At 37.6% G+C, this 72,089-nt stretch overlaps 4 protein-coding genes and 1 pseudogene across 5 annotated transcripts; 4 read left to right on the top strand and 1 right to left on the bottom strand.

Moving 5' to 3' along the window:
- The first annotated feature begins 14,484 nt into the window (after window positions 1-14,484).
- On the top strand, window positions 14,485-18,541 carry LOC122078250. Of its 2 annotated transcripts, none has more exons than XM_042644155.1 (2): window positions 14,485-15,225; window positions 17,512-18,541. In XM_042644155.1, the coding sequence occupies exons 1-2, from the start codon at window positions 15,140-15,142 to the stop codon at window positions 18,383-18,385; spliced, it is 960 nt and encodes a 319-aa protein (XP_042500089.1). In that variant the 5' UTR covers window positions 14,485-15,139; the 3' UTR covers window positions 18,386-18,541. The 2 variants fall into 2 exon arrangements, with proteins under 2 accessions (XP_042500089.1, XP_042500088.1); XM_042644154.1 differs by lacking the exon at window positions 14,485-15,225 and adding an exon at window positions 15,239-17,361.
- A 9,120-nt stretch (window positions 18,542-27,661) lies between these two features.
- Window positions 27,662-29,174, top strand: LOC122079086. The gene is made up of 2 exons (XM_042645330.1): window positions 27,662-28,079; window positions 28,160-29,174. The coding sequence occupies exons 1-2, from the start codon at window positions 27,739-27,741 to the stop codon at window positions 29,031-29,033; spliced, it is 1,215 nt and encodes a 404-aa protein (XP_042501264.1). The 5' UTR covers window positions 27,662-27,738; the 3' UTR covers window positions 29,034-29,174.
- A 1,450-nt stretch (window positions 29,175-30,624) lies between these two features.
- On the top strand, window positions 30,625-34,953 carry LOC122077946 (annotated as a pseudogene).
- A 1,514-nt stretch (window positions 34,954-36,467) lies between these two features.
- On the bottom strand, window positions 36,468-48,269 carry LOC122079421 (enolase 1, chloroplastic). The gene is made up of 7 exons (XM_042645872.1): window positions 47,593-48,269; window positions 40,675-40,982; window positions 39,752-39,906; window positions 39,340-39,657; window positions 37,934-38,080; window positions 37,791-37,841; window positions 36,468-36,795 (listed from the first exon to the last, which is right to left on the bottom strand). Exons 1-7 carry the CDS (start codon window positions 48,015-48,017, stop codon window positions 36,730-36,732), a joined length of 1,470 nt encoding a protein of 489 aa, XP_042501806.1. The 5' UTR covers window positions 48,018-48,269; the 3' UTR covers window positions 36,468-36,729.
- Window positions 48,270-60,732: 12,463 nt separating this feature from the next.
- On the top strand, window positions 60,733-65,523 carry LOC122078847 (transcription initiation factor TFIID subunit 10-like). The gene is made up of 6 exons (XM_042645010.1): window positions 60,733-61,023; window positions 61,216-61,280; window positions 63,758-63,820; window positions 64,146-64,203; window positions 64,313-64,363; window positions 65,283-65,523. Exons 1-6 carry the CDS (start codon window positions 60,739-60,741, stop codon window positions 65,361-65,363), a joined length of 603 nt encoding a protein of 200 aa, XP_042500944.1. The 5' UTR covers window positions 60,733-60,738; the 3' UTR covers window positions 65,364-65,523.
- Window positions 65,524-72,089: the final 6,566 nt, after the last annotated feature.

Below are 72,089 nucleotides of genomic sequence, written 5' to 3'. Positions count from 1 at the left end.
ACAGGAGAACAGAGGTAAGCAGAGAGTTTTCAGAAACACAGAAGATGATGAGATGGAGAGACAGTTCTCAAGACAGAAGAAAGCAAAGAAATCTAAATCTGTCAAGAAAGTTTGGGTTCAGAGAGAGAGAGTAGAAGATGAAGAAGATGCAGTAGCTTTTGTTATTCATATAGCTTTTAAGGTTTAAGGAGACTTTACTCCATGGATTCTTGATAGTGGTTGCTCAAGCCACATGACAGGAGATAAGGAAAGGTTTGAACAATTACATGACTTTGAAGGTGGATCCGTGAAGTTTAACAACAACAATGGTGCCAAAATTACAGGGAAGGGGTCCATAAGTTTGAACCATGGGAAGGTGAAATCCCTTGATGTCTTGTATGTTGAAGGACTCAAACACAATCTTCTCAGCATCAGTAAAATTTGTGACAAAGGGCATGAAGTAACTTTCACTAGTAAAGGGTGTGAGATAAGAAGATCAAGCAGTGGAAAGGTTGTAGCTACTGGACAGAGAACTTCAGGGAACGTGTACACCTTGACAGAGTTAGAGAAAGATTCTTACATTGTCAGCATAGATGAGGAGACATGGTTGTGGTACAGAAGACTTGGGCATATTGGTTTCAAGAACCTTGCCAAGATTTCTTCGAAGAAGGCAGTGAGAGATGTTCCTGAGTTGAAGAAGCTCTCCAATCCTATATGTGCATCTTGTCAAAAGGGAAAGCAAACCAGAATCTCCTACAAGTCTAAGGAGTATTATTCCAGTTCTCCATTGCAGTTAATTCACACAGACCTATGTGGTCCTATGAGGACACCTAGCACCTCAGGAGAGAGATACATCATGTTGTTTGTTGATGATCATTCAAGAATGGTGTGGGTGATGTTCTTGAAACATAAGTCAGAGGCTTTAGAAAGATTTAAGATCTTTAAGAAGCAAGTTGAGAATCAGATAGGGAAGAAGATAAAGTGTCTGAGATCTGACAGAGGAGGTGAGTACAGTTGGGATGATTTTGAAGAATACTGCTATGAGCATGGTATCAGGAAACAAACTTCAGCTCCAAGAACACCCCAACAGAACGGTGTTGCAGAGAGAAAGAATAGAACAGTGCAAGACATGGCTAGAACAATGTTGGAAGAGAATGACATGGGTAAAAAGTTCTGGAAGGAGGCAGTTCTAACTGCAGTGTACATCCATAACAGATGTATGTTGAGACCTCATGAAAGCAAGACTCCATATGAAATCTGGTTTGGAAGAAGGGCTACAGCAAGACACTTCAAGGTCTTTGGTAGCAAGTGTTATATCAAGAACACAACCCAAGATTTGGGTAAGTTTGATGATAGGGCTGATGAAGGTATATTTTTAGGTTATTCTACTTCAAGTAAGGCCTATAGATGCTACAACAACAGACTTGGAAAAATTGTAGAGAGTGCTGATGTCACAGTTGATGAAAAAAGGGATATTCCTTCAGGCTCAGGAAATGAACTTCTAGAATTTGAAGATCTTGATGATGAGAATGACCTGGTTGATAGTAGACCCAAAAGCAAAAATGAGATTGATGTTGAACAGGATGAGGTAGATTCAGATGAGCAGAGGAGACACAACAGAGTTGATCAACAGAAAACAGATGAGTTAATCATTGGTGACCCCACTGTAGGTGTTCAGACTAGAAGAATGAAGACCAACACATACTCTCTTCTTTCGAAGATTGAACCAAAAACTGTTGATGAGGCAAGCAATGATGAGAATTGGATGAAGGCCATGAATGAAGAACTTGATCAGATAGAGAGGAATCACACTTGGGATCTAGTCCCTAGGCCAGTTGACAAGAATGTGATTGGTACTAAATGGGTTTTCAGAAATAAACTCAATGAAGATGGTCAAGTGGTGAGGAACAAAGCAAGACTTGTATGCAAAGGGTATGCTCAAGTGGAAGGCATTGATTTTGAGGAAACTTTTGCTCCAGTGGCAAGACTTGAGGCTATCAGAATGTTCTTGGCTTTGTCAGTGTACAAGGGGTTCAAGGTCTATCAAATGGATGTCAAATCAGCTTTTCTAAATGGAAACTTGGAAGAGGAGGTTTACATAGAGCAACCTGATGGGTTTCAGCTGAGTGAGGACCCCACTCTTGTGTGCAGATTGAAGAAGGCATTGTATAGTTTGAAACAAGCTCCAAGGGCATGGTACTCCAGATTGGACTCTTACTTGTGCAAGTTGGGTTTCAAGAAAGGCTTAGTGGACAGTAATCTCTACATCAGAACTGAAGAAAGCAGTCAGCTTGTGGTGGTTGTGTATGTAGATGATATCATCTTTGGGGGTCACAAAGATGAGTTGTGCAAAGATTTTGCAATGAGGATGCAAGATGAGTTTGAAATGTCCATGTTGGGTGAACTATCATTCTTCTTGGGTTTGCAGATCAATCAAAAGAAAGAAGGTATCTTCATATCTCAGTCCAAATATGTGAGGGAGATGTTAAAGAGATTCACCATGGAGGATTGCAAGCCAGTTAGTACACCTATGATGACTGGGTGTAAGTTGAGCAAGGAAGATGACTCTCCATCAGTTGACCACACCTCGTATAGGTCAATGATTGGTAGCCTATTATATCTGACAGCTAGTAGGCCTGACATCTTACAAGCTGTGTGCACGGTAGCCAGATTTCAAGCAGGACCAAAAGAGACACATGTGGCAGCAGTGAAGAGAATTTTCAGATATTTGAAAGGGACTAGTGAGTTTGGGTTATGGTATCCGAAAGTCAAGAGCTTTAGTTTGTCAGCTTTTTCAGATGCAGATTGGGCCGGATGTGTAGATGACAGGAAGAGCACCAGTGGTGGTGCATTCTATTTGGGGAGCAGCTTGGTGGCATGGCATAGTAAGAAGTAAAAGTCAGTCTCTCTTTCAACTGCAGAGGCAGAATACATTGCAGCTACATCTTGTTGTACACAAGTGTTGTGGATGAAGCAGATGTTGAAGGATTTGAGTGTGGAGGTTGAGCAGGCAGTGCCACTATATTGTGACAAAACTAGTGCTATCAATATCTCCAAGAACCCGATGATGCATTCTAGAACGAAGCACATTGCTATCCGGTATCATTTCTTAAGAGACAAGGTGATGGAAGGTGAAGTAAGGATGGAGTTTGTTCCCACAGCAGAGCAGGTGGCTGATATCTTCACTAAACCGCTTCCCAAAGATCAGTTTGAGTTCCTCAGACAGAAGCTGGGAGTGGTGGTTCTTCCAAAGCACTAGTAGCATTGGGAGAGGGGGAGCAAGTTGCTTGATGTTGCTACCCCCATATTGGACTCAGGGGGAGTCCATTGGTTCCACCCTTTGTACTTGTTGTCAAAGGGGGAGAGAGTTACTCATCGGAGCTTTAGAGTGTATTAATGATGAGGTGGTTGCCAACAACTCCAAAGGGGGAGATTGTTGTTTTATGGTTGTCCTTGTTGGCAACTCGGCCACGTGGCGGTGATGACGTGGCCAGTTTGGGTGACGTGGATGAAAATGATGACATGGAAGTGTCCAGTGTCACCGATGAGATAACAAAGCAGCTTGGTATGCATGGAGTGGTTTAATACATCATTAATAGGTGGTGCGGGTTTCTGGGTCAAAACTGGTAAAATTAGCTTATTTACGATCGAGGGCATTTTTGGCAATGAAAATGACATTTTTGGAAGATCCATTCTTCATGAAAAAGATAGATTGTAATTTTCCTAGTCTAGTGCATTTGATTTCGTCACATTCCGATACCGTATGAAGAAGTTATGACATTTATGGCAGTCGAGGGCAGTTTCGGCATTGAAGATGATTTTTTTAAAGGAAGTGTTCTACATGTAACAATACGACAAAAATACAATCTTTCCAACGGTTCTGATTTCATTGCATTCCGATTTCGTATGAGAAAGATACGTCATTGGAAAGGTGTAGGGGCATTTTGGTCTTTTTACATGGATGATTCAGATGATTGAGTCTTCTGAAAAGTCATAGAGCATCCAGTTACGATTCAAACGCACTTCGTTTCATCTCGATCGGATATCGTATGAAAAGGTTATAAGCGTTTCCGTAAAATCGGTTCGAAAATCCAAACCGAAAATCCATCAGTTGCTCTCGGTGTTGGGTGGATTTTTCGGATTTTATTTTTGAAATTCGAAGGGCTTTTGTGTAATTTAAAGATTTTGAAGGTCTGAGTTGCAAGGGGTCTTTAAGCACTGAAACATATGGAGGCAGGGGCTTGATTGTAATAAAGAGGAGTAAAGGGAAGTGAAATGGACGGCCAAGATTCGACCACGTAGGCTTGATGCCCATCCAAAGGCTGCTGAGATTTTGGTGTGATATGGACGAGATAGATGCTTGCGCGTGGGATTTGATTGGTTAGATGCATAATTCTTGATGCACTGGCGCTACACTATATCAAGGTATGTTATTGTGTTTCGCGCGTGTATAGAAGGTATAAAAAGGATTCCGATCTTAATGATCTCATGAAATCTGATTAAAGCCATCATGGAAGATTCGGATCCAACGGTCAATATGCATTTTCACTTTTGTGAGTGGGAGACAAGCTCCCTTAAAATCCGGAAAAGCAACCAATCATAGATCGACAACACTTCTGACGATGTCAGCGCCTACGTCATGATGACGTCATCGAGATTCAAATCTAACGGTTTGGATCTGTTGTCCGTTGGTTTAATCGGACGGCTTGGATTATAAGATCTCTTATATGAGATCTACGGTCAGATTTCGCCCCTGTTGCGCGCGCCGCCGGTGTAGCATACGCCACCCGTACGAAGATTCCATTTCGGGCTATCTCATTGCTCCAACTTCAAAAGGTCATATCTCCTTCATTTTAAGTCGGATTTGGGTGAACCAAGTTGCAGCTTCTTCGTTTTTTCAAGCCGTACACCATGGAAGCAAGAAAAATGGATTTTGAGTGAAAGAAGCCTACGGTTTTGGTAGGAGAAGCTTCCCCCTCTTTGTTGGTCCTTGAATGAACATACATTATTGATGATAAATGTTCTTAGGCCATTAAAGGAGGTAAAAGAGGTGGTTGAAGTGTGTTAATGGTATATTAACTCAAATCCAAGGAAGAAGAGAAGAAAGCAAAGATGTGTTTGCTTTGAAGAGCAAGAAGCCAAGGAGAGAGAAGGTGTGAGCACCAAACTTGTCAGTACAAGTTTCTAGTCATCCCAGGCAATCGGTTGTGAGATTCTCTAACCCTGGATTTTACATTACATGTATGTATGTATGTTAGGGTTAGTTGTGGATGAATGTATACATGCTAGGTTAGTTGTGGATGAACTGTAAGCATGCTAGCTAGTTCTGGATGCATATGCTAGGCAGAGCTTGACTGTAGGGCATTGATATAAGCCCAATTTAATTGTATTATTTATTGTGTGCTTAGTGGGTGCTAAGCACCGGGAGTGGGTGCTCCCGTGTAGTGGGTGCTACACATTGTATCAGCACTACGAGTGCCATCTCAGCTTCGGCTTGAGAAAATTGGGTGTGGGTGCTCCCGACTGTGGGTGCAGTCAAAAGTAGTGTATTGAGTAGGTACGAAGCCTTTACAGGCACTACTCCGGGGATGTAGGCAAATTGCCGAACCTCGTAAAAACCCTGTGTTGTGGGTGCTTGTTGTTTGCATTTGATATTGAAGTGCGTGGAATGTGGAATGGGTGTGCATACTTGGAAGTGCCTATGAGAGGCTGAGTGTGCATACGACTGTGTGCAAACAGGGACAGGTATATCAGGTTCTTCTTGGCCAGACATCGGACAGGTTTTTAGGTATCAGAATTGAACTCACTGATTCACCCCCCCTCTCAGTGACTGCCGGGTTACAACAGAAACATGATCTCAAACCTCACAAAAGTGATTATAGACATTGACTTAAGTGACTTGGTAATTAGTAATTCGTGTGTATAATGTCTAGAGGTCCCCTCTATTTATAGAGGAAGAGAGACTTCTAGAAAAGACATGAAGAGACAAAGCCTCTGAAGAAGGGGAAGAGATAAAGTCTCTTAAATTGAAGAGACAAAGAATCTCATAAAGTGAAGTAAAAGAGTCCCAATAATAAAGAGACAAAGTTATAAATATGAAGAAAATAAATTAAGTGCCTTTGTAAATACATAAAAGGTCATTGAGAATACAAAGAGATAGACATATGAGAGGTCCTACGAGAAGATAGAAAGATAGATACATGAAATGAAAAGACATAAGAAACCAAAAGGTAATTTGAATCATCTACTAATTTAAATAATAATTTAAAATTCAATCATTCCCACACAAGATTCAAAATACTAGTAAAACAAAACAATAGCATGAGCACATTAGAATGGTAGGACACATCATTGCTGGTGTCTTTCAGACTTGAATATGCACTAGGTCTGATAAGCCACGCTACAAAGTATAGGTAAAGTCAAACTTCTTTTGGTATAGCAGATTGATTTACCATATCCAACTATCCGATGTTGTAGTCACCCTTTTATATTGTGGACATTTTTTCCTTGTCCCCTTCTTGGACTCATGAATGTTTAGAGAATGTACTCGATAATTCTCTTCGAAAGCGACCTCATCCCCTATATCACTTAGATCAGCCCATAATATGCACTACAATTAAAATACCTACATATTACATGAGCTTTGATTAACTAAGAGTCTTATAACTCATCATCCTCTTTTTTGTGGTAAGTAATATCCTTCACATCTAATCCAAAATAGGCACAATATGATAGTCCTAGTTAAGTCATCTGGTAACTTTGTTTTTATCCATTGAACCTAATTCCAGGGATCTCCTATCACATAAGTTGAGTGTTCATCATCTTGACTAATGAAGCATGGGCTTTAAGCCTATTCCTTTAGATGTCTAAAAAAGTCTATTCCTTTAGATGTCTAAAAAATAATCATGGTGACTTGAGGTTTTGTAAGCATGGGCCTTAAGTCATGTCTAAGGCATATATACTTTTTCTTGCCATTATAAACCCTACTATTAGCCTTTGCAATGGAAGCATGACTATCACAATGAAGATATATGGAAGGCACAGGTTTAGACTAAAATGGTAAATTTTTTACTAGATTCCTTATCCATTTGATTTTAGATCCAACTTATTATAAAGCCACAAACTCAAATTCCATGGTGAAATCTGTCCCACAAGCTTGTTTAACTGATTTCTATGATATCACCCACCACCTAAGGTGAATACGAATCCACTGGTAGCCAATGTTTTATTTGAATCAGATATTCAATTAGCATCACAATATCCTTCAAGCACATTCGGGTTACCAGAATAATGCAAACCATATTTCATGGTACTCTTTAAGTGCCTTAACAAATTTTCTAAGGCATTCTAATATTCCTAGTGTGTTGGCTTAACTTTTCAATAGCAAGAGTGATATCAGGTCTTGTGCAATTCATTGAATAAGAAACATAACCAATTATTTGAGAGTACTTCTTTTATGAAATAGGTTCTCCCTCATTTCTTTGTATATGACTTTCAAAAGCTAAAATGTGTTTTCATGGTTTTGGCATCGAAATAATCATACTTCTTAAGTAAAATTTTCATATAATGGGCTTGAGACAAAATTATTTCATCTTTCTTTGCAATAATTTTGATTCCTAAAATCACATCAGTTTCTCCCATGTTTTTAGTTTCAAAATTAGACATTAGAAAAGCTTTAGTGAATTTTACCATATCAAGACTAGTGCCCATAATTAGCATATCATCAATATACAAAACAATAAAAATACCTCTATTGTTATGAAACTTGCTATAAGCACACCATTCTTTCCTTGGCCAATTTTGACACAATGATTTGAAACTCATCAATTTCGGCAGAAAATGTTCTTGTCATCCCTATCGTAAATTCAAGAAAATTTATAGTAATATATTTTTTGTCCGGCATTATCCAAGGCATATTTTTTATCTAATGCAGTCCATATTGACTGAGCATTATCATAAGCTCCATGATAACACTCATTGAATAAAGAATCCAAAATACGATTTTGCACTAATAATATGCCAGGATCCACCTTTGCCTTTGGGCTATGAGGGTAGGTCATCACTTGTAGTAGGTAATGTTGTGGTCCAGGAAAATGAGATAGATATTTGATTAAGAGCAAACAACATTCTATGTTTCCATCTCTTAAAATTTGAACATCAAACGATTCAATTTTGTCAAAGTCAGAAATCTTTGAGCAAGGTTGTTGGCCATATAAAAAAATCCAGTCTCTCAATAAACTAAAGGTTTACAGTCTTAAGAATTGTAGGAAAATGATAGCAGAATATTGAGAGAGTGACATTTATCTTTGGTTGTTAAGACTTCAAAAGATCTTCGGACCACGAACTCCTAGGGATCCTATAACACAATATGTTAGCAAAATAAGTGGGTTGAGTGGTGTCACTTGACACTCTCCTTATTACCATAGACGATCCCAATGGTACAATTAGGTGAATTACATATCAACTTCTAAGATGAAACAGTCAAATGGCCCTAGTAGTTGTGCACTTAACCGCTAGACCCTTTCGAGTACTCCAGCCATGTGCTCAAACTAAAGGTAAACCACTTAAAACAAATTTAAGTAGAGACATCCAAAAGAGAGCAAACATGATCTCCAACCTCACAAAATGGACTACACATATTGACTTGAGTGAACTTGGAAATTGATATTGTGTGTACAATGCCTAGAGGTTAAAGAAGAAGAAAGACTTCTAGAAAAATATGAATAGACAAAGAGACTTCTAAAAAAGATATGAAGAGACAAAGTCTCTCAAGAAGGAAGAGATAAGGTCTCTCAAATTAAAGAGACCAAGACTCAAGTCTCTCACAAGAAGAGGAAGAGATAAAGTCTCTCAGTTGAGGAGACAAAAACTCTTATAAAGTGAAGTAAAAGAGTCTCAAAGATGAAAAGACAAAGTCCTAAATATGAAAAGACTAAATTAAGAGGCCGTTTGATAACACTTCTATTCCTGGAGAGTGTTCTTTTACAGAAGTGTTCTTTTTCGATTCCATGCTGTGAAGACACTCTGGCGGAACAGAAATAGCGTTTGGTAAAACTATTTCAGAAATGGCTTTAGAACATGAAAAGAACAGAAACAGCGTTTGACAAACACTTCTATTCCTTGAGAGTACAATAATGAAAATTCACTTTTGAACAATGAAATCAATAATTACAAACATGCTATTATGGTCAAATTTAACTTAAATAAGGAAATAATTTGTTTATGAAATTATCTTTTAAAATACTATTACTTAAAGGAAATAATAAAATATAAACATAAAGAGTTTTCATATTTATCTTAATAAGAAAACAAAAGTCTACTATTCAAGTTTATAGGAATTACAAAATAAAAATCATAGCTGCAAATAGGTGTCTTGAAATTTTATTACATAAACAATCAAATCAGGGGGTAACCCTTATCAACTGCCATCTGATTTGCAATTTGTATCCTTAGCTCATTCATCTGTCTTCCTTGTACACGTTGACTGCCCTGATGAATTGTAGTAGAAGTACTCGCAATATCACCATCTTCTTGTTCTCCGTGAGCGTTGACTACCCTGACTCTCTCTTCATTAGGAACATAGTAGTCATCTTCCCCATATTGTTGAAAAAGTGCATCTGCTATTTGTTCAGATTTAATATAGTTATGAAGTCCACAACAAGCTATCACAATATAACTTTGGTAACTAAGTGAGAATTGAGGCATGTTTTTTAAAATAGGGAATCTTGATTTTAAAATCCCAAAACAACGCTCAATATGATTCCTTAAAGAAGAATGTCTATAATTAAACAATTCCTTAGTACTTCTGGGTTGTCTTCTTCCTCCATTATAATATGGTATATGATATCTCTCTCCTTTAAATGGTGTCAAGTATCCATTCCTACTCGCATATCCTGAGTCTACAACGTAATACTTCCCTACAATATGATAAAGCAAGACATTAAAAGCATACACAATAATCATTTGCATACATGATAATTTGGGAATTGGTATACCTTGGGGAGGATGAGGAAATCGTAAAGTAGAATCCTCTAGGACTCTATTGAATACACGACAATCATTTGCACTGCCTTCCCAACCCGCATATACAAAAGTGAATTTCATGTCAAAAGAGTAGGCACACATCACATTTTGGGTTGTTATCCCCTTCCGTCCTTGATATGGGATCTGTTTTCCCTTGGGAACTATAGCAGTAACATGTGTACCATCTATGGCACCAATGCAATCCTAATTAAAATAAAACAAAAAACCAACCAAAAGCACTATTATGTGAAACAAAAAACGATCATAAGTTAAAAAATGATGTAAACTTATTAGAAAGAAAATTGCCAATTTACCTTAAAATATGGCCACCATTTGTTGTTTGCAATTATTTCCATAGGAATCTCATCAAACGATGGGGCTTTGATATACTCCTTAGAAAGCTTAAGCACCCCTTGCAATACTTTGCCAAAGTATTAACTGACAGTCTGTCCTGAATGTTGGAATCTCTCCTCAACTGCTCTATTAGTAGGACCTACACCTGTTATTCTGAACAAGAACATTACCAATTGCTCATCTACCTTAATTTTGCGACTGTCTTGTAACCAACCACGATGTCTCATTAGTAGGCATAAATTTAAAAACACATGTCGTTCCATGCCAAATTCTTCGTAACAACAGTTTGCATGCCCATGCAACACCTCATGTACCCATGCTGCCCCTGTGAATGCACTATCCCTGCGTGGTTCTCTAGTGTATAAATCGCTGGAATAATGATATTGTACTATCAACAATGTTGCGAGAATCAATTCTTCTACATCGTCGTCAGTAGAGGAGGTTATTGGAGTATTATCGACATTTGCCATAACTGATTCATACAAATTCTAAACTTGTTAATATCATACAAATGTTTGTCCCCTAATAAAAATTTTCCAAAAGATCTATAAAACTATAATCATCCAACATACATAATTATCAGATGATGTAATAAGTATTTAAAATAAAAGACATCCAACAGAATCATTGCTACAATAATAGTAAAATTTAACTGGCATATTTAGAAAAGTAGCATAAAGTGCAAATATCCATATTACACTTTTACATCAAGTGTATCTAACAAAATATATCGATCCTACTACAAAAGGTCTTAAATGTATTTCATTACAATCATCCATATTAAAAAAAAAGGTTAGATTATCATCCATCAATCTAACACATCAAAAGCTAATTGTTTCGTTTCATCCTTGAGAGTAATGAATAATTCTCTCCATTCCCGATCCACCAATATCCTCTTGCACGCCTTAATATGCAACTCTCTTGGGATATCATTCATAGTTTCCAATAATCTAACACAAGTAGAAGTGCTGAAATTTGTGGTATTTGGAGTGAGACCCATTGGAGTTGAGCTAGGGGTTGAAGTATTCTTGTTTGCTACTGACTCGGCTAGGGTCTGTATGGCGCGTTCAATACCAGTTGTCCTACTCTTCTTCCTATATCCTGTAGGTGTCCTATCAAGTCTTCTGTTGACTCTAGGACGATCAGTTCCTAGATCTTGGCTTTCATAATAACTTGTTGGCAAGGTATTAGCCAATGGAGTAGTTGGAGTTACATCTACATCTGCATCCACCTCATCATCAACACCTCTCGATTCCTCTTCAAACCTGAAATCAAATTCATTCTCGAATCCTCCTATCCCACTAGCATATGAATCCCCAAAAATTAAACATAGTTTAGGCCAATGTGGTAGCCCATTCCTCCTAAACTTTGACCAATCACGATTTGCCTGAAAATTTTACAAACTAGCTTTTAGATAAAATTACACCGAATATTAAAAAAATCATATAAAAGTACAGTATACCTTGATGTGTACATCCCAAACACTCTCATCTTCAACTGTACAGGTCCTCGTCACGGAATTCTAACCAAAACCTGTAGTATCCAGTAGTCTCTTGAAAGCGCTGTAATCGAATCGCATTTTATTCATCTTATTCCTTAATTGAACCATCGTAAATGACCGATTAGCTTTTTCCTCAAGCCCCTTCTTGATATTGTTCCACCCACCTTTTATTGAAAGTGCTAGAACTCTTATTACCAACTTTCACTTGTTCAACCATTAATTTCAAGAGATAATCTTGTTCGCTTTGAGTCCATTTTGCTGCCTCGTTATTAGCTCTCGAAGTGGATGCCATTAGTCTAAAATTAGAAACACATCTCATTATAGCCTAAAAAAAGAAATAGTCTATGCACATCAAAGAAAAGGAGTTTCCAGGTGAAATTCAAAGAAAATGAGTATTTAACACTTTATTCTCAAGTTGTTCATTGGTATTTCCAGGTGAAATTCTAAAGCTGAACCCAAGTTACAAGGCTCCATCTGATTACAAGCCATTATTGAAAGAGGCTGTAGTACCTATTCCTGGAAGTCAGATGCTGGCCCTTGACTTTCTAGCACACTACCTTCTGCTTTGTCTCTTTCAGCAGTTACTGCCATTTTCTTAGTAAATGATTATTTATAATTAGCATTAGCCCGTTTGCCCTTTGTTAAACTTGGGTTACCTATTCAGCTGTTACCCTTTGTTAAACTTGGGTTAATTATTTATAATACCTATTCAGCTGTTACAAGTTTATTTATTAAACTGAAGATTTTATTAGTTTAAAAAAGGCTCAATAATGGTAACTCTGGTCTTTTAATCCTCTAAGTATATTCTAGAGGAAAAGGGAACTGCAAGGTGGATCTCCAACCAGAGAAATAACAGGAAAAATGATAGGGACTAATGAACAAAATAGAAGATAATAAGATAAGATTAAAAATCAGACAATTTAGAGTAGATGAACTAGAGGAGAAAATTAATAACTAAGAAAAGATCTAACTGTCCTAAAAACCTAGTCAAGTGATATTTTTTATGAGGACTGTTGAATGGTATAATATTACAAAAATCGTAATTCAGAAAGAAAGGCCAATAGTAAAGTCCTAGTGCTAAAGGAAGGCCAGAGTAGAGATGAGAGAACTAAGATGATAATAAATTCAGGTTTCAGATTAAGAACAATTAAAATATGACAGCAGAGAATTTCTCACAAAATTCCAGATCAATCTTGGCAGAATTGAAAGAGAAATTAGTAATATGAGCAAACTGGAATTGACACCAAAAATAGGGGTGCCATAAGCTAGTTAGAAGAGTAGAAAACTAACCTGGGTTCAAGAAGAAACAAAACAAAAGAGACTGTTAGAAATATAAACACAAACAGAGAAATAATATTCTAACTCTTTTCCTAATATTTATAGGAAATCAATTATGATTCAATCACTCAACAGACAAAATATAAGATCAAAAAGCCCACTTTAAACCTCTATGATCAAACTTGAGTACTTGACTAACTTTCATTAGCTATGAAAAACAAGGTAAATTAACCCCTTCTCTTTTTTTCCAGTGTTGCATCAGTTAAGAATTTTTGTTTTTGAGATTAACAGCTCTGCAAAATGTTTCTTTCTGCAATTGAATCAGGAAACTGGAGCTAATGACTTCAAATTTGTTGGGTGTGTCGATACTTGAGACTGAGAGAGCGAGAGAGCGAGAGAGCGAGACAATACCTGTTGCAGGGAAGCGGCGACTTTGATCGTGAGTTGCAGGGAAGCGACGATCATGAGAGGCAAGGAAGCGGCGACCGACGACCGACCGGCGACCGACGACCGACCGGCGACCGACGACCAACCTGCGACCGACTTGCGACCGAGAGAGAGATACAGGGAAGCGGCGACTGACCTGCGACCAACCTGCGACAGAGAGAGAGAGACAGGGAAGCGGCGAAGGAGAGAGAGGGCAGTGGCGACCGAGAGGAGAGACCGTTGCAGGGAAGCTGCGACTGTTGTAGGGAAGCGGCGACCGTTGCAGGGAAGCGGCGACAGTTGCAGGGAAGCCGCGACCGAGAGAGTGAAAACCTATTGCAAGTTTTCCTTAGGATTTTGGGGGTTTTTGATCGTGACATGGAGAAAAGGGATTGTGGGGGTTTTGAATAGTTTTGTTCTTTTAAGTTTCTAAAAGAATAGAAAAGCAACTTTTTGGTACTCTTGCAATGTATTCTTTACTCATTCTTTTTCATTGGTTCATTCCGGGGGAATACAAAAATGAACCGGACGTGCCAAACATATTTCTGTTCTATTTACATTCCCGCAGAATAGAAGAACACCAGAAACATTCTCCCAGAGTGTTATCAAACGGCACCTAAGTGTCCTTTGAAAATACATGAAAGGTTATTGAGAATTTCATCACAAAAAAAAAAAAAAATTACAATAGGTAAACATATGAGAGGTCATAGAAGAAGATATAAAGGACAAATGAAATAAAAAGACACAAGAAATCAATAGATAATTTGAATTTTCCATTAATTAAATAACGGAGGAATTATCACCCCATCTCCTTTACTTGGTCTAAATATCATGTTCCCTAGGTTTTATGAAAAATATCAGTCTCCTTCTCGTAATCTGAAAGATTCTATCAGCCATCTCATTAATCATTAACGGTGTTAAAGAGAGAAAAAAAAAAAAAAAAAAAAATTACCCCTTAGTCATCTTCAACATAAGAAATCCCCAAATCCATCTCAACCTATGACTCAGTGCTTCAAACAAATCTAACCTCAGCCTTACGATTAAAGACTTCCAATCGCATTGGACAACCCTGGCGTAGGGTTTCGAAGAAGCACAGGGCGGTGGCGTTAATGCATGGGGTTGCAGCGACAGCCGGTTTTAGAGAAGATGACCGTTGCCACTACTCCCAAACATCTCGACGAAGCTCGACTACAACAGGAAGAAAAAAAAATTAAATGAAATCAATTAGCGAACAGAGATGAGTTCGGTAAGCATCTCTGTTTCCACGATTGCCCGGGTTCACCGTCATTCCTTTGTTAGTCACCGGTGATGTGACTCCCGTGGGCCGTGTTCGACAGTCATTTCTTTACAAAGCAAAAGAGGAATCCTAGAGCAATATAACAATGACAGGTCAGAGGCTAAGAGTGGGAGGAAACGGTGACTCGTGCAATTGGACGCACCGTCATGCCCCACTTCTCTTGTTCTGAGCAATTCTCCTTCAACCCCTCCCAGTTTTCTGCAATTCTACCAATCGTTCCCATCTTGCTTCTGTGTCAAATATGATCTAAGCTTAGACTTTCAGTTTGTACAATCCCTTCAATGTTGAGCTCTGGATCCTCAGGGAATTTGGGATTTAGGCTCCGATTCGAGTCCTCTCTGCTGTCAAGGGCCTTCAATCATGTAAGGTATGCAACAAAGCTAATATCCCCAATCTAATTCATGTCATTCCATGAAGAATTTGTAATATTGTATTTACAATTCTGGAACGGTGATTTGGAAATGGAAATTTCTACTCAAAAACACCTCCACTGGCCCCTACATGATCTACATGGGTTTATGATCTCAACGTTCTTTGAGGAATCCCTGATGTAATTTGATCGTAATTCAGTTGGGACACCAACAACTCAGGTACATAACTTTCCTAAGCGACTCTTCCGACCGCTTCAATTTCTCGTCACCAAAATCTAAAGTATTCTTACCAAACTCATCTCTGTTTGGTAAGATAAAGGTCATGGTCAATCAGGCAGTGAAGTGAACACTGAACTCTCATTCTTAAGAGAGGAGAAGACATGTGGTTTTCCATTAAACACTTTTTCTGTTTCAAGCTTTTCCCTTCCTCTGCAACTCTCCCTTCAGCCCTTTTTCATCTTCAGCCTCTGCCTCTATCAATCTACCCTTCTCGTCTGCTCTTTTTCTTTTTCTTTCTTCTCTAGCTATGAACATGACCTTGCAACAGTTTTGCAGCAGCAGCACTGTTAACTCATGGAATTGGCTTAGTAATCATTTTTCTACCTCCTCTTCCCCTCCTTCAATGAGGTTTTTAGCTGATATGGGCTGTCTCTCCTAAGTGCTTTATTCTAATGGAGAAGAAGTGTTGGAGGATGGGGAGAGAAGAAGAAGAAGAGGGGGTTTCTGGTGGTTGATGGTTAAGGAAGAAGAAAAAAGGTTGAAGTGGTCAGAGATGCGTCACCCGACGAATTGCATGTCAACGCCAGAGAGTGCTTGAACTAAGAATATGAGTGTGCTTCAATTTAGTTCTATCATCTTGAAGAAGGACAATCATGGAATCTCACATCATGGGGTAGTTTAGAGATTATAAAGAATAAGGTAAAGCTGATATCATCACTTAACGGTACTTTCTTGTGAACAGGGATGATTGATAGAATTTTTCAGATTAAGGGGAGAGGGAGGGTGAGGGGAGTGATAATTTTTGAAAAACCTATGGTTACATGATATTTCGAGTAACTAAGAGGAGTGATAATTCCTCTAAATAATAATTTAAAATCCAACACTCATGTACTGAATTAGATTTCGTTACCTTTAATTGCATGCTAAGAGGGTTGGCAAATAGCAAGGGCCGCGGTGTACTCGACTGTTTGATAGAATGCCTTGTTAGGAAATAGAAACGCAACAGTTGTCTCATGGAATCTCAAGTGGGTGACTACAAGCAAGTGCTCAAGGAAGGTGGGTTCATGGTTACATTGACAAGTGTGGGATTGAGCATGATAGATAATAGATAATTGGAATGCAATGATCAAAGGCTTGGCAACAAGTGGTCAGATCCTGGCTCTCCAACTTTTTCAGAGATGGGATCTTCGGGAGGTTCACCCAATGCGATAACATTTGCCTCTGTTTTGAATGCCTCCAACCATGGGGGTTTGGAAGTCTGGAGTTTTCCAGAATTGAACCGGACATCGCATACTAGTCAGTCAAACACGTAACCAAACTTTTCCACATGGCTCAGAACTCAAGGCGGCTACGCTTCGCATCAATTATAGAGTTTTCCAGTTCATCTTTCGTGAGGAATTCATCAATCCAGGTACCCTTATCATGACCCGTTCTTGTTCATTTATATATATATATGGGGATATTTGGTTGTGTTGCAAATACAAAGAAAAAAAAAAAAAAACAGAGCAGGTTGAGACTTTCAGCTGATTCCAGAGATAAAGATATAGAGATATTTTGAAGAGACAGAATAGAATGTATTTGACAAGATATCTGTCCCAGTACAAGCAATTCCCCAGCTCTCTCTCTTTACCTCCACCTGAAGGTCCGAATTCTGGTTATCTTGTTATTCAAGATGAAGATTCTATAGGTACCACTTGTTTTGGGTTGTGCAAAGATAAATACATCCACGAGATGCCATTCCCTCAAAACAAGATCCTTACTGTCGAATACTCAACAACGTCTGGACATAACCCTACAACAGGGACACAGAACCATGTTCGTTATACTGATGATGTCTATTTCATCCCAGCTCTTAATCAACCTTTATCTTCCAATCGATACTACGTTATAAAGGCACATGGCCGACATAAAGGGTATGTATCAATGATCCCGTTTGATATGCTGGGTTTATGGGCTTATATGGGAACTTATTGGGATCTGTTGTGAAACCCTAAAAATTCTAACATGATATTCATAGTTTAATTCTTGAAATTTGTGTTTAAGATTTTAGATTTAATTTGCAGGGAAGCATATGCAACTTCGAATGAGGAAGAGACTTGTTGCTGTTTCAACACTATTAAGGAAATGAAGCCCAGAGAATTGGATCACAAGGATGTGTATCAGCAGATTGAAGTCATAGCTTTGGAGATGACATGTTGTGGTCCTAGTGGTTATGTTGCCAGATCTGTAGCTCAAGATGGGGTTCCTCCGCGGTTCCTAGCGAGAAAAGGATGGAAGGTTTATACTTCAACTCCACGCCATTACCAGTTATGCGAAGCTCAGGGCATCAACTACTCTCTCCGGGCACGGCTACCACAGTTTGATTTCCCATTGTCTACTAAGAGCTCTGAGATTATGGTTGTGGGGAAGTGGTACAGTCCGTTCATGTTTATAAATGAAGAAGGAAAGTTGAAAGATCAGATGAAGAGATCGATGTTTTATGAGATCACACTGGAGCAACAGTGGAAACAGATTTATGAAGGGGAGAACAATCTCAATGACCATAATAATTTTGTGGCTGTGGATGTTTCTGTTCAAAGAGAGGTGGCACTGCTCTTTGGCAATGAAGCTCTACATAATCACACTCAAGTGACTGAAGGTGTGATCTGGTTTAGTACTGTAAATGGAGAGGGCAGAGGAGGAGAATCAAAGGTGGGATTGAGTTCGGCAGTTATGGAGAGGATGAGATGGGAGCAAGAAAGAGTGGGATGGGTTGGTGGGAATGAAAAACAAGTGAGAATTGAAAGGGTAGAAGAGTTTGAAGGAGGGAAGGATGGGTGGAAGAAATATGGTTGTTATGTATTGGTGGAGAGGTTTGTGTTTAAGAGAATGGATGGAAGCTTGTTACTAACCTATGAGTTTAGGCATGCCCATCAAATTCGAAGCAAATGGGAATGAGTATTAGTGACCTACTACTACTATATATGAGATATAGATACCCTTTTTTTTTATTCTTCATTTTAATATTGGTGACAACATTAGATTGCATTAGATCATTGTATCTATGGAATATTGGAATATGGAGTGAATATTATGTAAACTTCGCTTATTTTCTTTTTTTGGGTTGCAGACTTAAATTTAGTTGATTCAATATTCATCAAAAAGGGAAGTACTTGATTCCAACACTTGCTCTTTACTTTTGGATAACACATGATTCTACCATTGGAATATATGTTAGCTAATGTCGCCTGTGCCACATTTGTTACCATCAAATAGTGGTGTTTGGGATGGTAACAACCGGATAATCACCTTTATGAGAGGGGTTATCGACTTCTCGGATAAATGGATAAATTGTTACATGTCCTGGTTTTGGGTTATGCCAATGGACTCCACCATCAAGAGATAATATGATGTGGAGGAGGTTTTTAAAGAATTCCTTGATGGGTTGGACTAGCCAAAGTACTCCGAATCAAGACAAAAGTACAGATTTTTATAACTCAACTTCTAAATGTCATAACTTTCGACTCAAGCACAGTTACAGGACTCATAATACCTTTTTGAAAACGACATCCAATGCTTTAGGATGAAAATCTTCTGTTTTTTCCATCCCTGTTTTTCCTTGTTTTGTTATATGCAGAATACGACACGTAGACAACTTTAAGATCAACGGTCAAGATTGGGTGAGGATTATTACATCCGGTGCGTTAATCTTAAAGTTGTCCACGTGTCGTGTTCTGCATATAGCAAAACAAGGAAAAACATGGATAAGAAAAACAGAAGATTTTTTTCCTGAGCAGTGAGGATGGTAGAAAGTGTCTCTTGATTTTTAAGAGTTGCAAAAAGTACTATGAGGCAAGAACTCATTCCAGAGCTAAAGACCCTCCAATCCACAAGCTAGCAAAACCCTAGATTTTAAGAGAAACTGAATTGAGTATTAGACTTTGAGACAATCTTTATCTTGTCCCAAAACAAACGAAATAAAACAGAAAAAATAAAATAGGAAATATATATCCCAAAATTGTGCACAAAAACTTCGAAGGCAAAAAGTGCATCCATAAAGCATTGGAAAAAAATCCTTTGTTTTTTTCATCCCTGTTTTTCTTTCATCCTTCAGATCCCACTTGATCCATTATCTTCTCCGCCTTTTTGAAGGAAAATCTATTATCACTGCCTCCCTTTTCCGCCCTGAAGGTCTGAAACTGTCAAACACGACATTTTTCCGCTTCAATGTTTTATATTCCGCTGCGACCTGAGAAGAAGAAACCATTTTGGTCAAACAAGAGAAGTTGGATTTGTTACAACTCCGTTCAAGTCTAGAAGCACTGGTTTTGATTGAAAAAAGAGAAGTGGGTTTTCAGTGTCTCCTTTGGTTTTGGATTTTCGGTTATTGATTGTCGTTCGAACCTTGGTAGGCCACTTTTGGTTCGGAGCCATGGTGTCTTCTCTCGGGAATTGTTTCTCTGTTAAGGGGTCGAATCAGATTGAATTGAAAAAAAAATAGGGTTCTTGGGTTTTGTCCCACCAAGGGCATTTTAGTTTATAGAGTCGAAACCCTCAAGTCTCTTGGCTTTGAAGAGCGAATTTAAAGGAGCATAGGTGTGTATTTCAGATCAGAGGGCTTTGGATGATTGGATTTCCTCATGCACTTCAAAGTTCTCTGTCAATGTATTTGTACCTGCTGCATCTTCTTCTTCTTCTTCTCTGTTTCTCCCTACCATTTTATTCTTAAGCAGTTCTGTTCTCTGGGTTGTGAAGGAAATTCATTTTTAGGTAGCAGGGTGAAGAAATGTCTGCAACAAACATTTCACATGCCCTGATCTAAGACACATTAGCTAAGGCAAGGCAAATACTGCCACATGGTTTCAACATTCTTCAACCAAACTGAGCTACTTTTTAGAGAGAGAGAGAGACAGAGACAGAGACAGAGAAATTGCGAAGGCTACAATAGCATTGTGCTTCCGTAGTAAATTCATGCATGTGACATATTTGATCTTTTTATACACACCCCTCCTCACTGTGTTAGTTGAAATTTCAAAAAACCATGTTACTCTCTAATGAAAAAAAAAACCTTTCCTTCCGCTCTCTTTGCATATGTAGAGGGGAGGGGGCATCATCCATGACAATCATCCTCTTAAGACGCAGCTCCTCGAGGTGACGATATGCAAAGGGCAATACATCAAGCCATGATCGGAAATCGGCTCCCTAGTTGGCCGTTACGAGGCTTTCCCTTCATGGTAGCGGAGTAGCAGTTACCCATGAACACATGAATTTCCGCAGTGTATCAGTCCTTGCAAACAAGAGAAACAGAGCTCCTATCCTTTTGGGACTTCACGAAACCCAGATCAAGCTTCTCCTCCTTAGGCGGATCCTTTTTTATTTTAGAAGCAATCCTCAATATCTAACTCCAAAATGCCATCGCTATCCTAAAACGAACAAAGAAAAGAAGTTTAACTGATTGTCTCTTTTATAAAACTTTGGATTAAGAGAAACAAGGGCTGGATTCACAAAACACTCTCATGAAACTGCAGGTTTCTTTTCTTTCAAGCAAAAATTGCAAGGAGAAAATGAAAGAAAATAATAATAATAATAATAATAACTTTCGTAACAAGGATCAAAATGTCGGAAAAGATTTACAGACGCCGCCATTAATGCGTCAAATCCAGCCCCAAACCAAACACAATTTCAAAACAAAGAACTTTCCTCACCGCTCCACAGCGTCTCTGGAGAACTTCAACCCCCAAACATCTAGGGGATAATAAACAAGGAGAATCTTACAGCCCTAGAACTAGAAAAGAAGATCTGGCATGGAAGGTCATAATTTCTTGCCGTAAGAACCCTCTGAGACAGAAAGAGAGAGAGAGAGAGAGAAGAATCTGAACAGAAAGAGGACTTGAATGGCTAGATCTTAACAAGCACCTGCCATTAACGAGTTTGAAAAACTCTACTGACCAGAAGAAAAAGTAAAATGAACCTGGTTCTTTAGTAACAAAGAACCAGCTAAATCTGTAGAAGTTCTACCAGATTTTGTGAGGATGGTTCAAGATTTGCAAAGGAATCCTAATAATATGAGCATGAATTTGGCGGGTCAAAGGATGATGCAAGTTGGGTTTTGATCAACATAAAAATGAGGGCTCCAATTTCAGAAGAAATGGAGGTGCCTGAGCTGAGTCGGAGGCAGAGGCAGAGAAGCAACCAGAGCCTAAGCTAGAGGTTGAAGAAGGGCATTTTGGACATTCAGTGGTCTGATATTATGTGATATCATCACTTAACAGGTCTAATTTGACGGACATTAATGGATTAGATTAAAGTGTAAGAATCTAAAAAAATTCAATAGAAGAGATGTAAATCGTTCAAACTCTTGAATTCATATGTAATTTAATAAAGTACAAGGGAGGGGGAAATTATTAATTGACCTGAATGGCAGTTGAGATTTCTATTTAAAATGTTATAAAGGGTAACAACGGACACCAAACTGTTCTTTGCATGTACTTTCAATTTACTTTTTATCCAAAAAAAAAAAAAAATCTATTTATTAAATGTCAAACAATGTTATCATTCCATTAAAAAATAACAACCAACACAAGAAACAGGAAAAAAGGTTGTTAGGTGCTCCATTTTCTCATTGAGGCCAGACCTAAACATGTGCTCGAGAGATAGTTGTCCCCACAACACCTCACACAACTATCTCCTCTTCAATAGCGAGTTGATCTTCATCACTCCCACATGATGTTTTCTAGCTAACAGTGGATGAGGGGTTATTTTTAGAGATCATGTTGGCAAACCTTTGTTAGAGAGCCCTGAACCTTATTTGTTCAATTCGGAATTCTTCAGGCTATTGAAGACAATTGGAAACACCTTATTATTGAATCCAACAACAAAGATCTCATCTTATACCTTTCTGATTAGTGCACATTTCCTCCAGCTTTAGTTTTTTCGTTCATTTTCGATATCTCTCATTTGTTGTACTCTTATTTCTATACCAAGGGAGGTAAATAGTTTGACTGACTCGTTGCCAAGAATGACTGATCTATAAAGTGTATGACTGATGGATATCATCCATTCCATGGTTTCTTAAAGGGGTGTTTGGTTCGATAAATCACATGGTGTATGTATCGGATATGAATGTCAATCTTTTGATAGACATTCTTCTGAATTATGTTTCTTTCTAAAAAATCGTTTGGTTGTCTTAAGGCTAGTGCATGTTTCTCGCGGGTTGAGATATTAACTTCCGTAGAGAACGTCTTTCCGCTTTCTCCTTTTATACTAGGTGGTAAAAAGGTTGCTCAAATAAGTTTAAGTGTTGAGGTGAACTCAAATTTGGAACACATCCTTTGTAATATGGTCATTCATGGGAAGTAGGATGCTCACTTATGAGGGTCATCCTAATGGAACCAAACAACTCCAAAAATTAAGAATTATCATTCTAAAAAATGTCATCCCAAAGATTTACCGAATCAAATACCCCCTAAAACTTGATATTCGGAGGCCATGCACGGTATACGTTCTTATGAATAAATTCCACTTTATCCAAAAAAAAAAAAAAATCTTTATTAACTAAAGCATTTGTACTGGCAAGGACTAACTCTAATTTTATTCTTGTGATGGTAAGATAATGATATTTGTTCTTTTGTTTTGCATTAAAAATAAATAAATAATTAATTAATTAATTAAAATGAGAAGAATCCTTGTCCATCGCCACAAATCCTGATATTTCATGGATAACCTTTCAAATCTTTGACAGATATAATGCCCCGTCCCAGAATATGGTTATTATTAATTTATTGAAGTGGTTGACAAGTTAATGTTCTAAATGGATTAAGTTAATGAGATGTCAGACTCCAGAGGGTAGATATTTATATTCAAATAAAGTAGCATTAATATATATTAATGGGAGAATGGATAGGTATGCTAGCGTGGTATCTAAGAATTAGGAATGCTAGCATACTTAGATCGTTGGATTGCATTTAATTGATTTAAGTCGTTAAATTTAAAAATATTATTTTAACTTTTAAATACATTAGGAGAGTGGCAAGAGTATACCCCTCAACCACATACGGTATCCTTGGGAAGAGGGATGTCAGTCAACTTTCCCTGGAAAAACAGGATTTTTTACCAGAAAGAGGGGATATGAGTAACGCATCTCTCTCCCTCTTCCTCATTTGTTCTTCTCTCTTCTTCTTCTTCTTGGCGAACCTCGTCTGCAACTCTCGGTGACCCATCCTTTGCTCACACCTATCTCTACCTCTTCCTCATTTCTCTTTTCTTCTTCTTCTACCCACTGCAACAAAGTGATATGGAACATCTTTGCGACCTATATTGACCTTGCTTTGTTGTTTGGAGCCAGGTTAACGTCAGTGTGAAAAGTAGCCTTGGTGGTGTTGAAGGAAGATATTGGAATACTTGGCTGCATTATAATCTCTGTAGGCCTACAAATTTATAAGCTAAGTTTACGAGCCTCTTCAATCATGAAGAAGAGTCTTTCCCTTTCTATATGGCTCAATTATTACTAATGTGACTATGTTATGTTATGACATGTATCTCTTCTTATGAAATCCAGCTGCAAAAACAAGGGAAGTATGTGGGCTTCTTCATGCATTAGAAGAAGGAAATTGCGATCAATATAGGATAATTTATTGAAAATTACTGATTGTGATGAACATATTTTTGCTTCTTCCTTCTCACACTCCAACAAACAAAGAAAATGGGGGAAAAAGAAAAAAAAGAAAAACAGAGGATGGCTTTAGCCTATTGCAGAGGAATAATGTCTAATCTAATAGGAGACCTAGGCCGTCATTGTCAAGTACCTATAGCCAAAGAAGAAGCAAGCGACCATGAGCGGAACAAAGAACTCGATGAAGCTCTTAAATTTGGGCAACCCATCTTCCTTGATCACGAATGTTGACATCTCTTTGCCCTTGCATTCTTTGTATGAAGCAGTAGCAATAGCGTCTCCTTCTTGTACCTTGAATCCTTGGAGGATGCCCACCTAGTACTTGGCTAGCATGTTCTGATAAGCCTTGTTGTGGCCAATATCCTCGAATTCTTTCATAGTATCCTTTCCTGCTACCTCTACCAGTACCTCCTCTCCTCCCGGATGTTCATTCGGTATTTTAGTCACATCCAACATCTGTAATTCATAGATTTTAGAAGAAATCATTTGAGGGAATCTCTAACAGAAATAGATATAACTCGACAGACGACCTCTTCTTCAAGGTCCAGTAAATATATATAATCTCTGGTGAGCTTCCTCTCACATTAGCAGAGGGTTGTGGAACTTCTTCTCTGACCAACACCGCACATTAGACATTAATATATTAGGTTCCGAAAGATAAAGTGTTATGTTCCCAAGACCAATGTCAGTTATGTATAACTGTACAATTGACGCATCTGAACATATATATTTTAATAATATTTCTATCTTCATTTTTACGTGTAGAATTGTACAGATACTTACATCTCCTCAATGGCATTGATTATATCTATTTAATCTAATGGTGAAAAATCACTAGCATACCTAATTCTTAGGTGACCTGCTAATATACCTGTCATTTTCCCTATATTAATATAACAAATCGAGAAAAGAGTCACGTACAAGAAAAGGGAGGCGATTGGATTTATTTATAAATAAATATAATAATTTAAATAATGATAATTTACAGCGCCACCCCCTGGAGAATGCCAGTATTATAGAAACATATACTCTTTTTCACCAAATTAGACTCAGACCCCATGCCATCCGTCTCTGTTAAGTGAGGAATTGAAATGACTATTGTACCCTTTTGACTAAAACAGATTCATCGTCTTTTTTCAGAGTCATCTCCCATTTTCACCTTCACCTTCACCTTCACCTTCACCTTCACCTTCACCTTCGTGTCCAACTGTACCGCCAACGGTATCCCTCCCTTCTTCACATCCGACTTCAACGCCAAAGCTGACGAGGAGCCCACATCTGAACCGCCAACTGTCCCACATAATATTGTTGGTATTGTTGCTGCTGCTGCTGTTGCACCACCCGGCCTTGCTGAATAAGGAATCCCGACAATCGGCTCTTTGTTCTTAGACATTTCTTCCCTGCGATTTCTTTTTTATCTGATCTGATGATACCCTTTTTTTATCGATGGAACTATCCAATCGAATGTGAAACATTCTCTGCAAATCTGTTGTTAGATTGACTGCTTGAATCTGAAATCTAGGCGCAAAGGAAGCATCAAGATACAGTATCCAATCTTTGAGAGAGCAATTGAGATTGATGGAATAGAAATGTCGCCTAAATAGGCCACCGTAGCATTCCCCAGAAGCAGAATCACTATAAAACGATCCTCCCTGGCCTTCTCAAAGGTAATTGCAGCCACATTGCCCTCAATGTACAAAGTGAAGGGAAGTAGAATAGAGCTGTCATGGAAGCCATATAGAGAAGCAGATTCATGGAGTGAAGCTTCTCGTCCTCCGATGTTAAAATTAATCCTTGGACCACCAACTTCAAAGCTCGGCCACCGGTGCATCCGATAAACCAGACCAGATCGCTACCTGTGTGCTCAAATTAATACTCTACAATTGAAACCCTAACCCAAGAATCAGCTCACCTCGATCACTGCGACTCCAATTTCTCAGCCCTCGACATGCCAACCCCAGTCCGCTTCACCGAATCAAATAGGGGCATAACCATCCTCCTGTAATGGACCGGCTGGAGAGCTCTTCGTGAAGGTCGATCTCTACATCTGAAACGCCAATCTATTTTAGACGAAACCCTAGTATCTTGCCGACCCTCGAAGTGATCTTTGCGTCCCATATGCTGTGAGAACTTGGGAACCTGTTGAGATTCGCTCTATATTGGGCCACGAATTCTTGCTCGGAGGAAGAAGCCATGGCAAATATTGAATAAGTTCTAGGGCTTATGACTTGGGCAGTAATTTTTCTGCAACTCACAGTTCCCAAGTTCAATCGAGATGCATCCGTCCGATGCCGATGCCGATGCCGATGCCGATGCCGATGCCGCTGCCGCTGCTATTTCCGTTGCTCGGAACGATCGCTGGTGATCCAACAATTATGATTTGGGTGAAAGAAACATTAACTTATTGGAAGGGTATTTTTGATATATCCTATTTTATATGGGTATTTTGAAATTTAAAATAAAATATAGTTGCTGACATCAACAAATAAGGTATATTCTATAATAGTAACTGACGATAGGGGTCTAAGTCTAATTTAATAAAATAAAAAAACTATTTTTATAATTGTTACATTCTCGGGGGATGACGCTGTAAATCACCCTTTAAATAAAAAGAGGGAGAGAGATATTATTAGTATATTATAGTAAAGAAAAAGACAGAAAGAAAGGGGGAGAATGAGATAAAACGGCACTTGGATGACTAGACAGAATCAGGCCAATTTTTATTTTTTTTTAAATGGATCAGGTCAATTCTCCCCAGCATTTTGAGCTTCTAATGGTGGATAAGGTGGAATCAATCTTTCTGCGTCAAGTGACTTGGATAGGTTGTGAGTATTTGCCATGTTTAGACAAATGAGCTATGTGCGTGTATGAAAAAAGTAATAGTATATGTATTATTTTACTATGAATGGTTATGTTAGGTTCCATCTTACTGAACTATCCTCGTATCTCACACCACTATTTCATGTCTCGCAAATCAGTTGTGACTTGGTACAGAGGAAAGACCGACTAAACAGATATGAATTGCATTTTCAGATATTAATTGTAATTTGTACATAACGACATAGGTGGATAAAGAAATGCTATGTAATTAGGGATTGTATGGATAGACGCGCGGTTTCAAGTTCGATTCTCCATCTATACATCTATAATTTAAATGAAAATTATAATGATAAATTACTGCATTAGTCTCCTCAAAGATTAATCGAGGTGTGCATATATTGGTCCATGGATTTAATGGATTGTCATGTATGTTCGGTAGAATTATCAAAGTAGTGCAGTGGGTCTCATGATGAATAGTAACCCGATCGTCATAGATTAAAGTTTTATTTACTTATTTAACCGTTTGCAGGCATGTACCCATATCTTACTCAGATTTAGGGTCTTACATAGAATGAGGCGCAAGTCGTCAAGCGCGTAACGTAAAAAGGCCAAACTTTCCACTTGTCTCAGAAGTCAAGTCCGGCTGCAATATTAGACCACTTGTTTTGTGTGGAAATCTTGAATCCACGTGCCCTTTAGTCGTCTTGTTCCGTGTCTATAAATGTTTGGTTGTATGCAACTATAAAGGGAAAACATAGAAGGTTTGGTTGAGACTTTCAGATTCGAGAGATAAAGAGATATTTTGAAGAGACTGAATAGAATGTATGTGACAAGATCTCTCTCCCACTACAAGCAAATCCCCAGCTCTCTCTCCTTACCTCCACCTGAAGGTCCAAATTCAGGTTATCTTGTAATTCAAGATGAAGAATCTGTAGGTACCACTTGTTTTGGGTTGTGCAAAGATACATACATTCGAGAGATGCCATTCCCTCAGGACAAGATCCTTACTGTCAGCTACTCAACAACATCTGGACACAACACCACAACAGGAGCACCAAACCATGTTACTTATACTGATGATGTCTATTTCATCCCAGCTCTTAATCAACCTCTTTCTTCCAATCGATACTACGTTATAAAGGCACATGGCCGACATAAAGGGTATGTACAAAAATGGACCCTGTTTGATATTCATAATTTGATTCTTGAAATTGTGTTAAAATTTTAGATTGAATTTGCAGGGAAGCATATGCAAGTTCGAATGAGGAAGAGCCTTGTTGCTGTTTCAACACTGTTAAGGAAATGAAGCCCAGAGAATTGGATCACGAGGACGTGTATCAGCAGATTGAAATCACAGCTTTGGAGATGTCATGTTGTGGTCCTAGTGGTTATGTTGCCAGATCTGTAGCTCAAGATGGGGTTCCTCCACGTTTCCTAGCTAGAAAAGGATGGGAGGTTTATACTTCAACTCCACGCCATTACCAGTTATGCGAAGCTCAGGGCATCAACTACTCTCTCCGGGCACGGCTACCACACTTTGATTTCCCATTGTCTACTAAGAGCTCTGAGATTATGGTTGTGGGGAAGTGGTACAGTCCATTCATGTTTATAAAGGAAGAAGGAAAGTTGAAAGATCAGATGAAGAGATCGATGTTTTACGAGATCACACTGGAGCAACAGTGGAAACAGATTTATGAAGGTGAGAACAATCTCAATGGAGATAATTTTGTGGCTGTAGATGTTTCAGTTCAAAGAGAGATAGCATTTCTCTTGGGCAATGAAGCTGATCTGCACAATCACACGCAAGTGACTGATGGTGTGATCTGGTTTAGTACTGTGAATCGAGGGGGAGGAGGAGGAGAATCAAAGGTGGGATTGAGTTCGGCAGTTATGGAGAGGATGAGATGGGAGCAAGAAAGAGTGGGATGGGTTGGTGGGAAAGAAAAACAAGTAAAGGTTGAAAGGGTAGAAGAGTTTGAAGGGGGTACGGATGAGTGGAAGAAATATGGTTGTTATGTATTGGTGGAGAGGTTTGTATTTAAGAGAATGGATGGAAGCTTATTACTGACCTATGAGTTTAGGCATACCCATGAAATTCGAAGCAAATGGGAATGAGTATTATTGAAAATGATGTGGGCTCCCACTTTGACTGCATTACATTTTATCTAGTTTTCTTCTGTAGAAATATGAGTCTGGATGAGATAGATACTTTTTATGTTTCTTTTTCGACCTTTCGTTTTGGGTGATGTTTATAAATTGTTATATTTATGTTGTTTGCATTAGCTTATTATATGTATGGAATATGGAGTGAATAAATTGTAATTTTTTTTTTTTAACTTAAATTTATTTCCTTCAATGTTCACCAAAAATGAAAGTACTTTATTAATAGGACATGTGAGCATGAACCCCAAGGGATTAGCGCAGTCGATTTGGAGGGGACACGGTACTCCGTCTCAGGAAGCGAGGTCTCGCGATCACCACACAAGAGTTTCCCTGACCCCAGGGACTAGTCCAGTCAAAGATCCAGACACCCTAAGTAAAAAAAAAAAAAAAAAGATCCTTGTGTGTGAATCAATCCCATATAAGAACCTGATCCACTCTCGGCAAACACTGCCACATTGTCTCAAAGTTCTTTAACCAAATTGAGCTACTATTTTATATATAGAGAGAGAGAGGCTACAATACTAAGTTCATATGATTTATCATCATAACTTATAGCCCGAAACAATTATTAATTAGATTCAACACCGGAAAAAAAAACATGATTTTAATGACCAAGAGCAACCTCTTAAGGGTATTTAAAGGTGCCAAGATTTAATCAACAATAGTAACTTTATCACCATTAACATACAGCTGCAATGGCTGGACAAAAACATGGCAGAACTCTCCAAAACACAATGGTTACCATGTCTATCACCTTCCCAAGCAAGTCTTTTCGTGCATGTTAGCATGTGCAGTAGTTTGATTGCTGCTAGCGTGAAAGCCGTTGTGTAAGAACGCGTAAGTAGGTTGCACACTAGAGTACTTTGACTTTCTTCGCATTTGGATTGAAATGAAGATTCAAATATGTTATGGCAAAGAAAAAATAGCCAAGGTAGAGATGTTTGTTCCGAAGACCCCCTTACAAGCTTCAATTGATTAGATTGCCCTCTGCATTCTCCTAACTCTAAGTTGGAACCGACAATTTAGATGGGAGGAACAATGAAAATATGCTCAGATCTATCTTCTGACTTCTCCAACAATGCATCATTAATGGAAGTAATTCTATTGCTTCTATTATGCATTAAGCTTTGAACAAGATAATGAAGTTAAGCTTGATTAAATCTTTTCACTTCCTAGTACTTGCTATGGCCTTTACAAAGTGTTCAAGCTTTTCATATACCTCTACTTTTCTAAGCAAAGCTTTCATAACAACTTCAAGTGTTCGCCTCAAGAAGCGTATAGTTCTGAGTTAGACTCCTTTTATCTCTTTGGGGGCCACTCACATGGGGTATTTAGTGCTCTTCATTGCTTTCGATGAAAGTTCAATAGTTCTCATTCAACCCCGATATGACTTGGTCTATACCACTGTGGGGTCAGCATAAACCCATGGGAGTAGTTAGGCCGAAGGCCCCCGTTGTTCGCAAAAAAAAAAATCTATTATACTTTAATAAACCTATACCTAGTGTTCTAACATTTTGAACTAAAGCATCTTGATAGGTTGACCATGGCCGGAAAGGCAATCCATCAGATAAAATATCCAAGAATTGTTAAAATTTGTAATGGTATGGTGAACAATTCCAACTTGCAACAGATACGATCTACACCTACTTGCTCATTGCTTAAGGTATACAAATCCCCTTTCCATTTCACATCCATTAAGCCAGAATAAAAGGGTACTTGTTGAACTTGTCCATTGCCCTTTGGAAATAACAGCTTCTCCCCTCTTCTCTTGTTGATGCCGAACAGTATTGAGGACCTAAGGAATAGAAATACAAATGTCCAAGCACAGTTAAGCCCAAAAATCTCTTCTACCTTCTATCTATTCACCCTCATAAACTGCTTAGCAGTCCCAAGTCAACAAAGTTGTCACTACTGAAACTGAGAGATGGATAATATGTTCATGAATCTTAATAACAGAAGCATTAAGAATCATAGGGTCCCAACCCACCCAAATTCTTGAGTTCTCAAACTTTATTATGCAGCTACTTTCCTCTGATTATGTTGTATCTACAAATCCATCTCAGACTATAGTTTTATACCATGAAAGGGAGAGGCCGTTTGAGTAGCATTATTTTTTCTAGTTTTGGGAGAAGGCTTTCTGTCTGGGAGCGCAGCCTACTGTTTCTATCTTTTTTCTACCCCACATGAAATGATATCCCTGCCTTTATTGGAGGAGGAGAGAGATAAACTCAAGGAGTGTTGGCATAGAACCAAACTTGGTTGCTGCCTAGGTTGCAGCCAAGTAGCTGCAATCCCTGGTACCAATCAAGGGAATGGAATCTCAGGGGTAGGAGTGGAAAAATTCACCTTGGGTAGGTATTTTCGAACCTACCCATAGGATTCCATTCTCTTGGCTGTTACCATGGGGTTGCAGCTACTTGGCTACAACTCGGGCAACAGCGAAATTTTTTTGGCTGGCATATGCCATACTCTGGACAAAAAGCATCTTCCCTTTTTTCTAATAACATACTTGTTCGGGAAATATGGATTATGGAATTCCAAGATGCTTACAAGAAACAAATGCATAGGGAATCGAGTAAGGACTGCGAGGGGCTTTGGGAAATGGGGTTCGAAGAGCTAGACATTTGGACTGATATAAGAGATATTATGAGATGGATGGGAGGAATCCACCATGTCAGACAATGAACATAGGGAAAAGGCTGGGAACACGACCCACATGCCAGAAGCTAGCACCCACTCTCTCTCTCTCTCTCTCTCTCTCTCTCTCTCTCTCTCTCTTAAATAATCTTTCACCCCTCTTGTATGATGCCCCATCACATGCCCCCATTGATGGCATCCGCTAGCTTGCTACATGCAAGCGGTGTGCCTATCCCTCTCCCATGAACATATTACCACTATTAATCAATAGGGTAAGAGATCGCTCCATGATTACATAGCTCCTACATTAACACGGGGCCAATGAGAGCGCATAAGGGTATTAACATGGATGAGATTTTTTATTTCAAAAGAGGTAGTGCTGCAACTTTGTGTGCTCGTAGCTCCTCCATTAACACGGGGCCAATGAGAGCGCGTATGGGTATTAACATGGATGGGACTTTTTATTTCAGAAGAGGTAGTCCTACAATTTTGTGTGCTTGTAGCTCCTACATTAACACGGGGTCAATGAGAGCACGTAAGGGTATTAACATGGATGGGATTTTTTATTTCAAGAGAGGCAAGGTTGCAATTTTGTGTGCTCTTGTGTCTGAACGTAGGATCCACAACAGCAAACCATATTCTCTTTTTTTATTTTTTGTGCAAGTTGAAGGGCCTATTGGCCATTACATAGTACGAACCACAAAGAAGTCAACAGGGGCCCAAGGCAAAACTTCTTGGAAATCAAAGAAATGGTGCATATTACCTAGCACTGGTGCACTAGAGAGGAGTTGATCCAATGACCAACCCCCAGGCAATTGTACTCCAAGAACCGGATCCTCTCCAGTGCCACTAGGGGCCCAACGCTCATCTAATGGCTGGGAGGACCTGGACATGCACCCCAACACATGGGCGCACACCCCAGATCCTCCCAATCATTAGATGCACGCTAGACCTCTAATGACACTGAGAGGATATGAATCCATACTCCATTGAGCACTACAAACCGTTAGGTCGAGACCTAAGGTGTGCCTATTTCCCTTAATCAATATTAACAAGTTATTATTAAAAAATTGCTATCACACTCTAAATCTGTAAATATACAATCAATAAAACACCAACATATTCCTTTTTAGAATATCAGGTAATGGTTGTTGGTTTAACCACAAGGGCTTAGTCCAACGGTTATTTGATTTGGGTTCCAATGCCTCGAAAAATGATTGAGCTGGTCTTGAATCATTTTGACAGCACTTTTAGAGCCACTCAGAATGGAATTAATTTGATTTTTCGATTAATTTATCGATCCAATTATTGTGTTGTTAGTCCATTTACCCTTATTTCAGAAAAGCAAGCATCTCTTCGGAGGAAAAGTCAGGCCAAAGGCCTCAAAATCCTGATAAGCCAAAAAAAAAATGGTGTTTGGTATTTTGTGTTGCATAAAAAAATTTAAGAATTCTTATCCAACAGTTGAGACAGTGCAACTCACAAGTCGCCAAGCATGTAACGTAAAGAGAGCACTTTCGGGCCACTCACAATAGAATTAATTTGACCTTTCGATTAAACCCTCTAATGAATCGATCCAATGATTGTGATTGTGTGATTAGTCCATTTACCCTTATTTCAACAAAGAAGCATGAATATCTCCGGAGAAAAAGTAAAGTCAAATTAAGGTTAGGAAAAGAAAAAAAAAAAAAAAAGCGGTATTTGGTATTTTGTGTTGCCTAAAAAATTTAAGAATTCTTATCCAACAGTTGACACACACGTTGCAACTCACAAAGAGACCAGACTTTCGAGTTCATCCTCATCCTCATCCTCATCCAGACGTAACCGTGCCCATTATACCGAAGATGTCTATTTCATTCCAGCTCTTAGTCAACCTCTATCTTCCAATCGATACTACGTTATAAAGGCACATGGCTGACATAAAGGGTACGTACCAATGATCCTTGTTTGATATTCATATTTTAAATCTTTAAATTCTGTTAAGATTTTAAATTGAATTTGCAGGGAAGCATATGTGAGTTCGAATGAGGAGGAGACTTTTTGTTGCTTCAACACTGTTAAGGAAATGAAACCCAGAGAATTGGATCATGAGGACGTGTATCAGCAGATTGAAATCACAGCTTTGGAGATGTCATGTTGTGGTCCCAGTGGTTATGTTGCCAGATCTGTAGCTCAAGATGGGGTTCCTCCACGTTTCCTAGCTAGAAAAAGGATGGGAGGTTTATACTTCAACTCCACGCCATTACCAGTTATGCGAAGCTCAAGATCTCAACGACTCCCTTCGGGCACAGCTACCACAGTTTGATTTCCCATTGTCTAATAAGAGCTCTGAGACTCTGGTTGTGGGGAAGTGGTATAGTCCGTTCATGTTTATAAAAGAAGAAGGAAAGTTGAAAGATCAAGTGAAGAGATCGATGTTTTAGGAGATCACACTGGAGCAACAGTGGAAACAGATTTATGAAGGGGAGAACAATCTCAATGACCATAATTTTGTGGCTGTAGATGTTTCAGTTCAAAGAGAGAGAGCATTTCTCTTGGGCAATGAAGCTGATCTGCATAATCACACGCAAGTGACTGATGGTGTGATCTGGTTTAGTACTGTGAATGGAGGGGGAGGAGGAGGAGAATCAAAGGTGGGATTGAGTTCAGCAGTTACGGAGAAGATGAGATGGGAGAAAGACAGAGTGGGATGGGTTGGTGGGAAAGAAAAACAAGTAAAGGTTGAAAGGGTAGAAGAGTTTGAAGGAGGGAAGGATGGGTGGAAGAAATATGGTTGTTATGTATTGGTGGAGAGATTTGTATTTAAGAGAATGGATGGAAGCTTGTTACTAACCTATGAGTTTAGGCACGCCCATCAAATTCGAAGCAAATGGGAATGAGTATTAGTGACCTACTATTACTATATATGTGATGATTTTGATCCATTCCACATGAGACATGCGATGTCTCAGAATGATGTGGGCTCCTACCCTCACTGTTTTACATATTATGTAATTCTCTTGTATAAAACTAGGACCAAGTTTCCCAAGTCATGGTGAATGCATGGGAATTGTGGCCTATGGACAGCGAACAATAGGGGGAGGAGAGATGTGGGGAGTGATGGGAGTCACATATGGACCGTCTCATCATTTAGCTGCCGACGAAAGAAAACTTTCTCTTTACAATTAAAGTTTGGATAAGATAGATACTTTTTTTTTGTTCTTTTAATTTGTCATTAAGCAAATGTTTTTTTTTTTTTTTTCTAAGAAACTGGTCTATATATTCATAGCGACCAACTTTCGGTTACTACCTTAAATTTAGTTGACTCAATGTTCACCAAAAAGGAAAGTACTTGATTCCAACACTAACTCTTTACTTTTGGATAATACATGTGACCATGCTACTAACTCTTTGGTTGGAATATATGTAAGCCATAGGCCACATTAGCATTAAGTAGTGTTTTGGGAGGGTAACCACCTTGATTGGAGGGGTTATCAGATTGATAGATAAATTGTTACGTGTTCCTAGTTTTAGGTTATCTCATTGGTACCTATCATCAAGAGAGTATTTTTTGCAAACCTAAAAAACCAGAAAGCACAGCACCATTCCTGCCGCTCACTTCATTGGTATTTTTTGCGTTCATGGTTATCTAATTGTCTATGCACATATAGACAGGATAATCGTTCCTAAAACAGGTTCACCAAACACCATTTTTTTTGTTTTAAATCAACATTTTGATACTGAAAATTATATTTTTAACACGAAACGTCATTTCTGAAACTGAATGACTACCAAATGCAGCCAAAGCATCAGATCTCAGATATAATATTAGGGAGATTTAAACTGACTATCAAGTTCTTTCACAAGAATTACCAAAACCAAGAGATGGGCCATCGCCGTAGATATTTCAAAAGGGTTTCCTTCTAGGTGGATTGTGTTTCTGTTTTTGAAGGGTTTGGCATATAAAGCTGTAATGAGGAAATCCTCATTTTGGTTGTAAAAGACTCTATTTCTACTATAATATAAGATTTGCTTTTACTTGATCATCCAAAAATAACTTGATAACTAACACCCATCACAAAATTAGACAAATAAGGAAGAAATTAAAGTATTTAAGGGTGAAAATGTCAAAAAAAAAAAGGGGGGGAGAGGGTGGGATACTGCTTTGAGTAGTTTTATAATATTCATATGGTAATTGAAAATGGTTTTTGTAGGACTGCTCAGATACAAAAGGAGGCAAAAAGACCACCCCATCACCATGAAATGCAAAATGACCCCCTACATTATGTTTTTGTGTGCACTCTCATTGACCCTCATGCACATGCAAAGGCCACACTCCTCCATAGAAAACGTTTCCCTATTCATATTTATTTTGAATAATTTAATAAAACAAAAAATTAGGTAAATAATATGATAAGCCTAACCCCAAATTAATTAATCTTGTAATGTTGTTGAAGCTTCTATATATCTCAAAGGGATTTATTACTAAGGCACTTAAATGGATAACTTGGCACATGGAAAGAAGACCACCACCAATAGTAATGTAGAATTTCTTTCTAGGCATATAGAAAACTTTGACAAAAACATTAAACACCACAATCATTAAAATTTAGAATGTGGAAAAGAATTCTTGTCCAATGGCCAAGTGCCACCACATGGTTGGAACTTATCTTCAATACTGAAAAACATGGACTTTTTAAGGCGTGCACCACATGCGCCTATAGGCAGGTGGAAAACGTTTGCATTCAACCAGATACAAGAGTTCCCATCTTAATGACAAGATAAATAATTTATATTGAAAAAAAAAAATTTTGAGAATTAAATGCAACCTCAAAGAACACAAAATCTCACTTCTAACGCCATCTACGCCGATTAATTCAATCGATTACCTTAAATGTCTCGCTAGATGTACTTCAATTCATGCTTAAGTCCTCTATTAACCCATTACATAATCTAATGTCTTCCTCATACATTGAGCCAGTTTGACCAGCATCTTATTTCCATTAAGAGTGTTGACTCATCCTGAGTCTTGCTAAGGAGATCTGAATGCTTCCCCAGCATAGCGCACGTTTCCAAGTTCTTCTTCAATGCGCAGAAGCTGCATCAAGGATTAGATGATTCATGGTCAAAAAATATAAAGGAAATATGGAAAATACTCTGGAAATATCAATTGATCAAAAAAATGGAAAATACCAAGAATATCATAAGAATCGAATTACAGAGATTTTCATAATTATGAGTAGACCACACCCACAGCAGTTTTTTATATAGAAATAATGATGAGATATAAAAGTTTCATGACATCAGTGTTCCATTCATGACAAGTCACGCTTAGGTGGTAGTTATTTGAGGTCACATAACCACACCACCAAGCCTCTGTCCCCGATGTCCAGTTAATCTTGGCTGTTTGGGCGCACACGTAACCCAAATCAAAACATAAAGGATTAGTGTTTCCCACAGAGTAATTGTTTAACAGAGGTCCCTTCTAGCACTATATTTTTCATCAGACGACATCAAACTAGAAAATAAAAGCATTTTCAAGTCTTTGAGAAGTCTATACACACCACACATTTCTAAACCAAGGACCAATGCACATGGATAGTCTTAGTCCTACAGAAGCCAGCATCTTTTTTTATTTATCTATATCGATGCCCTTCTGTTGAATTACTAAGAACGTCACTGATCGGATTGTAAGATCATCATCCATACCACTTTGGGCTAGGCAATCGCCCAGGTCAAATCACTCAACAGGATGTACAAGCAATGTGCGGTTGCTTTTTGTGTTACACTACGGGTGGGGGTTGGGAATCATAACTGTCTGCAATGCTGAGATTTCATTCGTTGGACTCCCAAGGACAGTTCCTAAAGACTTTGCATCACTATTATACAATATCAGTCAAATCCAATGGCCCTCAAATTATATATAAAAGAACAGTCTTGGCAGTTTCCAAAAGTCTTCTTTCGTTGATCCTTGAGGAGAATATTAGGATTATTTCAAATGCTTGGGTGCACTAATAGTTTGTTTATTTCTAAATTAGTTAAGCAAGCATATATATTCAAAGACTAGCAGAAGAATAAACAGACGATGGTTACCTGATTATATTTAGCCAACCGCTCACTTCGGCAGGGAGCTCCAGTTTTTATCTGCAAGTAGTTTTCAAGATTAGCTCTAAAACATCTAAGGAAGCATGCACAAGAAAATACCTATAGAGATTGGGCAGTAAGGGTGAGCAAACCTGTCCACTTGCCAAGCCAACAGAGAGATCTGCAATAAAGTTATCTTCAGTCTCACCACTTCGGTGGCTGACCATCACACCCCAGCCCGCAGCTTTTGAGTTGAGAGCTGCTTGAATGGATTCAGTGACTGTGCCAATTTGGTTAACCTGCAACAGATTGTTCATTAATGAATCACAACATTGGTATATTGATAAATAATAAACCATGCAGAGTATATATGATAAAATATTTCTGTATGAATCAATTTCTACTGGAATAACCAATCAGCAATGTGCATCACACTATATGATGTTGATAAAGATTATCTTCCCCTCTGAATGATCTAAAGTTTCAAGTTTGGAGATAAGCCCCCTGAAAGTCCTTGCGCTACAAGTAAGCTGTCATGGTTAACTAAATCTGTGAACATATTTGTACTGCACAAACCACTGTATGCACATTTTACTAATGAAACAATCAAATAAAGCATGTGTATATTCATTTTCTGATTTCCTGATAAGTTCATTTTGACATTATTTTACGGACATTTTGGCTTGACCAATTTATATGGTACGTCAGATAGACAGCCGATACCTTACTATAGTTTGTCATTATAAAACTGTGGCTGATTTGTAATGATGCGTCAGGTTGACATCTGACACTTATTATAATTAGCCATAACTCGTCAATCTTTTTGCATGGATCCTCAAGGTCGTCCTTGCTTGGAACTCCATGTAGCCAACCCCATTAAGTTGGGATAAAGTTCATTTTCTGATACTTTTTCTCTTTGCACATTCCTAGCTTTTTCTGAGGGATTTGCTAATGTTCCTAATTGAGGACCCTAGTTTTCCTCCCATCCAACACTCATTGCAAATTCGAACTGTCCAATCAATCACCACATCCTCAATTGCACATAGAATCCAAAAGCACACCAATTCGGTACTTCCAATTACCCCTTGATTGCATCTGATTGGACAAGCAATAAACAGGACACTTTTTCCCTTTCTTTTCCCCCTGGTGGGTTTACCACATTGTTAGCATTCACAGTGCCCTTCCAAAGTCATGGAGGATAAATGGCGACACAGGGCTCCATGCACCTACTTCTCCTCTTGAGGCCTTTTTAGTATTTTTTTTTCCCCCCTTTTCAAATGTAAAATGTGTAAAAAGTAAAAAACAGGAATGCAATTTTTTAGGAAAGTTCAATCATTAGATTCCCTATTTTATGCCCAACGACTGAAATATTTCACCTACTTTATTTTACTTCAGATTATTTTTCATCGAGACAAATGGAGCCTGAATGTGTCAAGCTAGGAATAGGGGAAAGATATTTCATTTTAAAGATATTTCATTTTATGCAATAAAAACACAGCTCAATGGTTAGTTAATGAAAACAGAAGTACTTTATGAGACATTAGCTCTAGACACTTACCTTTAATAGCAGGGCATTGCAAGCCTTCTTTTCAATTGCCTCAGCAATTCTCTTTGGATTTGTGACCAGCAAGTCATCTCCAACGAGTTGGATGTCAACTGAAGACTGTAGCGAAGCCCATGAGCTCCAATCATCCTGATCAAAGGGATCTTCGATGGAAACAATTGGAAAGTCTCTGATAAATTCTTTGTACAATTCACAAAGGCTTTGTACCGTGTGAACATGAGCTCCATCATTTGGCTGCTTCTTAAAATCTAGGTCATACTTCCCATCTTTGGTTAAGAATTCTGAAGCTGCAACATCCATTCCTATCTTTATCTGCATCATCCATTTTAAGATTATTTATGAAATTATAAAGAGAAGATAACCCTGGACAAGACAGCAAGAAGAATCAACAGTTCTAGTTCCCTACCTTTCCTGTGTAACCAGCTTTTTCAATTGCATCAATGAGCAAAACCAATCCTTCCCTGTTGTCCTGAACATTGGGGGCAAATCCACCTTCATCTCCAACATTGCATGCATCTTGTCCATATTTTGCCTTGATGATGCCCTTCAATATATGATATACTGTTTCCACACAGACCATCTAAAACAGTCATCCCAATTTGTTTACATCACATATTTTGCAATAACAGGATACCATTCCACAATGACTTAATAGGGTGGTGTGAAGAAACCACCGCTTGAACATAGGCTCCGTTTGGTTGCAAGGGGAATTAAAGGGAAGGGAAGGGAAGGGAAGGGAAGGGAAATTTTTGAACTTAAAAAATAAACTTTTATAATCATTACCTCATGTGACTATATGATTAATTCCAAATCATTCCATATTTGGTTATTAAATTTCACTTTACTTTGAATCCAAAAACCCTTTGCTATAAAAATAAAATAAAAGTTACATGTAAAATGTATTATTAATAGAAGTGGTAAGAAATTTAAGTAGTTTATAGAATCACATGGGGTAATGATTACAAAAATTTCTTTAAGTTCGAAATTTTACTTTCCTCCCCTTTAAGTTTCCTTTGCAACCAAACATATCCATAGCGTTAATAACTTCCACGTGCAATGGTCATTACTACAAGGCAAGCTGCCTCAGTTTCAATTAGACGATTACAGCATCCAGTTTTTCTCATCCAAGATATAGAATACAGCATATCAGATGGTTGGAATCAAGTGGGGAGACTTTTGGAACCATGTCCCATGGTTGCAATGATGAATAGCCCACCCAAAAGATACCTAAACTTCTGGCCGTGTACTGGATGGAACCCAAAATGAGGACCAAAGAAAAGTATAAACCAAAAAAGTTTATCACGATTAAGATAAGAATGAACATGGTACCTTCACTACCCATGCACAGTGCCTCGGCAAACGAAGCTGCACCTACTGGTAGTATCATGAATTCTTGCATGGCTAAATTATTGCCAGCATGGTTTCCCCCGTTTATGACATTGAAAGCTGGAACTGGCATAACAAGTTCCTTTGTTCTGGCCAATTCTTGAATGTGCTTATATAGAGGCACTCCCTTTGCTCCTGCCCCAGCCCTACAGACACTTAAGGATACTCCTAGAATGGCATTAGCCCCAAATCTTGATTTATTAGGAGTTCCATCAAACTCTAGCATGATAGCATCAACATCAGCTTGATTCCTGAGCAAATAATAGAGGGGCATAACCGTAAGAATATAAAATTTATCAACAAAATCAATAGCTTGTGCCCAAGAGTGGGAAAAATAGGTTAAGTTCTATGTTAAAAAATGCAATAAATAGTAAAACTAGGGTAGTACAGAACTGCGCAAAGATTAAGGGTTGAAAGCTAAAATACAATATTTTCACATTTGGCCCCATATTAGTTACACAAGGCTCAAATTCATCAACTTAAATTAGTTATTGGACCTATACTTTTGGTTCTTTCTAGCTATCACCATATCTCTCTGCTGGCTCACGTTGTCGGACAAGTCTGACTTCTCAATGTTGGAAAATGTTCCTTTTATATAGATAAGGTATATGGCAGACAACCCGTAGAAGATATCAACAAACACGAACACTGTACACAGTATCATGAACCTAAGAACACATGAAACTCCAATGGAAATAGTTGTGCTGTTCATGTAACTGACCATATACGGTGCAACCAAAAGTAGTGGGAATCGGCCTAAAACAGCCCGATGGCACTCGCTCATTGCAAAAATTCGAGTACTTCAGATTTGTGCTCAATCGGAAAAACAAGAAGACCATAAATAGATAAAGCCAAAGGAAAAACAAGGGTTGGGATTGCCCTCAAAAACTGTTAAGAGAGATCAGTTAAACCTCCTCCATTTATAGAGGAACAAGAGACACCACCAAGGGTGATCTTCAAAATGCATCCACAAACAATGACTTCCCCACAAGACATGTATGTTGACAATTCAAAAGTCACAACTATTATCACTTAGGTACCTATTAGGAAGAGACATGATCAACCAGCATGCACTTCCAAAAACAACAAATAATATATGTAGTCATTATTTTAAACCCTTTAAAATCTCAACAATCTACACACTATTCAAAATATTCAAAAGAACCAACAAAACCAATTGAACACATTAGAATGGTAGGACACATCATTGCACATGTCTCCCAGACCTGAATCTATACTACATCCTATAAGCCATGCTACACAGTACAGATGAAGCCAAACTTCTTGAATCTTTCCTCATAGTGTAGCAGACTAACTCATCATTAATATTTGATATCCTATCATCCAACCATACAAGAAGTGGTGGGCAAAGATCCATGTAGTCGACTCCATTTAGCACAGATCTTCCTAACTTGCCGGGTTGTGCCTCTTTCTTATTCTCATCTTCTTTTTCCCATCTCTCATCTTTCCACCTCTTCCTTCGCCCTTGTTATTTTTGAACTTTGTCTATTTGGTTTTGTTTGAATCCATGTAGCCAACCCCATTAAGTTTGGGTAAGGCTGAGGTGTTTGCTATTGCTGTTGTTGTCGTTGTTGTATTCTATCATCCGACCCTTTAAAAAACCCTTTTTATTTTAGACATTTTAGCCTTGTCCCCATCTTGGACTCATGAATGTTTTCAAGGACTCGCCCATAAAATTCTCATCGGAGGTGGCCTCAACTCCTACATCTACTAAGGTCAACCAACCATATGCCCTATAGTTAACATACCCTTATCAGCCTTGACCAATTAAGAGTTTAATAATCACCCTCCAAATCAATGCGTTAAGTACCATCTTCCCATCTAATCGAAATAGGCACATAATGACAGTACCAAGCAAGTCATCGCGTGATTTCGTTTTCACCCTTTGAATGTAATTCCAGTGATTTCTTATCACATAGGTAGGGTGTCCATCACCTTGACTCATAAATCACAAGCCTTAAGCCTATTCATTTAGATGTATTACAAACTTTACTTCCATGGTGCATCCTATGTTATAGATTTATTTAATCGATTTCCATAAAATCGTCTCACTACAAAAAGTGAATATACAACATCTAATAACCCAAAATTCCTTTGTATCTTAAACCTAGGGCTCGTTTGATAACGTTTCTGCCGTTTCTATTTCAAGAAACGATAGAAACAGAAATTTCCGTTTCTAGGAACAGAAACGGTTTTGTAGGTGTTTGATAAACCTTGTTTCTGCAAACATTTTTCCAACATGCAAGTTAAGCTCCACAGGCAATTTCACCGGCGATATGGCGTCATTTGAGAGACAAAGAGAGAGGCAGAATTTGCAGAGTGATTGCTCAGAAAAACAGTCATCCCAACAAAATCAGGTTTCTTCCCTTTAACATTGGCTGAATTTGCAGAGTGATTGTGAGGATTTTCTCTGCTTACTTCTTCAGAAGCTTTTGGAGTTTGATCATCTTCTTTTACCCCCCCTCTTCTAATTCCCGCTTCTCTGTATCCCTTTCTGTCATCATCTGTCTTTCAAGATTTGGTTTTTGGGTTTGTTATTTTTTTGGATTTTCAAAGAATTTTAAAAAAGCAAACTTGGAAAAAGTTTTTTGGGAATCCAGGTGGTTCAAAATAAAGATCCAGTTTTTTATTTTTTCAATTTTTTTCTGAACCTTTTGTAGATTTTCTTTAAATTTGTTCAACTGAGGGGGTTGTTTTTCTGTCCCTCAGGTTGATTAATGGTTCTAGGTTTTAGAAGATACTTGTAGAGAAAAAACCTTTTTGATTTTAGGGTTTCAAATTTCGGTTTCTTTTTTTCTGAGCCTTTGCCTGTTCTTTTGTTTTGTTAAGAAACTTTTTTCTTTTTATTTGGTAGCAATCTTTCTTTTTCTCTCATTTGCTTGATTCAGAAGTCATGGCAGCAGCTATAGATATCTACAGTAATAGACCTCTGTTATCAGATCCCTTCAGAGAGGAGCTCATGAAAGCACTAGAGCCTTATATCAACAGTGCAGCTGCTTCCTCTGTATCCCCTTCAACTTCTTCTTCTTCTTCTTCATCTCCTTCACCTTCTTTTTCTTCTTACCCCTTCTGCTCTTTCTCTTCTCAACCCCAGTTATACCCTGATTCTTGCTCGACATCAACTACCCAAATGTTTTCTCTAGGGTTCTCGATTGAAGGCCAGTTTGGTCTAGAGCAATCAGGTTTATCAATAGGGCTAAATCACCTCAACCCTTCACAGGTTCAGCAGATTCAAAGCCCAGATCCAGTTCCAACATCAACAGCAACAGATGGCTGCCATGGCTGCTGCTTCCATCCAGAACCAGAGGCCGTTTCTTGGTAGAGTTTGGCTGCAGCTAGCCATGGAGCTCACATTTGAGGTTCACAGGTGGGTTAAGTTTTTTGAGTGAATGTTGTTTCCGGAAACGGTGAAACAAGTGGGAGTTGTTTTGTCAAATCCGTTTCTTGAACCAGAAATGGATATAAATTGCTATTTTTGTTTCTGTAATTAGGTGAAACGGAACAGTTTTGTCAAACACTTTTTGTTCCGTTTCTGTCGTTTCTTGACACAGAAACGGCAGAAACGCGTTTCTTGAAATGTTATCAAACAAGCCCCTAGTTAGCACAAATAACATGATAATAAATTTCGTAACCAAATCTAGGCTCATCTTCTAGATTCTATTCAAAGCCAAAACCTTTTCAAGCAGAGATTTAAACCAACATATTTAAATTCAAGTATCTCTCTCAACAAAGATTTAACATGCAATGGTTTGCATTCTCAATAATAACCCCACAATTTTGGGTTCTATCGGAATCACACACTTCGAAATGCCAACTACATAATAACAGAATGAGAATGCATGTATTGGGAAATGTTAAAACCCCCAAATTTCCATAGCATCCTATAACATGATATAATCAAGCACTGCCAATTGCATGTTAACAATGGCATATTGCATAACCATACATGGTCAATTCAAGAGAAAATTCATGTTATAAATTCAAATTCATAGTTTCATACATTTTTTCAATTTCATATGCATGCAAATTCATTTAGATATCCACAAAATTCGACCTAATACCCGACCAACAGCCATTACTTAATACACATGCAGCTTGGCTTAAATAACTAATAAACCAGATGAAATAAACCAAGTCACTAGGTTTGAACTCATCAATATACTAAACTAACTAAAGTCTAATCAGATCTTATAGGATTGCTTCCCAATAACATAAAGGTATGACTACTAAATAACAGAAAATCCCAATAATTCCATTGAACATTCTATCAACGAATATAGCGCAACATATTGATATACTATAAGTCAATTTATAACCAAACAATAAAGCCCTTGCATAATAAAAAATAATATTCTGAATAAAAGACCATTGTTGCCCAATATTGGTCCAATTATGTAAACCAATACAACATTAACTGGCTTAGGCAGCCTATTGAGTTGTCTCAGTTTAGGTCTACACTAAGTCAACAAGTGAGCAATGGTTAGGTTCAAATGGGCTAGGCACATCAGGCTTAGATGTCAAAATCTCATGCCATCCAAATCCAAAACAATGACTATTAATGATCATCGACCAACACATGGAACATTCAACATGACAATCAATCATACATCATTCACAAAGAACCAATTCAAAAATGGGCTTTGAAGAATAATCCAAAACCAGAGTTCAGCTCAGCCAAACACTAAAATAAAATATCATACACCTATCCCAGGGGTTGACATGTTACCCATTAGGCCCATAAGATGAAGGGTCCATTTGATAACGTTTCTGCTGTTTCTGTTTCAAGAAACGGCAGAAACATAAATTTCCGTTTCTAGAAACAGAAATGAAATTGAAGGTGTTCGATAAGTCATGTTTCTGGAAGTCGATAGCAACCAGCAAAAGAATGGCCACAGTCGTTTCTAGAAACGGATACTTGTTTCACCTGAGTTGTTTCTTGAACCATAAATAGGTAGAAATTTCAATTTCTATTTTTGAAAATAAGTGAAACGAAACAGTTTTATCAAACGCTTTTTGTTCCGTTTCTGCCATTTCTGGACACAGAAACAAAAAACGGCAGAAACGAGTTTATTGAAACGTTATCAAACGGGCCCAAAATGGTTATGCCACATCTCAAGATATTGTAACTCTTGGAATTGATAAATGGTTTTGAAACCATGGGAGTGAGTAAACCGTTTGTTGGTTCTCAAGTTCAACAATCAAAGCCATACTATAGAGTCAAAATGAAACAAGACTTTAAGCAATCCATTGGTTTGAAAATGGGAAATTCATTGAATAAAGCAATACACATTGCAACCATTGCAAGTCTTGACACAGAAAAACCATGAGTTGACATGTTTGATACTAAGACGAGAGAGGTATGACCCAAGGTGGATGGTGCAGTAACAGGCAGCCCCTCACGGATGTACGCGCACCTTCTCTCTCCTCTCATTCTCTCTAAGCGCAACACTAGAAAAGGAAGAGATTCACTCTCATTCCACTTAAACATCGCATGTGAGGGAGGTTCTCCCATAACACTTACCCCAACATACCAATAGAGTAATGAACTAGTATCGATGATTGAAGTTAAAAGATAAATAATTAAGTAAACTAACAACAATGAGTTAATAGCAAGACCAACATGTGAAACAAAACCAGTGACTATGTGCAACCCTTAACAGTCATTGTAACTGCAATTCTCAAAATATTATAAACAGAGAAAAAGAGAAGTAAAGGGAGATGAAAACAAACAAGGCCATGCAATTAGAAAATTTTGTTTTTCTCATAATGATTGTGTCAAAATCTCTTTTATTCCATTACTTCTCACTTTCTCCCTCTTTTTCCAACATGAAAGTAACATATACATGTTCTGAGTTATATAAAGAGAGACACTTTCTCTTTGCAAAACCAACTAACCTTTTACAGGTTTGTCATGGTGCGTAACAGAGTAGCAATTATACGGCCTTAAGAATTGTTAAAAAAATATTCCTTTTATACAGATAAGGGAATGAAAAATTGAAAATTATCTGTACCACAGACAACCTGTAGCAGATGCCAACAAACAAGAACAGAGTACATGACATCATGAACCTGCGAATACATGAAGCTCTAAAGGAAATGCTTGAGCTGATTTGTGTGAATTGACACTGTCCTTAAGACCATAGACGCACCCCCTATATTGCAACCGGGAGTAGTGCAAATCGGCCTCCATGGTAAAACATCCCGATGGCATTCGCTAGCGGTCATGCACTCACATACTATGATCAGAGAAAAACCAAGGGAAAATAAGGGTTGGGACTGTCTTCAAAAACAATATGGGTTGAACCTCTTCTATTGATAGAGGAACAAGAGACACCACCAACGGTTGTCTTCAAAGGCATGCACAAAAACACTGTCTTTCCCATAAGATATGTTTGTTGACCATTCACATATGCTTTCCATTAGTCACGCCTATCACTTTTAGGTGCCTAATAAGAAGAGACATAATCCCCCAACACACTTTTGAAATAACAAATAATATTTTGAAACATTTTTAAGACATTTAAATTTCAACACTCAATCAATTCAACCTTCTGGCTCGCGGCTCGCGGCTCGCGGCTCACAGCTCGCAAGACCTCGATCCAGGAATTTAAACTAGTCTTCAGTGAGTGATACGGCCCAAAACGGATAGATGCTTAGAAAAACATTCTTCTGAATTGAGTCTTTCTACTTCCTCAATGAAAAACGAATACAAGTAACTATTCTAACTTCTGACCAAATCAAAGCGCCGAATTGCAAACTCAGATTTATAGTTCGATCAAGACAAACGTTAGTAGAATTCCATGAATAGATCAATAAAAATCCGTGCATTTGTGAATTCACCTGACATCAACGCCAATAAGCTTCGGGCCCAAAACCTCATTTATGTTCTTGACGGCAGTAAGAACACCTTTTCCGCCATAAACACTCTTGTCTCCATCCCTGAGCTCCAAGGCCTCATAGATCCCGGTGGAAGCTCCACTGGGCACTGCAGATCTATAGAGATCATCCGTCACAAGATCAACCTCAACGGTTGGATTACCTCTACTATCAATGATCTGCCTCGCCTTCACAGACTTGACGGCGAATTCCTTGGCGACTTTCACCGTCGCCGGACCGGTGGCGGCGGCGCTCCGGATGGTCAAAGGACGAGGCTTTCGTGAAGAAATGGATGAAATCGAAGTGGAAGAGGAGGATACAGATGGATTTTTGGAGGAAAATAAAGGGTTTCGGACGAGGTTGGTGGTGGGTTTGCTTGTTAGAGCCATTTTTAGTGGAGAAGTTGGGGAGACCCTTAGGGGAGAGAGAGAAGTCTAGGGTTTTTTATATGGAAAATATGGAATGGAGGAGTGAGAAGTTTCATTTCATGGAGAAGTCCGTCACTGGGCGATGAAAACAAAGGGGTTTCTGGTAGGAGCCTTGGAGGTCGCTCGTTGAAGCCTTGAAGGGACGTTAATACTTGGAGGCTACCACACTCGACAACACACTGACAGAGGGGAGGAGTGTGGAGAGTTGGTGGGCATGTGCTTTAATTTTGTTGGCTATATGGGACCTGCTAGTCCTTTTAGTGGAAGTGAATTCCAAACGAGTCTGGTGGACAAAGAAAGATGATGGTAACAAATGACTGATCGACACGTATACATAAAAGTTCTGACTATGACGCCACTATTCTCCTTCCGGTTAGCTGTTGAAAACCAAAGTTATGGAGCCAATGGCCGTTTGTCTTATTCTGATCGAATGGGTGACAGTTTGATGATATAGAGGCGGGGTGACGTCGGTTTTGGTGTGGGAATGGTGGAATGGAAACCAAACCTTCAAGGAAATTTCAGTTTCTCTTTGATTTGGTTTTGATTTGTTATTGGGTTGGCTTGGTTTTGGTTTATCATATAAATTATGCAAAAAAAAAAAAAAAAAACTGATTTTTTTATGATTTTTGAATTGATTTTAGTTTTGATTCGGTTTTAAAAGGATTTTGGTTTGATTTTGGGTGGATTTGGTTTTTCGTTCAACTCGATTTTGAGGTCATAATACCCGAAACCGACCTAAATATGACTATAATTTGATTTGGCTGGGTTATTTTGGTTTAATCAATTTCACCGATTTGGATTAGGCTTTGACACTCCTAATATGGAAAATGGGGGCACAGTGCCATTATTCTTGCAATTACAGTCTAAAGCATTTACCTTAAATTTCTTTTTAAGAAAATTAACTTTGTTTGGGAGCATGGCCCATGTACCAAAGCCCTAGCCAATGAGAACACATGTGTGGCATGCTTGGGTTATTTTGGTTTAATCAATTTCACCGATTTGAACTAGGTTTTAACAATCCTAATATTGAGCTTGGGGACGTAGTGTTACTATTCTTCTCAATTACAACCCAAGGCATTTACCCCTAATTTTTCTTTTAAGAAAATTAACTCATATGAGAGCATGGCCCCTGTGCCAAAGCCTTGACCAATGAGAGCACACATGTGGGCATTGAACAGGAGGGTTGTGGTGATCATTTTGCACCCTTTGGGTCTGGTTGTAGGGGCACACGCCCTCAGAGAATTCCTTTTTTTCTCTTTTTAATGACCAAAAAAAAAAAACAAACAAACAAACCAAATCTAGCATTCATATCAATATATTACACGTCATGATAATATTGTGCAAGTGTTGATCCCTAGCAAGTGTAGCTAAAACAGGCGTTATTACTATTAATGTCCACCGGCCCTCTTCTCATCATATTATAGGGGTGCGGCACTGTATGAGACTCGTATTGCGGAGCAAGTGAAGAACCAAGCAACTCCAGAGCGCGCTAACTAATATACGACCAGAGAATAAATGGTAATAAGTTAATCCGTTAAAAAAATAATAATAATAAAAAGTATCCATATCTTTGCTTGGATTATTGGGTAAACCATCCTACAGCTTTTATACAATCAGTCCAAGTATCTACTTCTGCCCAACTTTTTCCTTGCACTTCATTCAGTTCTTGGATCCCTTCATCCTATATGCTCACTGCAAATCAATGATTCATAAAACTGAAGTCCAACTAGTTTCCCCAGTTATTTAATCATAACTGCCATCACAAATAATAATCAAATGGTCCATAAACGATGCTCCTTGGTCTCAAGCAGAGACAATCAAATAAAGACTCAAAAGGTATTATTAGAAAAAAGAGAAGAGGAACAAGTATTAGCGTAAGAAAGAATGTTAGCATTAAAACAACACTCACTGAAGAGTCTTGATTGGACTAGGATTGGGTTGGTGAAAAACAAATCAATTCCTTTTATACCATAAAAAATAGAAATTAAAGTGATGGTGGCAATTGAAAAAATATTACGAATATGGTACCTATAGCAAGGAGAATCAACTATATCACAAAATAACTAAAGTGAAGATGAGGTACTTAGAATCTTATATATTTACTTCGAAGTCCCATGCACCTATTCACAAATATGCTTACTGAACTCACAAGCTAGTGTAACATGCAAATGCAATTCTATTTCTTTTTATGAAAACAACAATGAGTATCTATATTCATAAACATAAAATTCAAACTTTAGTACAAAGACCCTTATGTAGAACCTTCCATTAAAAATTTAAAACAGCTTAAATTTTATAGGAATGGATAAAAGCCCAAACATAAACCCATAACTTAATATATCCAACAAAAAAAAAATTCAAATTATCATTATTTTTCAAAATATACTTGGCTGCAACTTGAGTAATAAGCTTATCATTCATACCTAACACACAAACCCATTCATTTGATGAAGAAGTAATCACAATAGGTATTTTCAAAATTTCTTTAGAAAATGATGTACAAAAAAGAAACCTTATAAGTGAAGAATTCCATGTACCACCTAAAATTAACTTTCTCATCTTTGAGAAAGATGGGTGAAGAGCTAAATCGTGTGGCAAAGTGAAATTATCAATTTTTCGGAATCCATAGATCTAATTATATAGAAATATTATGTATAGTCGCAACCCGCCAATAAACCACCTTCTTCCACAAATGGTAAAATCTTGGTAATACTATTCCAAACTATTGAACGATTCTTCTTACATGCTTTTGGGGGGGGAAAAATAAAAAACAAATTACAATTCCTAAAGTACTTAATCTTCATAATTTGAAGCCATAAGAAAAAGATGGATTAGTGAACCACCTCCAACCTAACTTAACTAACAACCAAAGCATCTGAGAATGCTAATCCCCCCACCCGTAACATCTAAGGCTGACACAAAATGCCAAGCAATAGGAGACCATTTCCTATCCCAAAATCAACCCCTCTCTAGAAAGATGAACATATTAAATTCAAAATAGTACTGTTTATGAATACGTAGAAGAAAAAAAAAAAAGGAAATCCAATATGATGGAACAACATTAAGAACAGATTTTATCAAAATACCACGCCTAACTTATAATAATAATGGAATTGTCCATCTACCAATTTCCTTTTTTTTACTAAAGAAATAACATAATTTCATGCATAACTAGAATTTCTATGAAAAAAAAATGTAGGAGTTCAAAAATCTAAAGCCAACTCATCTACATTTGTGCCTAAACTTCGGAAAATCATACTTCTAGTAGTAAGGGAATAGACTTACTAAACATTCTTCCACTTTTTTGGTAAAATATCTATTAGTCTGGCAAATCTTGGAAATTTTTAAAATGCCAAGAATTGTAGAATGTCATGTTTATTTGATCTACAAAACAAAAATATATTATCAACAAATAATAAATAACTCTAACCTATCCATTCTAATCCTTCTAAAAATATTCAAATCTTTGTGTTTTAATCAATTTCGACAACTCTTCCATTGCAATAATAAACATATATGGATTTAATAGACACACCTTCTTAAAGAATTCCCCCTAGATGGTTCAAAATAACCAAAGCTACTACCTTCTATTTTAACCAAAAAAAAAAGGATGCTATCAGAGAACAAAACATATCACAAGCCTAGAAATTCAAAAATTACTTTGACATAACCCCACTTCAATCTATTATAAGTTCTAGATATATCTAACTTAATGCCCATCCATCAAGACTTACCATTATGGTAATTAAACAAAAAAATCACGGACTACAATCATATTACAGGACAATCAGACACCACTTGTCTAGGTGCCTTATATGGTCCAAAACCAGACAATCAGACACTACTTGTCTAGTTTATTTCTCAGTAATTACTCAAATTAGTTTTCATTCTCATTAGCCTAAATGATATGATCAAATAGACATTCTATAAAAAATGGATCTAATGGGTTAGAGGTAGTGTAAATATTACTTAAGTGCTCACAAAAATTTTGGGGACAAATGCGCAACCACAAGAAAAGAAATCAAATCAAAAAATCACACAAGACAAGTAATTTACTTTGGTTCAACAAAATTACCTACATCCATCCGAGAGAACATAGATTTTTCACTATTCCTGAAAAAAACTCTCTACACCACTCTCCACCTCACAAAGTGACCATCTTTGCTTGTGACTAGAGTTTTCATTACAAAGACAATATATAAGAACCCACAACCCTAAACCCTACACAGTTACAATTATAACCCCGTACATGCAATTGATTCAAATCAAGCCCAATTCCAAATACACACACAATTATAATTATATGCACACCATACAGAATATAAGACACCCATCCCCAACAAAAAAAATGTTTGGCAATTGTAGTATCATACAGTGTACTACACTGGAAATCAGAAACAAAAGAGACAAAAGAGAGATTATTGACAAAAATGTAACTTGCCCATAGCATGAAAAAGCCTAGTGTTTTGACTTCCTTCCTTTAAATACTAAATTTTATACTTTTGATGCCAAAAAACCTCTTCAACATCCAAAACCTATACCAAATTTTTATACTGGTCTTTTAAACAATCCAATACCTGAGCAATTAGCTCTATGGATTCTAGATAGGAAATTGATGCAGTTGGGCGATGGAAGGGATCTCTTTGATTTGGGATTTTCTTATCTACTTTCCTTTTTTAGGACTAAAAATTAGATTGACAGTCTTTTAATTTAGATTGGATTTTATTTTAGTTGCTATGTAGGTTAGTTTCCATTTTCAAGTAGTTTTCATTAATTAATTGAAGGGTAATTTACAACGCCACCCCCTGGAGAATGCCAATATTAGAGGGACACCCCCTCTCTTTCACCAAATTAGACTTGGAACCCCTACCGTCAGTCAACGTTACATAATATACCAAGAATGCTGACATCAGCAGTTAATATTTTTTCTAAATTCCATTTTGCCCTTCAAAATAATGGAGTACCAAAATTGCCCTTAATGGTTCTATTCCCAAGTTAGCCTCAATGAGTTGAGAAGAAGAACAGGTAGGCTTGCAGATCGGCGGCTGCGAACACTCTTTCGACGACGGCGACGACTGCAACTACGGCAGCGAACCCCCTCCAGCGACTACGGCGGTGAACCCCCTCCAGCGACTACGGAGGCTGCGAACACTCTTTCGACGACGGCGACGACGGCGACTACGGCAGCGAACCCCCTCCACGACGGCATATGCAGGTTCGTGGGTCTATCTTCGGCGTCTCGTTGAGCACACAAAATCCCAATAGAGAACTAGAGATCAAAATGGGGAAAATAGAGAAGAGAAAAAAAAACAAAAACAAAAACAAAAACAAACAAACATATCTTCTCGCCTGCGACAGAAACTGGATGGGAAGCACTACTCGCCGGGGACAAAAGGAGAAGTATTTTCCGGCGACTGCCCTCTCTATCTCTGCTGGAACTCGTCTGAACCCTTGGTCGCAGGTAGGGAGAAGAGGAGAGAAGGAGAGAAAGAGAGAAGGAGAGAAGGAGAGAAGGAGAGATAAAAGGGTAAGGAGGGGTATTTTTTGGGATAATGAAAAATGTCTAATTTATCAGTTTTTACTCATAAGGGCAAAAACGTCATTTCAAAGCATCATATAACGTTGACTGACGGTAGGGGGTCCGAGTCCAATTTGGTGAAAGAGAGGGGGTGTCCCTCTAATATTGGCATTCTCCAAGGGGTGGCGTTGTAAATTACCCTTAATTGAATTATGTCTTTATATTAGACATGTAATTGATGGAGGAACTAAGTTTTTAGAATTGAATGAATTGATAACATTGGGTGTGTCGCATGGTTGCCGTCAACCTTGTGTCTCCCTCTTCCCCTCCTTGAACTTTCTTCTTCTTTCTTTTTCCCTTTCTAATAGTTTCTCTGTCCTTGATCTTCTCTTTTCTTCCTAATCCTTCTTGTTTCTTGTGGTTTATACTCTGATCTAATATACTCTATTTCTGGGCGACGTTAGCAGCACCACACAGGTGGGTCGATCTCCTTCAAACCCTAAGTGATTGGTTCAAAACTTGGAGGTGTAGTAGCCATCCCTTAGGCGACTTAGATATCTGAATCTAAAGTCGAAAACACTTCTAAGTTGTGAACTATTACTATTTGACCAGATCTGAAACAGTATCCATCGCCAGATCTGAGTTGCAGGTATAGTTGTCCCTCGTTGCTTGTTGTTGAGGTACCCATCTGCCGGAATCAAGAGGCCAAAGGGTTTCCAGCCCTCGCCTGAAGTTTCTGATCTATCCGATAAGAGTTGAACAGGTTCTAGCAATCTGAAGTTTTCTCCTTTCTGCTGGTTCTGAGTTTATCGTGAGTGCTAAAGGTTGAAGAAGGTGATTCTTTAAATTTACAAATAAGGACAATTACTTATATTTACAAGAAAGTCCCCCTGTTCTGAAAAAATTGTGTTATATTATTTTCTCCCTTACTTTAGCAATTGCAGAATACCCCCTTCTAATTTTCTATCTCAGTTGTCCCTGTTACTTGTTATAATAATCATTCATGCACTTGATTATTACTAATTTTACAAGAATGCCACTCAACCCTTAAATTGAGATCTTTTATCATTCTTGTGAGTCCTAAGCGATCCGATTTCAGTCATTGGAATACGGATCCACATCAGAAATTTGATCGAGCAATCTAGCTTTAAGATACAAACTCCCAAAAGTGTTATTCTATCTCCTCAAATAAACTATTAAACAAGTAAATTTTAACCCCAAGGGGTTAGCGCAGTTGGCTTGGAGGGGACACGATACTCAGCCTCAAGAAGCGAGGTCCCGTGATCAAACCTTCACTGTTGCACCAAACTTCTTGGGGTCACCGCACGAGAGTTTCCATCTCGGACTGACCCGATCCAATGTAAGCAGTATCACAGTGATCCTACGGACTAGTCGGGTCAAAGATCCGGACACCCTGGGTATCAAAAAAAGTAAATTTTGATTGCTAATCATTAATTCTAAAAGAAATTCATAATTTTTATTTTTTTTTATAAAACCTAGATGTTTAAGCCATGCAGCTTTAAAATGAAAAATCTTCTTGTAAGAAGGCTTTGGTAAAACAATATTTCGCAAGATGGGGATCATCTACCCAAAAGAAGGTATACAGTCATAGTAGCATCCTATCAGTAAGAAAACCATGACAAAGTAGCCAGACCTTGATCCAAATATTCTTTAACAATAGATGAATAATTTATTTCATTAGACTATGCAAACCTAGGCCATCTACTCCTCTAGAGAGAATATTAATAAAATCAAAAGAATTAAATACATTAGAAAATTGAAGGGCATAAGGTCCATTAAAGTTAGGAATTGGACCACCGAGTTTCTCACAAAGGACTTAAATGTTAAACACATGGATAGAAATAGAACAAAGAGAAACAAATAATTCATGCCAATAAAGAACCTATTAGCAGTTGGAGGAACATAGAAAGCTATAATACACCAAGAAATATCAACTTGTGGACAAAAATAGTGATGGCAACAAAATGGGAGCCCACAAAAACATCATGTGGTTAAAGCAATGGTATCATGGCACATATACCCACCCAAACACTCTGAAGCCAATGTTTGGAATAAAAGCGATAGAAGAACAACCTCTAGAGACATTGGAATAGGTCCCCGATCCAAAATAAACACAATTAGTTCCCAACAGAATTGTTAAATCAGACATATATTTTTTAAAAGAGAAAATTGCATTGCCACCCCCTAAACTTTGGTCTTTATTCAATGCCACCCCCTAGACTTTTCGAAATACCAAAGACATCCCTTAAAAATTCAAACAATTTCAAATCAGTCCCTGCCGTTAGCAGACCCTATTAAGTGATGGAATATCTGTTTGTTTTTGTTTAAAATGTCCAAAATACCCTCATATGATGTGAGTGGACCATATTACCCTTGCCCCTTCTTCTAAACTCATAAGCATATGAGTGCTTCACAAAATCGAGAAGAGAAAGACGTTACAGCTATCGCCTTCCCTGAAACCTGCAATTATCCCCTTCTCCAGCCTCCGGCGTACAATTGTGTGCACCTCTCCCCCCCCCCTCCCGGCGACTATCCATCTTATCCGACCAAGGTAGTTTCTTCAATGGTTGTAAGTTCTCTTAGGGTTTTTTTAACTTTTTACACCAAAATGACGCCTGACCTCAAAAATCTCAAATGCTTTCTACAACCTCCCCCTTTTGCAGTTCCCATTGATTAGAATCATAAAATTTACAACATTTGGATGCAACCCACTTCCCACCATGTCATCTAAAACTTGTCTAGCCTTGTCAAGATCACTTTTCTTGCAGTAACATCGAACCATAACAGCAAATGTTCAAGAATTTGGTACTAAGCCATAAGACGGCAATATGTCAAACAGCTCAACTGCAACTTCAAGCTCATCCGCTTTAACCAACTCTATGAGTAGATAGTTCAAGTCAGCAATCATCAGGAATCGAACATCCTTCTCAAACAAATCGAGAACTTCAGCCCGCTTGTTAGCAGGTGAATTTATAATTTTCTTAAGAAAATCAAAAACTTGAAATGATAGTATCTTACTATTTTTCCACTCCAAAGAACTCCTAACTCCTGCTTCTTCCTTGGTTGGCACTCCATCATCACTTTCCACTACAAAAGTTTCAACAATTTCTGCTCCTTTTTTCGTGGGTCTCATCCCATTTTCATCAATCAGATCAATGTTCTCTGCCTCGTGACTGGTTGATTGCCCTTCATGTTCCTCAACCAAGGTTTGATTCACCTCTTCCCTATTAGTGGGTAACCTACCATTTCCTCACCAAAACTAGAATCTTGCTTTTGGAGTAATAATATTTCACTTTTTCCAACAAGATTTACAGCCCGTGATGATGTTCTTTTTGTGGGCTGTCCATCAAAGGAAGTAAGCCCTGCAAAGAGACACAACTAACATTTTTTGCTACTATAGTAATTGAGATCATTGTGGCTATCGACGTTCAATGGATGCGGAAGCTGAAAGGATTGGTGGTACATTGCCAAATAGAGAAAGATAGATGAGACAGAGATAAATCGCACATCGGAGAGGAGAGGTACTCACGATCACACGCTGGAGGGGAGAGGTGCTCACGATCATACACCGGAGGAGAGTGGTGCTCACGATAGTTGCAGGTTTGTCTTCTCGGTTTGGGTATTTAGTCATATGAGTGAGATAGTGTGAGTTTAGAAGAGGGGAAAGGGAGGGTTATATTGTCCACTCACAATAGCCTGGGGTGTTTTGGGCATTTTGAAAAAAAACTAACAGACATTCTATCATGGCAATGACTGATTTGGAATTGTTTGAATTTTCAAGGGGTGTCTTTGGTGTTTCAAAAAATCGAGGGGGTGGCAATGCAATTTTCTCTTTTTAAAATGATAATTCAAAACAGATTGAGAAGAACACTATCTCAAACCTTGAATATTCCAACAACAATGTACACTAGCTAATTTAGTTGCAACTTCTTAACTGCCGCAGTTTATACTCTTGCTAATAGTTTAGCACACTCTTTATTGCTACTGTGGAGTCTTGAAATACTAGGAGATTTTACTCATTGCTGTCAATTAGTTGGTTTATGGACTTTTGTTGCTCTCCATGGCACTTTCGGACTAATAGGTTTCATGTTACAACAATTTGAACTTACTTTTATATATGCTAGTAAAAATACACATGCAAATGCACGTGCGGGCAGTCTCCCACTTGAGATAATTTTTTTTTTTTATTGAGATATAGATGATATTGGATGCTGCTTTGGATTTCATATGAGTAAGGTAGGCTATAGTGACACATTTACCATTTCTCAGTTGATCCCTGAACATCGACCCCAGCTATGTTTACCATCAAAGACACCATTCCTTACTATTGCTATAGTAATATGCCAATTAATATTTCAGCGATATTCTCAAATGTATCTTGGATGTGGAGAGCATTATAGACACTATTGTCATTTGCCCAGTATTGTGCTAAAGTCTATATATGAAATGATGGAACAAATTATTAGAAAATAAAGGTTAATTACCCATTTAAGGAATGTACTTTATTGTATTTAGCATCACCTGACCCTCCATTTACATATTTTGTTTATTTTTATCTTACTGTGCCTTCTGTTCATTTTAATGAACATACCACTAAAGATTTTTCCAAATTTTGGGGTTTAATGATCAGTTATGTTCTTTTTGCTCGTTATGTTTAGTTTTTTTAAGAGATTATATGTAAGATAGTATTTGAGTATATCGTCTATGAAATGGACTTAGGAATTTCCCTAAAAGTGTTTGGAATGGATTTGGTCTTGTTTCATTTTATTTAAAAAATAAAATAAAATAAAGATAGCAAGAAATCCTGTTTATGATCTCAGTCCTTACCCCTTCCTTGCTTATCATCTCTCCCCACTCTTTTCCTTCCAACCCCACCCTCTCCTTGCCACCGGGCCCCCTTTCCCGCTTCTCACTCTCCCTCTCTGTTTACACTCCCTCCCTAACGACATTACTCTATACTCCCTGTCTAAGAGCTCGTGTTTCTGCATCATGGGCATTTCCTGATAAACCAAATTTCATATCAACACATAACAATTTCTCATTTAAAATCAAAATGGGGCCCAACCAACCTGATTCCTAAGGCTATCAAAGCTTCCATCAAATAAGATTAGAATATAACTATACCAAGGAAGGTTAGAAATAGAAACTCTTGGATCAAAAGGTCGATGGCTCAAAATCATGGTGAACCCGAGATTCTGCAAATCATAATTTAGACTTAAAAAGATTTAACTTGTGCACCAATCGAGGAACGGAGTTATTCATGATCATCAAAGGGTTGGATCGCGAGAAGAATTGCAAATCACAGTAAGGCAAAGCAAAAATTGAATTACATAGAAAATAAAAATACAAAAGAGATTCCAGAAAAAATAGATAGGTAAGGAGTAAAGTATGACCTTGCATGGAGATTCTCTCTGATGTGAAGTATTTGAAATGGAGAAGTGTTGTGTTAGTGAATCTGTAGTTGCTCTTTTGTCTTCTCTTTCATATATATAGTCAAGGGCTGCAAGGAAGGGAGAGAGCTCTGGTATTTGCAAAACTTTTGTTTTCTCCATTTAAGATTCTCTCTTCTGCATATAATATTTGAAAATTTTCGGTAATTGCAATTAAGGAAAGAAAAAATAGATAGAAAATAGATGAGATTGGTTTATGGTTATAATAATAACAAATTAAGGGACAAATTAAAATCGAATATTTGCACTTTTTCATAACCATGGAAAAAAGAGTTAATGGAATAAGATACACGTCACATGGACATGGGCATAATGGTGGGATCCATTACACTTCTTAATTTAAGATGGTAATCTTCACTAAAAGAAAGACATTAAGAGATTTATTTATTTCCTTTTAAACCTCCCTATTATTTCTCCATCTCCAAATAATACTCTCACGATATGATTCCTAATTATTAGGGATTTTTTTTAACCTCCACCTTTTGTGTGTTAATATGTGCCCAAGATTTAATTCCTAATTGTTAGGGATTTGTTTAAAATAAAATCCCCAATCACCTCTACCTTCCCCTTTTTGTGCCCACCATTCCTAATTATTAAGAATTTTTTCTCCTCTTTTAATACTTAATAATTAGTTCCCCTTTTTGCTCCACTTTTTTTTTCTCTTCATTTTTGAGGGGTTTTTTGGTCCATTCGAAAATCTTTTATGTAGAATTTGATGGTTCTTTTTGTTTTTTTGAAAAAGTATACCAATGACAGGGAATACGTACTTTTTAATAGTAGTATGGTATGATAGTATATATATATATATATTATTCATTGTCTTATTCCAGAAAGTTATTTAATGTAAGAGTAAAAAATGTTTTCAAATTAATTTGAAATAAATTATCAATATGTCATTATTAAAAGTTACACATTTTTTTGAGTAAACACATGAAATGACAAGATTTACCCCTATTGAAAAAAAATATATGTCATGCTAAAAAGGTCAAAAAGTGACGTTATAATTTTTTTCCACTAACGTTAACAAGATATTATTATTATTATTATTATTATTATTATTATTATTATTATTATTATTATTCATTGTCTTATTCCAGAAAGTTATTTAATGTAATAGTAAAAAATGTTTTCAAATTAATTTGAAATAAATTATCAATATGTCATTATTAGAAGTTACACATTTTTTTGAGTAAGCATATGACGTGACAAAATTTACCCCTATTGAAAAAAAATATGTTATGCTAAAAAGGCAAAAAAAGTGACGTTATAAAGTTAACAAGATATTATTATTATTATTATTATCATCATTATTATTATTATTATTATTATAGAGAGAGGGGGGGGAACCATGTGTACTATATATTTAGGCTATGTTTGGAAGTCAAGAAAAGACAAGAAAGAAAAAGAAAAGAAATTTCTAATAGGATAAAAATTACGATGAGGCTAATGATAAGTTAATATCTCTTATCTCTTTTTCTTTTTTCTCAAAAAAGTTATTATTTTTTTCTTTTTTCTTTTTCTTGGCTTTCAGCCTTTCAGACATAGCCAGTGTCCGGCTAATCGAACTAGACTCAACCCAAGCTTCAAGTTAGACCCGGGCCCGCTTATCTTAGCTTAGGCTTAAGAATGTCAGCCCTAGCCCACTCTTGAGTCGGGAGTCCTGTCTGCTGCTGAAAAGCCCTGCCAGGCCCGGATGGGCTTGGACGAGCTTTCAGGCTGGACTGGGCTCATCAAACCAAAGAAGCGAACCTCACAAGTCATAACTAACAGTGAAGGAGTAATGTCTCAGAATAAAGCCAAGAGGGGGCCGTCGTTGATTTCCGAAGGAGCTCCTGCTGCTGCTTTTGAGAGAGAGAGAGAGAGAGACTGCGGTCGGAAGAGGAGGATGAATCAAAACACCCCTTCAGGTGAAGGCAGGCACGACAATGATTCTGCTCTGTCTGACTTCCTTGCTTCTCTCATGGATTACACCCCCACTGTATCTCTCACTCTCTGTCTCCACTTTATTTTCTATGTTCACTTCTCGACATTTTCTTCTCCTTCATAACCCTCTTGAATTTGAAACAATTCCTTAGTTAATCGTTCAATTAAGATGTTATCTTATTCTTTTTCTTCCTTAGTTAATCCTTCAATTAAGATGTTATCTTATTCTTTTTCTTTTGTTTCGCAGATCCCAGATGAACTAGTGGAGCATTACATCGCCAAGAGTGGTTTCCAGTGCCCCGACGTGCGACTGTAGGTATTTTCCCCCTTTTCAGTCTTCCGTTTCCTTGTAACTGTATTCTTAGGAATTCCAATTATTTCCTGCCCTTGCATTTTTCTTTTTGGCTTATCTTGATTGAGTCTTTTTATGTTTACAAGACAATTAGTATCGTTAGTCCTGGATTCTGGATACCTCGCATAGTTTTTTTCCCCAATCTAACAAACAGAAGTACCTTAAGAAAAATTATAGTAGTATTGTGGTACCATAGCAAAATAATCAGGTTTATTCATATGGTTCTTCATTGGGTACCCTTCCTGTAGAAACACGATGCAGGGGATAATGGAAAAACAAGAACAAACAATACACACTGGTTTACGAGGTTCAACAAGATTGCCTACTTCCTCATGAGATGAGATCCTGCTTCACTATCAATGGAGAATAGGGTTATAACGCTCGTCCTCATACCTCTTAGTATTGCTTGCATTATAGAGAAAGAAAACCTCGTTACAAATATATAGCGAAAAACCCTAATCCGAAAAGTACAAAACTGCCCTCAAATAAAAAATTCGAGTGGTGCAACCACCTTACACTCCCGCTATGCAGGGAAGCCTCCTGCCTCCATTGCAACCCGTCTTGCCTGTTGAGGGGACGGAACCGCCGTCCTGCCTATCGAAGCGCCTGCACCGGTACTCCCTGGATTAAACTGCGACAAAATACAAGACATTGTACACCAACATTTCCCAACCCTAAATTATCAGGTTTGATTGATGACAAAAGATCATTTCTTGAATCACACCTTCAATGTATTGTTATGGCTTGTATTTGTTTTAGTTCTGGTTACAATGATAAGAGAGCTATAGTTATTGAATAAAAATGGTCATGGTTGTTTATGCCCAAGGAAATTATTGAAACTAGACACTGAGTGTTTTTACTTTCAAAAAAAAAAAAAAAACCCTTGTTATGGCATACCTACCGAAAGTCTGGTTTTCGAAGTGCATTGTTAAACCCTCACATTTTACGTGTTGCAGCTTGACAATTTTCCGTATGAAGTTGGGGTGACAGGTGTATGTGTGCTGAGACTGGGCCTAGCATTTGTTGAATTTTGAAATAGGCTTGAACCCAAGTCCTGGTTATGCTGGACAAACTAATGTAACCAGTAATAAGAAATGCAATTGTATCAATATCAGTCCAACAAAGAAAAAACAACATGTGCACCGGTTAGAGATAATAATCAGTAAATATATCTCATTGCCATGAAATTTTAACACAATAGAGGACCTAGAAGAGTGTAGGAATCCTCAAAAAGTTTCACTCATACTTATGCAATTACGAATTGATCTTCTTAATAATGACAAAAGGACCTGAATGAACAAACCATTGCAAGTAACTTTCGATATAGCTAATTGTTGAGGATTCATTTGATCTTCAGCTGGATCAACAATAAATCCAATTAATGCATCTAAATGAGAAGGCTTTACATCTGATTCTCAGTGCCCTCTGTTAAAGTTCATCTTGAACTTGCTAAATTGTAGAAATGGACTGCCTTTTTAATATCTTTAAGTTGAGAGCACCATCTACTTTAATGACACTGCAGCAGATGTTTCTCTCAAATATATAGAAAATTCAAGTCTATTATACTGGTCTTCTTTGATACGGCATGGACAGTTATCCTACTGAACAATCTTGCAGTCTGTGTTGGCAGTATGCCTCCTGCTTTTCAATTAAATACTGCCCCTTCTGTCAATCCATAGAAGTTTTCACTAGAATCTGTGTCTTGTTTAAGGTTCAAACAAAAATTTTCATGGAAATCAGATTCACATACCTAATGATATCTTCTGGTCTTGCTCTAATACCAAATGATGTAGGACTGAAAAGAGCTGTGCTGGTATGGGCCCAGGAAATCATAATGATAGCCAGATCCAGCAATAAGTAACACAATAACACCTACTTATGTGGTGTTGGAGATCATGTTCTTTTTTTAGCCTTGGTCAATGAGTCAATAAATCTTCTTTTTTGGAAAAGTTTGTTATGGTGTAATGCATCTCTTAGTTTGGGTTACCCTTGAATTCAGTGTGGCATTGGAAGCGGAAAATTTTTTGAGGGAACAAATTTGAGTTCTGTGCCAGAACTGTGTATGGTTTTGATAACCCATGGTTTGATTTTAAAATATCAGAAACAGGAAGTAAACGAGGTCATATCAGTAGTATTTCTATGAAACTGCAAAGATATTTCTGGTTTCAATCTCAGATGCTAATAAATGAACCGTTATTAGTAAAGCTTCCACTATCAAATTTTAGTCCAAGAAATTGAATTGTATTCAATTGTTATATGAGCCTTTTGACTCCAAATTTGTAATGGGTATCTCTTGTTTCTTGTTACAGGCTTCGGAAGCTAAAGTATTTTTCTTCTTAATGTTGCTTGAATGAGTTCTTTCTACATTTAATAGTTACTTGTCGTTTAGATTTTCAGTTAATTGCTTATCAGGACATATGCCTTTTTTCTTTTGCAGAATAAGATTGGTAGCTATTGCTACACAAAAGTTTATTTCAGAGGTTGCAACTGATGCTCTTCGGTATGTTCCCTGTCTTTTTCTGCTTCCGGCTTCTGTTGTCTGTTTTTGTTTCATAAGTTTTTGCCTCAGAAGGTTCATTTGTGTTCTCACTCATGTACTTCCACCTCTACTTAAAACATGGTTACATGGGTTAAGGCCATGTATTGGTTATCCTAACTACATTCTTGCACGTGAATAGATGTGTAAGAGTTATTTGCTCCCTTTGTGTCCAAATATTAATTATAAGTTTTTGTTATATATATATATATATATTTTTTTTATTATATTAGTAAACGTTCTCATTTTTCGCATCAATTTACTTCACCATTCATGTCTTCTGAGCTAGGCAGTGCAAAGCAAGACAGGTAGTGGCAGTCAAGGATAAGAAAGAGAAGCAGCAAAAGGTGCACTGACTACTACTTTCAAGAAAGAAATATCTCCTTTCTTTTAATTTTTTTTTTTTTAATATTCATTAAAACATCTAAATATTTGGTTAACTTTCTATGGCAACAGGATAAGCGCCTGATCTTGACAATGGAGGATTTATCCAAAGCACTTCGTGAGGTAAAGCTATTTAGATTTCCTTTATGTGTGTAATGTCAACTCTTTATATGATAAAATACCTCTGCACTCGCATTGTAGTTCACTATCATAGAGCTGTTGGCTACAGCATTTGTAGCAAGACTGTTTCTTTACTATTAAAACCAATGGAAATTCTCAGTCTTTCTTTTTCTTGTGAAATTTTATTCGTTTGGTTTATAATAGAGTTGTGTTTTCCATCTCTTTGACCATAAACAATTTGATTGCAGACCCTACTTTGGTGTTGAGGCTTGTGCTTCACCCAAGGCCCCCCCCTCCCTTCTTCCCACTTCCTATTTTTTAAACAATTTGAACTTCTTGTGAAGGGGGAAATAAATTATATCCAGTGTATGTGTATCTATTTCGTTCGTTCTTTTTTACTTTTGGATGAATCTATCTGCCTAGTTTCATTCAGGAAGAAGTTTTTCTAGTCTGGCAAGAATAGAGAGTTCCTCTAATCCAACACCAACATGTGGAATGAAAATGTGGCAATTTTGATCATATGGATATCTAGGAAATGACCTAGATTGACCACATGCAAAATTTTAGACTTAAATTCACTCCTACTCCTCCCATATATTGGCGTATTCCCTATTTTCAGCCATCCATTTTAGACTTTAGAGAAGTTTCAGTTTTATTTTTTACTGGGTTTTCAGAGCTTTATTTTACCACTTGGCCAACCTCGTGTTGGCTGAAACTTGAAATATGAGCAGGGGAATTTGGGATCTACCTTTCCGCGGAATTTGAGCTTTATCCAATCTGCCATGTAGCAAATATTGATGCTGGACTAGAAAAACACAATAGTCTTACCAGACTAGATTAACCTTTTTCCTATAGTTTACTTCTCTATTACCATCACCTTTCACATTGAAATGCTGACTTTTCTGTCCCGATATATAAACAGTATGGTGTGAATATGAAACACCAAGAATACTTCACAGATAGCCCTTCAACTGGAATGGATCCTGCTTCAAGGGAAGAATGATTTAAATTTGTTCTACTACTTAAGGTCAAGCACGGTTTGTGTTTCTTCTTGTCATTTGTCTTTAAACTTAAGCCAGAGTGTTTGAAGTTACAGGGAAAGTTTTTATTGGTAATTTGTACATTTTTGTGCCATCTTTAATGGAACACAATTTTTGTTCTCACTCGGGCCCTTTTGGAAAAATTATTATATAGTTGATTCCGGCAGAATTTCATTCTTCTTAGAAGTATGATGCTGCTGATTTCGGATACTTCATTTCATTGATGGATGCTGATAGGCATATGGCCATGTTGATGCCGTTTTATTTGTAAATCCATATCATAATAGTGTGGCAAATAGGTGAAGTATATTAGCTTAATTATTGTTGATATGCTCAAGTATCTAACCTTTTGTCATATTGTTCTCATCACACTCAACAGTAAAATGTTTAAATTCTTAACATTATAGAATCGTCAAGGAGCAAATTAATTGATCCCCACGGCCGTACCACTCCCCCTGACTTTGGAATAAGATACACCAGATTAGAGAAGTCAAACAACACCTCCACCACCACATATCCTTTCTTCACTGCTACTGTGATCCCTTGAACAAGCCCCCTCATTTCTGCTTCAACCTTGTCACCTATCCATCCACAGCCGAAGCTAGCCAGCAAAAGTGAACCATCTTTTATGGGCTATCAAAAATTCCCATCCAGCCTCATCATTTCTATGAATATCAAATACTTCAGCCAAGAAAATTACTGTAGGATCCTGTACAAGATTATCATGCAAATCCAACAACAAACGAGTCTCCATTGGATTAGAGCAACCGTCGGAATTGTGAGGGTGACATGATATCAAAGTTGTATCTATCCATACTAAAGAAGCTTGATTGATCGAACTTTCTCCCTCTCTCTCTCACGTAAGTCCTCAATATACGAATTGTGCACTGCCCACTCTTTTGCTCCCATTGACACAGCATGGGGATTCAATTCCCCGTGGACAACTTCGCTCTCATCCATCCTATGATAAGTATATACTTTTTCCCCCTCGAATACATTCTAGGTGAATAATGTATTCTAAGGAATTATATCAAATGTAACCTTAATTTAACAAGGTCTACTATACGATTATTCTAAAAAATCATATCAAATGTAACCTTAATTTGAAAAGGTCTGCTATACGATTTGAAGTACTTTCAAAATATAGCTATATAGTTCATTCTCTTTAACTACGATTTAGAGTTGAGATTTTTAGAGGGGTGGAATGCCCAGAACCCGCAAAATGTTAAAATTAAGAAGATGAGATAACATGAGCAGTCCCCGAGTGTATGCTTCATCGGTGTTTCATGTCATCATATAATTAGCTTTAAATAAACAAATATTATTTTCATTGATTAGACAATAAACCCAAACAGAGATTGTTTTAAATTGGTGAGTGACACCCATATAAATTATAGTCGATGGAGGTCCAGGTAAGGAGATGAGGGGGATTGGATATCTCATGATTTGAAATCACCTGGTTGGGATTATCGGAAATTCTGGAATGATCAATCCATTGTCTCACCGAAATGAAGGATCACATTGGGGTTAGGTTTATTCTGTTTGAAAAATCACAGCATTCCAATGGTTCCATATATAATAACAAATAACGATGAAATATATGAAAAAGTCAGATAACCTTTCATGTGGAACATTCTGAAACAAATACAGGAATGCCATGGCAAAAGAAGCTACATCAATAGCTTCAGGTCGTAGACCCAAAGGGCTGGCCGCCAGGACCCGTTTGGTAAACTCACAGTGAAGAAAGATATGAAACATAGATTTTTCCTTTTCCTGACATAATCCACATGTTGGATCAATGTCCATCCATTTCCCAATGATATCCTCTCTAGGGATCCCACCAAGTGCCACTCTCTAGAAAAAGACTTTAAATTTCTGGAGAAATTTGAGTTTCCATAGAAATCGCCACCAGTATGAGCAAAGAGATGAGCATGCACACTTATTTAATAATCTAGAACTGTTAGTAGCTATAGTGTAAATAAGAATCTAGCAACCAATTTGGTTGTGAAGATCTCTGTTTTGGAGAGCTTACAAGACCAAGTATCATGATTATGTGAAATAGGAATTTTCAGAATATAGGTGATAACATGGGGTCCGATCATAGTAGATAATAAATTAACATTCTAAGTATCATTATCTGTGATAAAATCACTTACCTAGGTTAAGGGGGGTGGGTGGGAGAAGAGCATGTCTTTGATCATGGAATTCATTAAGAGAGAAATTATTCATGGTAGGGATCCAAGGATCACACTGGTGTGCCCTTGATGCTTCATGACCAAAATCAACTTGACCAATGTGGATCACCAGCACGCTGGATAAGTCAGCATGTGGACTGTCTTCAGAAACATTAACAACATCAAATTCAGGTAAATCAAATCATCCATGTTTGTAATCAATAATATTGACTAGCTCACTAGGGACTACAAACATGGACTACTTTGGTCAATAGGCTTGGTTTATCTTAGGGATTGCTTAATCTTAACAATCAAGGCTTCAAGGTTTTGAAAAGTATATTCACTGCAATGGAGGGGCCATGGTTAATAGATTTTCTTTAGGGAAAATGAGCAAAAAAATGATAGCCTTAGACATCTCTATAGGTGTATTTAAAACTTGTAATTTTCTTTCGATTATTTCTTGTCTTATTTTCAAGAAATCTTAAAATCAGGGTTTTAAAAATAAAATTCAAAACAATTTAAGGGGAAAAAGGAACAAATGACAATGAAGTGTAGATTATAGAATACACCCTCTTCCCATAATGAGATGTGGGGCATACACTAATACTCTTCTATTGTACCCCATGTGGACCTCATATGGATGATATCATTATCTGTATTGCCATTAGTGTAGTGTGTACATTTGTCTCCGTTTTGACATTGTAAGGAATCCACTCCCTAATTTAAAAGTGATTTATCATTATAATATTATCAAAAGATGTCATTTTATTACATATTTTTTTATTATATACTTGAAGTGATAGTATTTATTCCCATTAGGGAGAAAAAAGCATGTTATATAGAAAAACATAACTGGAAAACTAAATTTTAATTTGGGCAAGTCATCTGAGTCGAATAAGAAAATAACGAAACCTAGTCATGAGCCATGAAGACTCCCTAAGCTTGATAATTGACCAGACTCATTGTGACTTTGACTTGTTTTTGGGTTTCCCCAATACCGTGCTATATTCGAAGAGACTCTTCCATGATAGCCCAAAACCATAACATTTCGACCTTCAACCCCTCTCCCTTTCTTCCATTTACCCCATTTTTTTGTAAGAATATTTTGAAGGATCGATACGAGCAATCAATGAAAACATATAACAATATAACAATGAATCTAATTAAAACATACCCTGATCCATATCATATTGTATAAGATTCTACAATCTTTAGCTTTTTCCTCTTGTTCAATCTTCTTCTCTAAGCTTTCTCTCTTTGTTAATCTTGTTTTCCCCCATCTCTATGTAAATTATTCAGTAGATGAGTTTCCTATGTATAGATGGGGAGTAGGGACCAACCCCAAAATAGAGTACAAGGGGACCATCCCATAATAGGACCCAATTTGAAATAAGTTCATTGGTCTTTACACTTTAAGGCGGTTAAATGAAGCCCATAATTCCCATTGGGAGATCACTCTTAACTGGACTTTGTCCAACCCAGCTTGGCAATCAATACCCAACCACTAATCTGATTTAACACAATGATTAGTATTAGCCCATACATAGAAAATGATACATTTCTCTCCTCCGGTCGATGCGTCTCCCCTCCCAACATAGGTGACTATACCAAAAAAAAAAAAAAAAGCAAGGAGGGCTGATGCCACTCCAATTTTCTCTCCTCCAGTTGGTGCAACACTAGCCCTCGTAGCATAGGTGACTTCGCCATCAAGCTTCAACCTTTATGAACCAAAGAAGAAAATAAAGGTAGAAAACCCTCCATATCTGAGCCACTGAAATTAGGTCTTAACTTATTGTATTATTTATTTACAAAGTTAATCTCCTGAAATTAAAGGGGGGGGGGGGAATGTCTCCTCCCTCCCTTTGGAGCTCAATCTCCTTTAGTATTATTTTATATTTAATCAAAACCCCTCAATGAGCGAAGGTAAAATTCTTAGCCTTGTTGATGACTCCATATAAAATACAATAGGGACAATCAGTTTTGAATGCTCATTTCATATCTAGAAGAAAGTAGAGGAAGAACCATTTTTTGTTTCAAACTTATTTTCTTCTTCGATCTCATGGGTTTATCAGTTTTACTAAGTGTGGTAAGCCACTGGAAATCTGAAACCCCAAATCCTTTCTTCTCTTGATTTTTTAGTTTGTATATCGTTGTCTCAAGCCTCAAGTTTGATACTTAAGGTAATGTCATGGATTCTATTACAGTGACTCATATTAATAAGTTTACATTGTTGAATCTAAAAGATATGCAATTCTCTATATTTTTTTTCTTCCATTTTTATGATTTATGCAACTTCAATGTGGTTAAAAAAAAATTATAACTCGTTCTGAGTAGGTTTGAACTACTCGACTCACCAAATTTAAAAGAGGATGAATTGAATTGAAAAAACCTAATTTTCCAACTATGCTAAAATGTAAAAAATTATAGAATTTAGAACTAGAATCAAAAAAGAAGAAAGAAGAGAGACAAAGGGATTAGGGAAGAAGAAGAGAGACGGCAAGGGAGAGGAGTAGCCAATGTGTGTCTAGCAGTCTCATCAATCTTATATTTATAATAGGTTGATCCAAGTACAATCATAGGAGGAATGGGAAAGACAATCCTAGCCTAACTCTAATTTAGGAAACTAGAGATCTAATCCAACTAGGAAATTAACTAAGATAACCATGTTACGATGGGGACACTTCCCCTATCATTGATATATATTCCAACACTCCCTCTCAAGTTGGAGTATATATGTATCTAAAGAAAGCTTCAGCTTGGACCATCGAGAATAGAAAATCAAGTGCATTATTAGTCTTGTAGATTCCAATGAACACTGGGAACTTCAATCAACCACCATAAAGCCAGCAGTAATATCAACTCAAACACACCACCATCAGCAACATTAGTAGATAAATAATGTTGTGTCGAAACATCAGTAACAAACAAATGGGACAGTAGATAATCATCAACATGTGCAATACTTGATCTTCAAGAGGAGGAGACTTGATCTTCAATGTCTGAGGAAGATTCAATCTCCAAAAGGAAGAACAAAAAATCACACAAATGGTAGATATCATCAACCACAATCCAAAATACCACAGCAGTAGACAAGTAACAATGATAAATGCTCTCCTATAATCCTGGAACATGATTTCCAATAGAGGAAGACATGATCTTCAATATAAGGGAAGAACTGGATCTTCAAATAAAGGGATCAATTTAATTATACAAGGTGGACAACCAATCTTCAATAACACCAATCATGCTTTAACAGAGGTAAAGATAGAGGGAAACAACTTAGATCCTTAAGAGATCACCTCATCTTAAGATATCATTTCATTAGTGTTGCCCTTCAAAAGCTAAAATTGTTACTGAGGACCCGAGCAGAAAAATAATCTTCACTAATAATAATCTCCAATTGATAAATTGTGCATAGTAGATATAATCTCCAATCTCCCCCTCACATGTTGTATTACACGTGAACAAATAATTTTAACAGATAAAAATTTCCAACCTTCCCCTCACATGTAGCATTACACATGAATAAATAATTCCAATAATCATCATCTCGAATAAACCCTTAACCAAGAGCATAAAATAATGTCTAATCTCTCCCTCACGGCAGGACTTCTCTCCTCCGTAAGGGTTTCTTGTTCCGCTATAGAGCTACTGCAAGAGGTTGAAGACAACCCCAATTGTGAGTTGCTATATCAATCTGCCAATTATTTTCAATTTTCCCAAATTTACCCCTCCTTTCTATGACTATGGGAGATGCATCACCTTCGTTCATGGTAGATGCATGTGAAGTTGTGGTTTCAATGTTGACAGTGATAGCATCATCATAGAGCACGGTAGATGTAAGTGAAGCTAAGTTGACAACAATAGATGCGTGTAACGTTGTCCATCCATTTGGGTCACCACAAGCAGGTGATAGAGAAGACTGGAGGATCTGATCTACTACATTGATATACCCTTTACTCACTGCTATATAAAGCGGTGATTCATTGGCCCCGTTAACAAGTTGACATTGGTTGGGGCCTTCTAAATCAACAACTTTGCAACATCACGGTGGTAGTACTATAACGCCTTAAGCAAGACCGTCTCCCCTTTGTAATTTTGTGTTTCTAAAAGTCAACTGCCATTTTATCAACACAATAGCCTATTACATCCACATTTCCAGCCTTAGCACCAACGTGTACATCCGTATAGGTTTTTCGCAGTTAACTATAATGGACATCAACCATAAACTTCTACTAGTAAATTTTGGTGCCCAAAATTGGCTGCTAGATGAACAATAGTGTTACCCATTGAAGTTATTTGACCAAGGAGCTGGGGTCACTTTCCTGCACCAATTGCATAAGGCCATTAACATCTCTTTGCCTTGCTATCTTGATCAGCTCAAGATCCATGAAGTCTGTCTCATTCGAATTATTATGTGAAACTCTATGAACACTATTTTTTCCTTCATCAAATCACCTTGTCGTAGTAACCAGACCTGGTGAGAGACCCCGAGAGCTTCAATTAGTAGCAACA

Source organism: Macadamia integrifolia, chromosome 5, assembly GCF_013358625.1.
Source record: "Macadamia integrifolia cultivar HAES 741 chromosome 5, SCU_Mint_v3, whole genome shotgun sequence".
NCBI classification, from domain to species: Eukaryota; Viridiplantae; Streptophyta; class Magnoliopsida; order Proteales; family Proteaceae; genus Macadamia; species Macadamia integrifolia.
Note: the sequence above shows the minus strand (reverse complement) of the source record. Positions and strands in the feature narration are given on the sequence as shown.

Bases quoted from the DNA above. Each gene is read 5' to 3' on its own strand.
- LOC122078847 (XM_042645010.1), top strand. From the start codon at position 60,739: ATGGGCTTGGACGAGCTTTCAGGCTGGACTGGGCTCATCAAACCAAAG. The intron at 61,281-63,757 runs GTAGGTATTTTC...TTTCTTTTGCAG, and splicing joins CAGTGCCCCGACGTGCGACT to AATAAGATTGGTAGCTATTG. The intron at 64,364-65,282 runs GTAAAGCTATTT...ATATATAAACAG, and splicing joins TATCCAAAGCACTTCGTGAG to TATGGTGTGAATATGAAACA.
- LOC122079421 (XM_042645872.1), bottom strand. From the start codon at position 48,017: ATGGCTCTAACAAGCAAACCCACCACCAACCTCGTCCGAAACCCTTTA. The intron at 40,983-47,592 runs GTGAATTCACAA...TTATTTGCTCAG, and splicing joins CTTATTGGCGTTGATGTCAG to GAATCAAGCTGATGTTGATG. The intron at 37,842-37,933 runs GTTTGCTCACCC...AACTACTTGCAG, and splicing joins TTGGCTTGGCAAGTGGACAG to ATAAAAACTGGAGCTCCCTG.
- LOC122078250 (XM_042644154.1), top strand. From the start codon at position 17,021: ATGTATTTGACAAGATATCTGTCCCAGTACAAGCAATTCCCCAGCTCT. The intron at 17,362-17,511 runs GTATGTATCAAT...TTTAATTTGCAG, and splicing joins GCACATGGCCGACATAAAGG to GGAAGCATATGCAACTTCGA.
- LOC122079086 (XM_042645330.1), top strand. From the start codon at position 27,739: ATGTATGTGACAAGATCTCTCTCCCACTACAAGCAAATCCCCAGCTCT. The intron at 28,080-28,159 runs GTATGTACAAAA...TTGAATTTGCAG, and splicing joins GCACATGGCCGACATAAAGG to GGAAGCATATGCAAGTTCGA.